Source organism: Ceratotherium simum, chromosome 3, assembly GCF_057802395.1.
Source record: "Ceratotherium simum simum isolate JZ-2026a chromosome 3, ASM5780239v1, whole genome shotgun sequence".
In the NCBI taxonomy this organism is placed as follows: domain Eukaryota; kingdom Metazoa; phylum Chordata; class Mammalia; order Perissodactyla; family Rhinocerotidae; genus Ceratotherium; species Ceratotherium simum.
In genome coordinates, this window is record NC_141902.1 from 11,252,254 (window position 1) to 11,324,342 (window position 72,089).

The 72,089-nt window shown below is 40.1% G+C and overlaps 1 long non-coding RNA gene across 3 annotated transcripts; it reads left to right on the plus strand.

Moving 5' to 3' along the window:
- Window positions 1-15,150: 15,150 nt before the first annotated feature.
- On the plus strand, window positions 15,151-48,860 carry LOC147917418 (uncharacterized). 3 transcript variants are annotated; one of them, XR_015549671.1, is made up of 4 exons: window positions 15,151-15,347; window positions 44,992-45,033; window positions 45,150-45,181; window positions 48,174-48,860. It is a non-coding gene; the product is annotated as an uncharacterized LOC147917418 (long non-coding RNA). The 3 variants fall into 3 exon arrangements; XR_015549670.1 differs by lacking the exon at window positions 45,150-45,181; XR_015549672.1 differs by lacking the exons at window positions 44,992-45,033; window positions 45,150-45,181; window positions 48,174-48,860 and adding exons at window positions 17,533-17,737; window positions 20,671-20,726.
- The last annotated feature ends 23,229 nt before the right edge of the window (window positions 48,861-72,089 follow it).

Here is a 72,089-nt window from a genome sequence, read left to right on the forward strand (position 1 = left end):
AGGCTATTATTGAATGAATCTCTTTCATATGATAATAAAGCTATAATGTTTCCCATTTGTTATTTAAAAAAAATCCCAGAAACAAACAAATTGATGGCTTTCCCTGTGTGTTCTGTATTAAGTACATCTCAGGGTTGCTGCTGAAATCCTCATCTTTTCAAGTTGTGTTAGTGCTATAATTCTAATCTTTCCTGGCATTGCAGTGGATGAGTCTCTGAGTGCTAGGAGAGAATTAACAATTTAAATTTGTTTAACCCATTTTGAACACTAGTACTGTTTTTTTTGTGCTGTGGTTATGTGATTTTTGAACTCTATTTTTCATACAACTCATTAATATTTATTATTAATAATAGATCCTTTTAAAATAACACATCCTAATTATAAAAGCAACATACAATTACAAATATAGACAAGCAAAATGAAGAAAAATAAAATTCATCCTTAATCCTACCACTCAGAGATAATGGTGAATTTATTGTGTATTCTTATAATGTAATATAATATTGATCTAAACTATACAGATTTTTCCAAAGATGAAATCACATTATCCTGACTGTTTTGGATTCTTGTCTTCTTAGTTAAGAGATACAATACATCTGATCAGTCATTTTTTTTAACTACCGTTAAAAATAGGATTAAAACCTTTATTATTTTTTTAACTAAAGAATAATACATGTTTAATGTAGAAAAGTGAAAAAATACAGGTGATTATATTGGAAAAACAACTGTTAATATAACCGTACAGAGATATGTTTTGATTTCATTTTAGTCTATATCCTTCTGAGCTTTTAAAAATGTGTGTGCATATGTGTATGTAAATGTGTACATTTTTATAAACAATATCATATTTTAGATTCTGTTTTGTACATGCATCTTCAGTAAATTCTATCTACACCTTTTCTGTCTATAGATGTCCAAATCCTAATTCTTAATGATTGTACAATAACCTCACTGTATAATGTACCATTATTTATTTACCAAATCCAGTGTGTTGAATAGTAGGTAATTTTAATTTTTTTGCTATTATTTACATTGCCTCAATTGACCTTGCTGAGCATACATGTTGCACACTTGCTCAGTTTCCGTGGGGGTAAACAGAAGGCTTGTGATAGAGGGTGTCACATCACTCTTGGCAGGTTGTCCCAGCTGAGACTCCTGCCCTCAGTCTTTGAAGTCCTTTTCCACACTCTCCTGGGCTCACTGTCGCTGGGCTTTTCAGCCGGAGTGCCTTTGACTGGAGCTAACGGGAACCAGGTGGTGGAATGGGTTCAACATAGCTTGAGTTCAAATCTTGATTCTGTCACTCACCAGCCATGGGACATAAGGCTCATCTTGAAGTTCTCTGGGCTTCATTTCCTCACCTGTAAATATAGATAATAACAATACCTATCTCATAGGGTTATTGTGAGGATTAAATAAGATGATAGACATAATGCATTTAGAATTGTCTCTGGCATATACAAAGCAGTAAACACACATTAGCTGTTTTATTGCTTATATAGCTAAAATGACATGTGATACATTGGTCCGATGTTGTCATCTTGCTGGTTTGTATATTGTTGCCTCTTAATTTGGTCATAGACAAAGACTTTTTTTGATTCCTATCATCTTTTAAAAAAATCGTACTATATATCTATTTTATTTTCTAAATCTTGTAGCAGCCCCAAACAATAGAATTCTGACCTAAGATATGAAATGTAACAGCACTGTAGGGACTAGTCCTGCACTTTATAGAATGAGCTCCTGAGATTAAACATCCTCAGCAAAGCTAATTAATTCAGGGAAAGAAAAGCAGCTGGAGAGCATTTCCTCTCTAAAAATTTTAACAGCCACAACAATACTTTATTTGAAAAGCATAACTAGGAACTCTAGGATCTAAATACACATCACTCTAAATACACTGCAGCCCATCTTTGAACAACGTGAGGGAGCTGAAAACTGCTGAGAAATAGCACTGGCAGATGCTTCAGGCACAAAAGTTGGTGCGAGTGGAGTGACTGTTTTCACAGCAAATGCGAAACTGGGTCTCTAGCTGAAAATGACAAAAAGAAACAAAGAATATTGCCATCCTCGGGTGCAATACAGTAGTCGCCCCTTATCTGAGGTTTCACTTTCCACAGTTTCAGTTACCCTCAGTCAACTGTGGTCCGGAAGCAGATAAGGGGAGACGACTGTCCTGGCAGTACAGTGCCTAGTTTTGAGAGTGGCAGTCTGCTCCGCACGGGTACTGGTATCATGAGTGCTGCCTTAGATGTGGACAAGACGGAATACGTTTTTCAGAGGAAAGCGGCCAAGAGAGCTGAAGTCCTCTCAGTCAAGGAAGAGTAGAAAGAACATGGGGTATTCAGCTTGGACAACAGATTTATGGGAGTCACAATAACAAACTTAGAATAGATGAGGAATGAGACTTGCCCTATCTCCTTGGGTGGAAAGTGGACAAATTAACAGAAGTTACAAAGAGACAGATTCTGGTTATTCAGGTTCAGTATAAAGAAAGGTAAATGAGTACTAACAATGTGAATGGCTTTAAATATTCTTTGAACAGAGCCATATAAGCTGTGGTGTGTGCATGCGTGTATTTAATATTTATTCCTCTGAAGAGGTAATATATTCAGGAGTTCTGAGAAATCTGTGGCTCTGGTAAATTGTGGGCATTTTTATTCATAATTTGTGAACTAATCAACTTTCTCATTTGAATGCAATCTCTTATTTCCCTGAACACAGGTTTATTAAATACTCTTCCTTCCTTCTTTCCTTCCTCCCTCCCTCTCTTCCTTCCTTTTTGATAACAGCTTTGGGGGTGTTGGGAGAGTTCAATTTAATAATGACGCAATGACCCCGAAACTAACGCAACCAGAAGAAATGTCATTTGACCGAATAGAACCCACTGGGTCAGCCGTGAGGTGGGGTGGGAGAATCTGCTGTCAGCACTTCTTGAGCCCACAAGGCTTTAAAATAAAAAGAGACTATTTACCCACCTTTCTCGTTACCAGCATGTCCTGGGGGACTGAAGAAAGCGTTCTGCCTAAGACCTGTGTGCTGAGGCAAGCCCACCACTGAGCACAATATCCTACTCAAAAATATCTAATGATGAAAGGGATGGGGAGAAAGAGATGGTGAGGATGATGGCCATGAAAACTATGGGTGGAGGAGGTGGTGTGAAGGTGATTATATGATAGTGATGACACTAAAACCTTATTCTTGAAAATTTAAGGAATCAATTTTTATGTATTATGGCAGAATTAGCAAACGTTGCTGAAGGGCATAATTCTGGAACAGATTTTTCAGTTTCTTTTTAAGCAGTAAAGTTATTTCTGATAAAACTCAATCCCACGTTTTGTCTGATAGAAGTCAGTTTCATCCTCTTTCTTGTGAATCTTGTTCACTTGTCAAAAGCGCTTAGGCGTCAAAACTTGGGTAGGGCTCAGAAGTGCTGCAGCAGGCTATCTTCAGAAGTTCAGAATTGAAGGACGCGGAGACGGACAAAGAATTCTGATAAATGAAACATCTTAGCCATCAAACCAAACAACACCTGAAGCCTCACTTAGTTTCAACCCCCAGGGAGGTCTTTTGTCCCCAGACTCCAACAGAAACTCAGGCTAGTTAATTACTTTCCTCATCTCTTGGTCCCTGTCCAGGATCTAAGCCCCTTGTGTCACCTCTCTGCTTTTCCTTCAGGTTTGCTCTTCCTTTCCTCCCTCCTGGCTCATCTTTCCAGGGCTGCCCTCTCTTCCAACACTTTCAACTATGCTCAGAACACTTATCGATAGCGATGGCATTAAATATCCTGACCATAATAGAATTTCCTACCCAGAAGTGGAGTGCTACCATGAAAACAGCTGAAATAGGTAACATTGGCTTAAGGCCGAGCAGTGGGCAGTGAGAATACTGGGACCTGAGGCTGGAAAATGAGGCTCCATCTAATCCATTGGTGAAGCACTGGGTAAGATAGGTGCCTGCGCTAACTCAGAAGGCAGATGTATGTCTAATGAGCTTGTTACTCCACGGGGAGAGGCTGGAAAGGAAAATATTAGTAGAAATACAGGTTTCCCTGTTCAAACACGGTTGTAAATTTCCTTAAATAGATTTCTTTAATTCTTATAAAAATCCTATGAAATTTTATTAATGACATCTTGCAGATAAGGAAAAAGAGGTCTAGGAAGTAAATAATTTGTCCAAGATCAGCTAGTAAGTGGAAGATCGTGGACCTGAAGCCTTGCTATTTAAACTCCAAAATTCGTCTTCTTAATGGTGCCTTCTGGTTAATCCCCAGAATTCATTAAGAACTCTGGCATCTGGTTTATAATATTCCTCTCTACCACTACCTTCTGTCAATCTGGATATTTTAAATATCCATCTGGATAATCCCTCCAGCTCCCCAATTTATAGTTCACTTGCCATTCTTTATACAATGACCTTTACCTGCACTCCACCTCACTATCTTACTCACAAGTCTCTTATCAACCTTTCTCTACCCTCAAAAAACTATTTAACAACCAGAATTCCGTTGTGCAAACACACCACAAAGTTTCCTCCCTCCATAAATACCTCATTCCCAATATTTCTGCTCTGATCCTTCCAGTTTATTCCTCAGTCTACCATCCCCTACCTGGCTTCCCTCCATTAAAAAAAAAAAAATCTATTGAGGACCTACCCTATCCAGTGAATAACTTACTCTCTCACCAGAACTTTCAACTCCCTTGCCCTCTGTTTTCTATTGAGCCTGTCTATGAAACTTGCAACCCTGGACCAGTATAACCATCTGCCTTCTAAACTCATTCCTGAGAAAATTGAACAATTGTGTCCACTGGGAAACTCCAAATTATGGCTTCCAATTATACAAGTTGTGAAGCTATGGTCTCTTGGCTCCAAATCTCTGCTCCTAGAGTTACAAGCATCTCTGCTGGAGCCGAGACACTGCAACTGAATTTTCCCCATCCCGTCCTGGATCCATGAAGAATGCAATGAAGCTTGGGCATTTGCGAACCTTTTTGATACTCCAACTCCTTTCATAGTAATATATAATCTCATCATTTCTTTTTTAGTTTTATTTATTTAAAATTTTTTTATTGTAGTAACATTGGTTTATAACATTGTATAAATTTCAGGTGTACATCATTATACCTCTATTTCTGCATGGATTACATCATGTTCTCATGTTCACCACCCAAATACTAATTACTAATCTCATCATTTCATTCCATCATTTTTGAAAGTTATATGATGAAGTAGTAATGTGAAGTTAAAAAAATCTTATTTCAGTTAAGAATATTAAAAGTTCCAGTATCTTGAATGCACTGTAAATGTAACACACTCTAAATGTAATGATCTAAAAGTGTTTAGATGTATTCAGCAAGAAATATACACTGCTTACTTTAAATTGATAAATTAGAGTATGGTTTTTCAACAAATAAATTAAAAATGACATTTGGGGGTGGCGTAGTGGTTAAGTTTGCATGATCCACTTCAGCGGCCCAGGGTTCACCGATTTGGATCCTGGGCACGGACCTACGCATCGCTCATCAAGCCACGCTGAGGCAGCGTCTCACATAGAGCAATTAAAAGGATCTACAACTACGACATACAACTATCTACTGGGACTTTGGGGAGAAAAAAAAAGGAGGAAGATTGGTAACAGATGTTAGCTCAGGGCCAATTTTCCTCAGGAAAAAAAATGACATTTTGTGTTTGATTTTAGCATAAAGTAGATATTTAAATGTAGATTAACTTTTAGAATTTTGAATGGATTTCAAATCTTCAGAAGAGTTGGAAGAATGGGACAAAGAACGTTTTCTTCCCCTGATCCTCCCAAGAGCAAGCTGCAGACGTAGCACTCTATCACATTGTTCAGAGGATCTAAAATAGAAGAAAATGTGTGTATTAAAAAAAAAACAACTGATGTTTGGAGTTCTTGCATTTTGTGCTTTAAATAAAAAACAATTCTTTATTTTGTATCTTTTTTGTGTTTTGTTTCCATGTGATGAAATACAAAAAATTTTCTGTCTGCTATTTTGCAAGCACTTGTCTAATGCCTTACAGGTATGGATTTATTTCCAATGAATTAAAAGCCAAGTTTAATGTAATCATAACTTTATTTTTAAAGTATTGGAGACATTTTGAAGTGCTATATAAGAATTTTTATCAGATGAGTGCAATTTAGAATTCTAGAAAAGATCATTTTGAGGTGAAATTGGAGAATTAATTATCACCTTTATGTTCTTTAAATTGAGTATTAATATCGATGTTCCTTAAACTTCCCAAGTTTAACCAATAGTCCATTATGGGTGTAAATTAAGCAGTTGACTACTAAAAGTACTCTACAAGTGTTTAGTGTCTGCATGCTCTCTGGCAGGGGCCATGCTCAGCCGGGTGGGAAAGTGCATTATGGGTGTGCCTTTCGGATCTCCACTTAACTTGAATCACAGCTGGAGGCTCTCAAAATGCTATTTTAAAGGGGGAAAATGTTAATTATGTACTTTACCTATTGACTTTTTAAAAAAGTAGAAATTGAAACATACCTTTGTTGCTTTCAATGACGTAAGCCCCATGGAGTACCTATATAAGCCCCTGGATACCTTTTGGAATCTGACAAATGCATATTTATGCAGAACACACAGAGCTTTGCATACAACTTCAGGAGGTTCATATATAAAACTGTTTGTATTTAGGGTTTGTAACCAAGGTTAGAAACTGGGCCAAAATGATTGGCTCCAAATCAATAAGAGATCAGGGATTTACTTCCATTTTTAGTTTTTTCTTTGAGGAGAGAGTTATGGGAACAATTTACATCTGAAAACATAGCTTAATTTTGATCACCTTCAAACTTAAAAAAATTTAATTAAAATTTTGTTTCAACAAATACTATTTTAAAAAACTGATTTCGGGGCTGGCCCCGTGGCTTAGCGGTTAAGTGCTCGCGCTCCGCTACTGGCGGCCCGGGTTCAGATCCTGGGCGCGCACCGACGCACCGCTTCTCCGGCCATGCTGAGGCCGTGTCCCTCATACAGCAACTAGAAGGGTGTGCAACTATGACATACAACTATCTACTGGGGCTTTGGGGAAAAAAAAGGAGGAGGATTGGCAGTGGATGTTAGCTCAGAGCCAGTCTTCCTCAGCAAAAAGAGGAGGATTAGCATGGATGTTAGCTCAGGGCTGATCTTCCTCACACACACAAAAAAATTAAAATTAAAAAACTGATTTCAAATTAGGCTTCAATTTTCCTGCAAGCTAAGTCAGAAAGAGCCCCAAATTTTGTGCTTTAGGGGCAGCCATGTTCTGAATGACAGGGAGCGTGCCTCAGTCTTGGCATTTGTGTTGGAGAGCATCCTGGCTTTTAATAGTAATAGAGTGATTTGATGGTTATCTGATTACAAATGAAAGGGATTTTTGAATTCTACCTGGTAAGCTGATCAATTTCAGGTGTGCTCAGCAACAAGGAGGAAAGGCAGATTTCAGATTTTGTCCAGAGTGCCTGTTGGGCTCTGTGTTGAGGCCACGAGCAGTTGCTAGCCCATTTAGTAGTGCTAGTCCAATCGGAAAACTCCAGGAAAAGACTGATCTCAGCTTAAAAATCAGAAAAACCAATTATTGAGTTCAAAGACAGTGAGATAAAAATAGTTATAAAACCGAGTCTTACAGATTTAGTAATTAATTATAAACAATAAAGTGAACTTTAATTAAAAAGACAAAGAATTAATCATTTGCAGCTAAATAAGTATTAAAAATGTAAAATTAGCCTATTGATTTTTTAATAATAAAAATCAGTAATAGATCTGTTATATGCCAAATATTATTCTAAGTTTTTTGCATATATTATCTTATTTAATTTTTATGATATTTTCTCAAGAAAGCATTGGCTTTACCATTTTATAGGTGAAGAAACTGAAGCTGGAAAATTAAAGCCACAAAGCTAGGCGATGATGCAGCAGAAATTTGAATTCAGGACATACTGATGTGACTGCAAACCCAAGTGATTTCTACTCTCTGTGCTGCCTCCCTGTAAGGCCTGAATGGTAAGTTCTTGGCACTTGTATTAGAACAAGTCACATTAGTATTGTTTGCATTGTACTAGCTCACAAGTCTTAGTGGCTTAACACAATTGAGCTTTCTTTCTCCTTCATGTACAGCTCCAAGGAGGAGGCGCCCTAGAATGCAGTCATTAGACCCACGTTGATGGTGGCTCTGACACCTTCAGCAGGTGGCTGCTTCTAAGGTTACTGGAGGTGTTGATATTTGGGTTACCAGATTTAGCAAATTAAAATAATGAACACTGTGGGAGGTGGTCCTCGAGAGGACATGACCACGGGTGGACTCTAGAGCTGGACCTGGCAGTCGGAGGCTCCTTACCTCCTCTCCTCTCCTTGAAATGTACTGCTGCCTCCTTTCCCATTGTGGGAACCATTGTCAAGGATGCTGTCTTGAGAGAGCAATGTGTTGTTGAGAGCATGTGGACGGTACGTGAGTGAACCCAGTTAAGGCCTCTATATAAGCTTTTAAGATTCTGGCAGGTGGATGCAGAGATCTACTCATCTTGCAGCCACCCAAGGCAAGCCTCGTATGTAAGTTCCCCTGCTTATTAAACCTGCCACCTACCAATCTGGAGTAATCTGCTTCTTTTTTGGGTCTCTCCTAGCCCTCTGTGTATGGAGGCCAGTTTTCGAACCAACAGATGCCAGTTAAATTTGAATTTCAGGGGGCCGGTCCAGTGGTGTAGCAGTTAAGTGCACGAGCTCTGCTGCTGGTGGTCTGGGTTCGGATCCTAGGCACGCATCGATGCACTGCTTGTCGGGCCATGCTGTGGCGGCGTCCCACATAAAGTGGAGGAAGATGGGCACTGATGTTAGCTCAGGGCCAGTCTTCCTCAGCAAAAAGAGGAGGATTGGCATGGGTGTTAGCCCAGGGCTGATCTTCCTCACACACACACACAAAAAAAATTTGAATTTCAAATAAATGACAAATAGCTTCTTAGTATAAGTATGTCTCATGCTGTATTTGGGACATTTATATTGTTGATGCATTTTATTTGCTAAATCGGGCAACTCAAATGTCAGTGCCCCTGATAAGGATAAGTGTGTCCCAAATATCGCATGGGATATACCTACACTAAAACATTCTTTGTTATTTATTTATTTTTTTTAATTTTTTGTTTATTGCAGTAACATTGGTTTATAACATTGTAAAAATTTCAGGTGTACATCATTGTACTTCTATTTCTGCATAGATTACATCATGTTCACCACCAAAATACTAATTACAACCCATCACCACACACATGTACCCAATTATCCCTTTCACCCTCCTCCCTCCCCCCTTCCCCTCTGGTAACCACCAATCCAATCTCTGTCCCTATGTGTTTGTTTATTGTTGTTATTATCTACTACTTAATGAAGGAAATCATACGGTATTTGACCTTCTCCCTCTGACTTATTTCACTTTGCATCATGCCCTCAATGTCCATCCATGTTGTCACAAATGGCTGGATTTCATCGTTTCTTATGGCTGAGTAGTATTCCATTGTGTATATATACCACAGCTTTTTTATCCATTCATCCCTTGATGGGCACTTAGGTTGCTTCCAAGTCTTGGCTATCGTGAATAAGGCTGCAATGAACACAGGGGTGCATGTATCTTTGCAAATTGGTGTTTTCAAGTTCTTTGGATAAATACCCAACAGTGGCATAGCTGGATCATATGGTAGTTCTATCGTTGATTTTTTGAGGAATCTCCATACTGTTTTCCATAGTGGCTGCACCAGTTTGCACTCCCACCAGCAGTGTATGAGAGTTCCCTTCTCTCCACATCCTCTCCAACACATGTTGTTTCCTGTCTTGTTAATTATAGCCATTCTGACAGGCGTGAGGTGATATCTCATTGTAGTTTTGATTTGCATTTCCCTGATAGTTAGTGATTTTGAACATCTTTTCATGTGTCTGTTGGCCATCTGTATATCTTCTTTGGAGAAATGTCTGTTCAGGTCTTTTGCCCATTTTTTAATTGGGTTGGTAGTTTTTGTTGTTGAGATGCATGAGTTCTTTATATATTTTGGAGATTAAGCCCTTATCAGATGTATGGTTTGCAAATATCTTCTCCCAATTGTTAGGTTGTCTTTTCGTTTTGTTGATGGTTTCCTTTGCTGTGCAGAAGCTTTTTAGTTTGATGTAGTCCCATTTGTTTATTTTTTCTATTGTTTCTCTTGCCCGGTCAGATGTGGTGTTTGAAAAAGATGTTGCTAAGACCGATGTCGAAGAGCGTACTGCCTATGTTTTCTTCTAGAACTTTCACAGTTTCAGGTCTTACATTCAAGTCTTTAATCCATTTGGAGTTAATTTTTGTGTATGGTGTAAGGTAAGGATCTACTTTCATTTTTGCATATGGCTATCCAGTTTTCCCAACACCATTTGTTGAAGAGACTTTCTTTTCCCCATTGTATGTTCTTGGCTCCTTTGTCAAAGATTAGCTGTCCATAGATGTGTGGGTTTATTTCTGGGCTTTCGATTCTATTCCATTGATCTGTGTGTCTGTTTTTGTGCCAGTACCATGCTGTTTTGGTTACTATAGCTTTGTAGTATATTTTGATATCAGGGAGTGTGATACCTCCAGCTTTGTTCTTTTTTCTCAGGATTCCTTTAGCTATTCGGGGTCTTTTGTTGTTCCATATGAATTTTAGGATTCTTTGTTCTATTTCTGTGAAAAATGTTGTTGGAACTTTGATAGGGATTGCATTGAATCTATAGATGGCTTTAGGAAGTATGGACATCTTAACTATGTTAATTCTTCCAATCCAAGAGCACGGAATATCTTTCCATTTCTTTGTGTCTTCTTCAATTTCTTTCAGAAATGTTTTATAGTTTTCGGTGTACAGATCTTTCACCTCTTTGGTTAAGTTTATTCCTAGGTATTTTATTCTTTTGTTGCAATTGTAAATGGGATGGTATTCTTAATTTCTCTTTCTGCTACTTCGTTGTTAGTGTACAGAAATGCAACTGATTTTTGTATGTTGATTTTGTATCCTGCAACTTTACCATATTCGTTTATTACTTCTAAAAGTTTTCTGGTGGATTCTTTAGGGTTTTCTATATATAAAATCATGTCATCTGCAAATAGTGACAGTTTCACTTCTTCCTTTCCAATTTGGATCCCTTTTATTTCTTTCTCTTGCCTGATTGCTCTGGCTAGGACTTCCAATACTATGTTAAATAGGAGTGGTGACAGTGGGCATCCTTGTCTGGTTCCTGTTCTTAGAGGGATAGCTTTCAGTTTTTCACCATTGAGGATGATATTAGCTGTGGGTTTCTCATATATGGTCTTTATTATGTTGAGGTACTTTCCTTCTATACCCATTTTATTCAGAGTTTTTATCATAAATGGATGCTGGATCTTGTCAAATGCTTTCTCTGCATCTATTGAGATGATCATGTGATTTTTGTTCTTCATTTTATTAATGTGGTGTATTACGTTGATTGATTTGCGAATGTTAAACCATCCCTGCATACCTGGAATAAATCCCACTTGATCATGGTGTATAATCTTTTAACGTATTGTTGTATGCGATTTGCTAGTATTTTGTTGAGGATTTTCATCGATGTTCATCAGTGATATTGGCCTGTAATTTTCTTTTTTGTGTTGTCCTTGTCTGGTTTTGGTATCAGGGTAATGTCAGCTTCGTAGAATGAGTTAGGAGCTTCCCCCTCAATTTTTGGAAGAGTTTGAGAAGGATAGGTATTAAGTCTTCTTTGAATGTTTGGTAGAATTCACCAGGGAAGCCGTCTGGTCCTGGACTTTTATTTTTGGGGAGGTTTGTGATTACTGTTTCGATCTCCTTACTGGTGATTGGTCTATTCAAATTCTCTACTTCTTCTTGATCCAGTTTTGGAAGGTTGTATGATTCTAAGAATTTATCCATTTCTTCCAGATTGTCGAATTGGTTGGCATATAGTTTTTCATAGTATTCTCTTATAATCTTTTGTATTTCTGAGGTGTCTGTTGTAACCTCTCCTCTTTCATTTCTGATTTTACTTATTTGTGCCTTCTCTCTTTTTTTCTTGGTGAGTCTATCTAAAGGTTCGTCAATTTTGTTGATCTTTTCAAAGAACCAGCTCTTGGTTTTATTAATTTTTTCTATTGTTTTTTTGGTCTCTATTTCATTTATTTCTGCTCTGATTTTTATTATTTCCCTTCTTCTACTGATTTTGGGCTTTGTTTGTTCTTCTTTTTCCAGTTCCTTTAGGTGCATTGTTAGATTGTTTATTTGAGATTTTTCTTGTTTGTTGAGATAGGCCTGTATTGCTATAAACTTCCCTCTTAGAACCCCTTTTGCTGTATCCCATAAATTCTGGCATGTGGTATTCTCATTTTCATTTGTCTCCAGGAAGTTTTTGATTTCTTATTTGATTTCTTCATTAACCCAGTCGATGTTCAGTAGCATTTTGTTTAATCTCCATGTATTTGTGGCTTTTCTGATTTTCTTCCTATAGTTGATTTCTAGTTTCATACCTTTGTGGTCAGAAAAAGATGCTTGGTATTATTTCAATCTTCTTAAATTTATGGAGACTTGTTTTGTGGCCTAATATGTGATCAATCCTGGAGAACGTTCCATGTGCATTTGAAAAGAACGTGTATTCTTCGGTTTTTGGATGGAATGCTCTGTATATATCTACTAGGTCCATCTGTTCTAGTGTGTCATTTAAGGCCAATGTTTCCTTATTGATCTTCTGTTTGGATGATCTATCCGTTGGTGTAAGTGGAGTGTTAAAGTCCCCTACTATTATTGTGTTACTGTCTATTTCTGTTTTTATGTCTGTTAATAATTGCTTTATATATTTAGGTGCACCTACATTGGGTGCGTAGATATTTACAAGTGTTATATCCTCTTGTTGGATTGTTCCCTTGATCATTATGTAATGCCCTTCTTTGTCTCTTTTTTCAGTTTTTGTTTTAAAGTCTATTTTGTCTGATATGAGTACTGCTACCCCAGCTTTCTTTTCATTGCCATTTGCGTGGAGTATCTTTTTCCATCCCTTCACTTTCAGTTTGTGAGTGTCTTTAGGTCTGAAGTGTGTCTCTTGTATGCAGCATATATATGGGTCTTGTTTTTATCCAGTCAGCCACCCTATGCCTTTTAATTGGAGCATTTAGTCCATTGACGTTTAAAGTAGCTATTGATAAGTATGTACTTACTGCCATTTTTTAACTTTTTTTTTTTTTCCTCAGTGTTTTAGTAGTCCTTCTCTGTTCCTTACTTCTTCTATACAGAATTGATGGTCACTTTAGTTTGACCTCTGTCTAAAGCTGTACTCTTTAACTACCCTCCTCCCTCCTTTTATGTTTTTGATGTCATATCCAACCTCTTTTTTGTGCATTTGTATCCATTACGTTCTAATCGTGGAAATAGATAATTTTTCCTATTTGTGGTCTTCTCTTTTCCCCTTAAATCAGTCCCTTTAACATTTCTTGTAACACTGGTTTCTTGGTGACAAACTCCTTTAATTTTTGCTTATCTGGGAAAGTTTTGATCTCTCCTTCCATTTTGAACGATAACCTTGCTGGGTAGAGTATTCTTGGCTGTAAGTTTTTTCCTTTTAGCACTTTAAATATATCATGCCATTCTCTTCTAGCCTGTAAGGTTTCTGCTGAGAAGTCAGCTGATAGCCTTATGGGGTTTCCTTTGTATGTAACTTGACATTCTCTTGCGGCTTTTAGGATTCTCTCTTTATCTTTAATTCTGGACATTTTGATTATGATGTGTCTTGGTGTGGGCCTCTTTGGGTTTATCTTGTTTGGGGCTCTCTGTGCCTCCTGTACCTGGATGTCTGTTTCCTTCCTTAGGTTAGGGAAGTTTTCATCTATTATTTCTTGAAATAGATTCTCTGCCCCCTTGTCTCGCTCTTCTCCTTCTGGGACACCTATAACACGGATGTTAGTGCGCTTGATGTTGTCCCAGAGGTCCCTTAGACTGTCCTCACTCTTTTTAATTCTTTTCTCTTTTACCTGTTCACCTTGGGTAATTTCTTCTAGTCTTTCTTCCAGCTCACAGATCCGTTCTTCTGTATCCTCTACTCTGCTTTTGAGTCCCTCTAATGAGTTTTTCATTTCCAGTATTGTATTCTTCATTTCTGATTGGTTCTTTTTTATATCTTCCATTTCTTTGTTGACATTCTCACTGAGTCCATCTATTCTTCTCCCCAGATCAGTGAGCATCCTTAACACTCTTAGTTTGAACTCTCTGTCGGGTAGGTTGCTCATTTCTGTTTCACTAAGTTCCTTTTCTGGGGTTTTGTCCTGTTCCCTTACTTGGAATGTATTCTTTTGCCTCTTCATTTTGCCTCTTTCCCTGTGCTTGTGTCTACGTATTAGGTAGGTCAGCTATGTCTCCTGCTCTTGGATAGGTGACCTTATGTAAGTGATGGCTTAGGAGGCTTCCAGTGTGCTTCCCTCAGTTCTCAATGTTCCAGGGGTGACCCCTATGTGGGCTACGTGTGTCCTTCTGCTGTGGCCTGTTTGCTCTCCCTGTAGGCGCCCAGGGAGGCTGAGTTATGCTCCTGGCCAGCTGTTGTAATGCTCAGCTGCTTGTAGTTGTTGTGGGCCCTTCAGTCTCTTTATCAGCTGTGGGGAGCCCCAGCACAGTTGGCTGCAAGTTCTAATACCACATTTGTGTTACAGTATTTCTTTTAAGTGAGTAGGCCCCCACCGTGGCAGGTTGTTAGGCTCAGGGCCTTACAATTGCTGTAAGCCTCTAGCCTATTAGGTCTCTTGTCAGCTCTCTGAGGATTGCAGCTGGGTGGGGCTGGCCTCAGGCACAGGAGCACCCAATTGTTTCAGGTTTTGGAAGGTGGAGCAAACCTCCTATGTGGGTCTTTGAGAAGTACAAGTCTTCTGTGGCTGAGAAGCCCTGCCGCCCACAGGTCCACACACACAGTCAACACAGTCCTGCCCCGTGTGAGCGCCCCGACCTCCCCAAGTGGACCCAGTCTCTCCCCGGCGGGAGCCCCACACACTCTGCCACCGCCCCACACTCTCCACCCGCTCCTTGTGCACACCCTGCCCCGCTCAAGTCAGCTCAGTTGCCAGGCTGCAGAGAATCCAGTCACCAATCTATGCAGGCCCACACGTTGCCTGAGGGCTTGTTGTTGGGTGGGGCTAGTCTCTAGGGTGGGCTGCCTGCCCTGGCTGAGCTGGATTAACTCGGTGCTCTAGCGGGTGGAGCAGACCCTGGGCTAGCAGGCCTCAGGGAGAACTCCAATGGCGTCTGTGTCAGCACGCTCACACCAGGCCACAACAATGGCCGCCGCCAATGTCCCAGTCCCTGGAGAGGTCTCACCCCTCACCGAGATGCACTCAGGGCCTATTAGGTGAGTCTCTTGTCACCGAAGCACTGTGCACCTTTCTTTCTGGTGATTTTAGGATGCTTTCTGGAACGGGTGAGTTTGTGCGCGGGCCCTTTAAGAGCCAGTTTTAGTTTCTTTGTGAACCGGGTTTTCTGGGGGTGCTCCCCAATGCCTTAGTAGCAGGCACAGTCAGATATTATGCCGCTGGTGTCGATTGTGCTGGGTCCACAAAATGCCCACAGCGGGGGCGCTCCCGGCTCAGGGCCCCGCGCCTCCAGGGAGGCTGCGTACCTGTGCGCTGCTCCCGGCGGCCGTGAAGCTGGCGGCTTGTGAAGGTGGCGTTTTTCCTCTCCAGAAGGGAGTCTCTGCCTCTTCTACCCCAGTTAGGATTGTCCGCTGTTGCAGGAGTTCCTCTCATCCAGTTTTCAGTTCTGTCTCAGGGGTAATTTTTCCACAAGTAGTTGTAAATTGGCTGTGTCCACGGGAGGAAGTGAGTTCAGAGTCTGCCTACGCCGCCATCTTGACTCCGCCCCCACATTCTTTGTTATTTTTATGAGATTCAAGTTTAACAGGGTGTCTTGCATTTTATTTGACAACTCTGGTTGACATCAAATGGAAGATGGGGTGGCAGGTGAGCACGGAGGATCTCGTGGGAGGTTTTTATGGCCCAGATCTGAAAGTGGCATACATGAGTCCTGCCCATGTTCCCTTGGTAACTACCTGTCTGTATTGTCGGCTCATCTAGATGGAATGGGGATTGAAAATGTAGTCACCAAGTGGACATTTACCAGCATCAACATTATGCATGGAAGGGAGGCACAATCGTAGACAGCCAACCATCTCTGCCTCAGCACATGAGCGGGGATCACAGGCCAGTTTGCAGGTGGGCCTGTGTCTGCACATGGAGGCAACATGTCACATTCATCGAGCGCTTTGTCCTGACAAATCTGGACTTAAACTATAGGCCAGTTTCTAAGCAGCTGTGTGGCTTGGGCAAGTTACTTTACCTCTCTGAGCCTCTGTTTCCTCATCCTAAGAGCGTTTTTGAGAGTTAAATCAGATAATCCACGTAAAGTGATTTGCACAGTGTCTAGGAGCACATAATGGTAGCTGCTTCTTCTGTGAGTCATAGAATAGAAATAGTCTATTTACTTTGTGTCTTTTTCTATTGCTAATGTTTTCTGATGATTAAAATAAAAATTACTTTTTAAACTGACACTCTGGGACTGGTAAGGCCTGGTTTTTTAGGTGTTTGTCTTGTGAATTGTGGCCGAAAACTTACAATAATAATTAAAGAACACATAATAGTAGTAAAAGTTAGTATGCTTCATGTTGGTAATAATTAAACATTATGGAGAAGCTGAACATCTGCCTGGGTAAAGAAATATTTTCAAGGCAGGAAAACTATTAAAAATGAATGATAAATAATGGGTATGTGTTACTTATCAGATGTAAATATTTACCTAGATAGTCTATTCACACACACACAAATTATTACTCTGACTTCTCATTGCATTGCCTTATAACTTTTTCTGAGCACGCTTAGTGCTTGGAACTAAAATTATGTCATTCTTCAGAATGATGGGTCTTATGAAGACTTATCTGTCAAGTAGCCAGCTGTGTTATGGCAGGTCATTCAGATTCTTTCTCCTCTCACTTTAATTTACTTTCAGGAGAGAGATGGCTGGCAAGGTTTAAGCAAGCATGATAAAGACTAATTGAAGAGTTGTTCCTCAAATCTCCTTGAAATTAGAGGTTGATTCACTGAAATAATTCATATTTCATAACCCGAAATAAGCAAAACTTTGAATCTTAGCAAGAAAATTGAAGAGCTATACGGATTACCCAATTCTTTGCTGTGGAATTGTGCAACTGAATTTAGAATATAATAGACTTTGTGTTTCCAATAAAACCAACTCAGAACAGCTTCCCATCATAGAACTAAATTAGACCATAACTCCCTCTAATTAGTTTGGATAATAACATTTTTAGTCCTTAATCATACCTTTTAGGGACGAATTCTGAAATCCTTAGAATAAAGTCTATTGCCCTACATCCTTGGGGGTAGTTCTTGAGGGAGGAAAGTTAGAGGCAATGACAAAAAGAGGTGATGTAAAGAGCATTTTTAAAAATTGTAATGGAGCTACTTTATAGCTGCTACATTTAAATTTTTACCAGGTACTGCAGCTACCTTGTCACATTATTTCAGGGTGCAGACAAAACAGCGAATGCTGCCCAGACGGGACCCAGAAGTTATGAGCCAGGCAGTACTGGATGGTGCAACTACAGGGGTTGGTTGGCCTGCATTCACCAGTGCCCCAGCTGCTGTCTAGGAGATTTGCGTGGTACCTTTCCTTTTCATGAAATAAGCCAGAAAACGGAGGCTGTGGAGAGCCAAAAGAAGTGGTGGAGAGGTGAGTGGACTACTCAAAATTCCTAGAATTGAGGCAGGTGGATTTTGTACAAATTACCCAGTTGATTACACCAGCCTTCCAGAATTTTCCAGAATCTGGTTTGTGAGTTTATTTAAAATTGAAAACTTGAAAGTGTTATATAACTGCTTATGTATATTCTGAAGCATGTTTAATGGTAGAACATATGATAATAATGAAATATGTCATTTTCTGGGAAGTTCGTTGAGGTTACGGATATCAGTTGCGAAGCTGAACAGATATCCTGTGGTGGAGATAGATGTAGGGCGAGAAACTCTTCTCTCTGGTGATTTGTTTCGGTATCCACTCTCCACTTCTCAAGAACCAGTCACCATTTACAGATCAATTCCGCATTGTGTGTAAAAGCCTTCATCACCCTCCTTGTTATGGTCTTCAAATCTGCCTCCCCTTGACTCCTGCAGTCCTGTAGATGAGGGCAGAAAGGCGCTACTGGAAGCTACTGGAATATCCCTGAGGGTTGAGGGCGGCACTTTGGAAAGCAGTGAGGAGGCGTGAAGATGGTGAGGCGAAAGGCATGTCCTTGGGGAGATATGTAGATGGAATCTCTGCGAGTATGATTCAAATGAAAGAAAAGAGAAATGGGACTGAAATTACTTTTTGGTCTCTGTTCAGTTTAAATCCGAGGACAAGCTTGTCGAAAGCAGGTTGTTGACTTTGCTGTTAAAGGCCTGCGAAGAACAATGGGACGTAAATCTTCACAGCATTGACATTTTCATGGATGACATTAAGAGTTTATTGAAAACCTGAAGGGCACATAAGAACCAGCCAGGGAGAAGGGGAAGCGAATGTGTCTGTGGAACAGGGTGAGGTGTATCCTGAGGATGAGAACAGCTTGGAGGGATGGGGTCAGGTGTTCTCAGAAGAGGGGCAATGATCTGTATAGATCCATGTGGAAAAAAAAAGATCGTGAAAATTAACCAGGCAGGCTTGTTTGTTCCTATTGCCCTAAATGAGTTTTATCTTCCAAATATATTTAAACAGTAGATAGCTGTGTTGAGAAGGGAGGAGCCCTTGCTGATAAATGTGCTTAGTCTTTTCTATTTTACTGTCAATGAAAAGTTGAATTAAGCCACAGACTCTGGGCAAACCATTTTAGTATGATTAAAAACATTCATTACATCTCCCTCCTAAAAGCACCTTCCCTAAAGCACGGAAAAATGTTAAAAATGCATTCACATTAAAGTCTGATTCTTTTTCTAAATTGGAAAACATGAAAACTCATTAAAATTTTTTCCCGGTGAACAGTCATTAGGGTAATAAGGAATTTGCTGGTGATGAATGTCTAGAGGGAACATGACCCTACCTCACCTTTTAGTTTTTTTCTCATAAAAACAACATTTGGTGATAATCCAATCATGACCTCAATAGAAAGTTTAAGACAGTAAACTCCGTGAACACTGAGGTTGACTTGACCTCAAAGTAATAATTCCACAGTCCTACATTTCATGAAAGGGAGAAAAACCTTAAGTATATGATTACTTAGACCACGTCCATGAGTTATTGTTCTCACCTGTATCTTTGTATGTCCTTGTTTCTTTTTGTACCATTTCATTTCTTGGTAACACCTTTACCAGAAATAATTCAGGCAAAGAAAGTTAAGACGTAAATTAGCCTATTTTCCCTTAGGTGTTAAAAGTTCTGATTAAAGTTTTAAGATTGGCAAAGGTTGAAGCCATTTGCTTAAATAAAATTTTGAGCTACTCCTAGTCTGTTTCTAACTATCACTAACAAGATGCCCTTATCATTATTAGTAAACATTTTTAGAGTATTATGACATGGTTATGTGTAGGGCAATTTAGTAACAAAATGTAGTAAGATGTGGTTGCTGTCCTACCTACAATCCAGCTAGGGATAGATGGTTACTGTTGGATTTGTATACATCGTTAATTAAAGTACATCAGCTTGTAAGAAACAAACCCCCTGAAGTTAGTGGACTAACACAGTACAAGTTTTTCTGTCACTCACGTGAAGTCCAAAATGCTTTCTGTGCTAGACAAAATAATGGTCACCACACCCCAAAGATGTCCATGCCCTAAGCCCCAGAGCCTGTGAGTATGTTACCTTACACGCAAAAGGGACTTTGAAGATGTTATTTAGTAAAGGATCTTGAGAAGGGAAGATTATCCTGGATTACCCGGGTGGGCCCAAGGTAATCACAGGGGTTATTAAAAGGGAAGGAGGGAGGCAGGACAGACAGAGAAGGCATGTGATAACAGAAGCAGAGGGACAAGAGAGAGATTGAAAGATACTATAGTGCCGGTTTTGAAGATGGAGGATGGGTCCATGAATCATGTAGATGGCCTCTGGAAGCTAAAAAAGGCAAGGAAACAGATTTTCCCCTTGAAGCTTCAGAGGGAATGTGGCCCTGCCGATTCCTTTTAGGATTTCTGACTCCAGAAATGTACGAGAATAACTGTGTTGTTTTAAGCCACTAAATATGTGGTAATTTGTTACAGCAGCCATAGGAAACCATCTACCTTCCATATGGTCATTCAGGGACCCGTCTCCTTTCTTTTTATGGCTCCACTAGATACTAGGGCCTTTGAGTCTGCTATATTTTGTCAGTGGGTGCAGTAAGAATGAAGGATGGTAGTGTGGCTTTTATGGACCAGAGTAGTAAGTGGCGAACACAATTTCTATTCACATTCCGTTGTTTTCACCCCTGCCAAGAAGTCATACTGACTGGAATTTTCCTTTAGACTTTATGATCCCCTCATCAGTCTAACACTTTTCTCTGTCATTATAGGACACTCTTGTGCACGCAGCTGCTCATGCTAGGCGTCTGGTAGTCATTTTTGACACCTCCTTCTCTCCTCACCTCCCACATCCAATCTGTTACTGAGTCTAATGATTCTCCCCAACCTCAAATCCATTACTTTTCTCCATCTCCACAGCCGCAGTCCTCATCCAAATAGCCCCATGGCTGCACCCAGTATAGCTGTACATCCGGAAAGAAGATGAAACCTGTTTGGTGAACAGGGAGTCTGTTTTTGCCACGGATGCCCAACTGAGTAATCAGCTGATGGTCATTACCTCTTCCTCGTAGCCATTAGCTGATATTGGATTAAAAACATAGTTTTTCAAAGTGCTAAATATTGTGAGGTGAGTATATAGTGTTTTCCTCATTTTTAGAGGGGAACTAAAAGTCTGTAGTGACCTCAAGCTCTTTGAGATAAAGGCAAAAACAATGAAAAAATTAAAAAAATGCATTCATGCCTCAAATGGTAAAATAACTTGACTGATATGAGCCAGAAAGCCTGGGGAGGAAGTGAACAAATTCAAATAATTAAGTCCGTGATCATTATGAGGAATAATTTTGCCTTAATTTCTCAGCACTACTCATGGGCTGTGTTGGGCCGTGAGCATCAGCCTTGCTTACTGCTTCCTTCAGTGGGGAGGAGGTTAACACCGTAGGGAACAGATGAGTGGATAATGTGAGCCTTGAAATATGACTTTGCTGCACTTCACCAGAAGACTTCAAGCTGAATACCAGATGGTGCTACCTCATTTGTGGTTTCACAAACATGCAATTCTTTTATTTTTTTAAAGAAGAAATAGGGATCATATTGGTCCTAGAAAAATGTAAAAATTGTTATATTTTGCTGCAATCTTGCTTCATTCGTCTATCTCATATATGCCTTATTATAACATACATGTGTTTTAAGATTTTTAATAATACTCTGTCTAAAATACCCCTATATTTTTCATGTTATAAAGTAATATGTGTTCATACCGAAACATTTAGAAAATATAGATAAGTAAAAATGCCACCATACTGAATTGGCAACTGTTAACTACTTGGTGCATATCCTATCATAAATATGTTGATGCATCTTTCTCAAGAGCTCAACTTTTAAAATGTTCTTACCTCTACCCAAGATGCCATATTAGACAAAAGTTTCTTTAGCCTTTATGATCTTAGCAAACACTTTTATCCATCTCGTCATAGGGCACTCCTGTCCACACAGTTGCTCATGCTGGGTATCCGGTAGTCAGTTTTGGTACCTCCCTCTCCCCTCACCGCCCACATCCAGTCTGTTACCAAGTCCTATTGATTCTACCTATCTTCATCCTCTTTTCTTCACCTCCACTGCCACCATCTGCTTACTGGCCCATGCACGTATTTCTTCCTGCCTGGAATGCTCCCCTTTGTCCATATCCCTACCCCTTACTCTCCCAAGGCTGCTTTCTTGCTCGTCATCACCTTCCTAATAACTGCTTGCGCTTTACATTTCATCTTTTGGTATCATTTCTTCCAGGAAACCCTTTCTGATAAACCCATCCAGACTGGATTTGGTACGCCTTCTGTATGCTTTGTTAGCACCATATCTTTCTCTATTATGCCACTTATCCCCACGGAACTGCACCCTGTTTACTTCTCTGTATTCCTCGCTGTGTTCCCAGTGCTGAGCAAATGCCGCCCTCGCAGATGATTGATACACGTTGTTGAATGGTTGAGTGAGTGTAGTAGGAAATGAAGGTTAATGGGTAAATGGGATGAGCTTTGGCCTCTGAGAACCATGTTGATTTTTGAGTAAAGGAGTCATGCAGAAACACCTGACTTTAGAACTGGTTTCTTATGGAGGACAAATTGAAAAGAAATGAGATCAACTAAAGAGTACTGCTGGGAGATTGTTGCTTGATGTGAGGGTGAAGTAACCAGAACATTGACTCTTGTTATGGGGAATATGAGGACCCTCAAATGAATAAGCAGAGACCTGCTCCAGGTCACTCTTGGGTTAAATAATGCAAATAGAACTGTCATCGGCCCATCCTAAATAGCTCAGAGAGGCAATTCTGAGAGAAGAGGTGATAGTTACAGGCTAGAAAGATACTTCAGAAAGGAAGGTTGGCGATTACTAAAGCTAGCCCTTTTCTTTCCCACCAGCTGCTCTTCAGCAGTGCAGTCACTTCGTCCAACTCTTTCTGACCTGGTTACAGAAATTTTTTTCCCAAGGGGAGGGGATCTGACTGCCCTTATGGGCAGTGTACCTATTCTCCCGAGAGCTGCTCCTTGGTTTTCTGAGTTTGCATTTTAACATTGACTAGTTACAGTAGTAATAGGAGGAACAGCACATAACACAATCTGTCATCCTAAAGTTGGAAAACAGAGCCAGGAGGTTAATTCATGGTGTTTGCAAACACTGAGGAAACACTTCAAAAACAACATATGTACTTGCATGTAGGTCATACAGTGGATCATAATTATAAACAATAACATTTTTTAAAAAAAGGGAAAATCATGTCAACATAAAGCCATAATTAAAGGGCAAGTATTTAAAATTGGTTTACTATATTCAATATATTACTATATTGTTTGTGTGGTGTGTGTGTGCAAGGTGTATAAAGAATGGTCGTTGCTCTCAGGCAGCTTGTACTTTGGATGAAGAGATAAGCTGTAGACTTATGGAAGTGTAAATAAAAATACAGGAGTAACTAATTTAATTTACAGGTGTCTGATTACTTAAGGCTCTGGGTTTTAGGTATCACGTCAACTCAAGGAGAATTAAGCAATACAGGGGAATTTATTATAAGGAGAGAGGAACATATTGCCACAGCAGGAAAGCAGCAGGGACTCTGAAAAGGAGCTGGAAAGATTGGGAAGCCGCCACCTCCCTTCTGTTTTCCATCCATCCCACACCCCTAGCCCCACCACTTATTTTCTCAGGTGCTCCAGAGTGCCCAGGTGGGCATGTTGCTGACTGGCTATTGGATTCCAATTCCAAATTTTAAGTTGAAGAAATGCAATTATACTAATTGGGTTAAACATCCATCCTTAGTCCAACCAATCCTGATTTGCACAATTGTGTAATAGAAATAGAGCTGTCAGGGCACAGAAAGGCCATTTTCAGAGAAGATGCCCATTATAGCGTAAATATTTTGTTTAGGGGTATCTGCCCTTATTTTACCACCAGTGGGTGTAGCTGAACCATGATAACAAAATGGATAACAGTTTCCAGGGTTGTAAAAATAATGAAGACTTGTCGTAACAACCCATGATTTGTTCAGGATTTCTATTTGGTGCTGTAGAGATTTTTCTATTGAGTGGATGTTTGCACATACATTAATCACAGCTATGCTTGGCTGGAATGTCACTCTGCCATCTGTTATATTAGTTAATAGTCACGTGTGTCTTTCCTGTATTTCAAAGTTTCCTTTTGGAGAAAAAAGTCTTTATGGGATAATATAGGATTATATCTTTGTTAGTAAATAAATTTTTATTAAGTCTAACAGAGACAGACCCAGCATTGAGGACAAGTCTGTAAATGCTTAGGAGAGCACTGAAATTATATTATTTATATGTGGTTCTTTCCCAAATTTTTAGATTATTTGCATTCTCCCTTGTATTCAGTTTGTTTGTTTGTTTGTTTATTTATTTATTGCTGAGGACGAGTGGCCCTGAGCTAACATCTGGGCCAGTCTTCCTCTATTTTGTATGTGGGTGGCCACCACAGTGTGGCCGCTGACGAGTGGTGTAGGTCCGTGCCCAGGAACTGAACCTGGGCAGCCAAAGTGAAGTATGCTGAACTTAATCACTAGGCTACAGGGCCGGCCCCAATATTCAGTTTATTTTAATATACTGCTCTGGGTAGGAAAATATCTGAAAACTGTGGTTCTTCCAAAACATCTTCTTATGTGACGTGAGGTAAAGTGAACACTATGGCAGTACAGCAGAGGATGTTGAATTACACACTGCAGTTCAGATGGCTTGAACTGAACTCTGGGAGATCTTGGATAGGTTTAAAAACTGTCCTTGACATAATTTTGATAAGGAGGTAATGTGTGCAGTGAAGTGGCATTTGTTCAAATTTGCTTTTGAGAAGAATTCATTTACTGATATTATGTTAGTTCCTTAACCTCTTTGTTAGTTTATTGCTCAAATACACACAGCCAAACTTGCTATCAAGAGAGCTGGGGAGAAATACTGAGTGTGGTTTCGTGTAGGGCACACAGGCTACAATCATTCTTTAGTGTTAGGTTTAAAAATGGAAAGGCTCAGGATAAATTAAAATCAAAGGACTTTTTAGAAACTTCCAAGAGGGAATTTAAAAAATAGAGACGGTTTTTATGTTCAGAAATAAAGTCAAGCTACTCTTTGCTCTTCTTGAAATGAAATTTCAAATTAGTGAAAAGCTGTTAACTACAGGGTTTGAGTGTAATTGGAAAATGTAATATGAAAACCATTTAGTAAAGTCCAGGGATGTATGTTGCATACAACATATTTGTCTCTGGGTGGAATGCTCACTCATTCAGTTCTGGCCTGGCCATGAAAGTTTCAGATGCTTACTGATCTCATATTAGGAAAATTAAAGAAGTGGACTCACAAGGAGCTATCTAGAATAAGGGAGTGTTTCCTCTCCACAATGGCTGTCAGGAGAATGAAGCTGATGCCCCGAGCTGGGACATTGCTATAAAAGTTAGACCTCAATTTACTCGAGCCTAGTGGCTCTTTTTTATGGGCTGATATAGATGTACGTGATTTGCCTGCTTTTCAGATCAGTGAGGAGAAGGAGCTGGGGGAGCCATTGGTAATCTGGCTGTGTAGAAATCAATGCCTGAGCCTGAGCACATGGCTTTGCATCTCTCTGGTGTCATGGGGCTACTTGCCAATGGCCTCCTTCCTTCCTTCATTCACACAATACGTTTTTATTGAGAATCTAGCAGTGGCTCAATACGTATATATCAAGTAAGCTGGATGTGCATTGACTTAGGAGTCTGACTATAGACTTAATCACACCAAAACACACCAAAAGGTGTGATTAAGAGGCAACAGGTAAAACAGAAACTTATGAAAAGGCTTCTAAATCTCCAAATTCATTGTTAACATCGTTTAGATTTTAGAGTTTAGATCTGAGTCTGACACTAACTTGTCTTGGTTAATTCACACAAAGGCTTTGCCTCAATTGACTACTTTGTAAAAATAGTTAAATTTGTTTTATTCTTAAAAAGTGTGTGGTGTAGTTATGCTTGAATTGTAATTCACCTCACATTAAATACATACTTTGTGTAAGGCATTTTGTTAAATACTCTGAGGACAAAAAATACGTTTAATATAAGGTAAGGTCTTTTCTCTCAATGAGTTTGTGGTTTAATAGTGAAACTGAGATGTATAAAAATACAATAATACTTGGCAGGGTGTGATAAATGCATATGTAACAACATTAAGTTTAACTATGTGAGTTTATGGTTTCATATAATCCAGCTCTTCCAAATGGTAATTTTGGGAATGATTTTAAATTTTCCTGGTCATTTAGATGTAAGCTATAAGGAGAGCCTGTGTGTGCACACATGAGTGTGTATTTACACTAGTGTGCACGTGCAAGAACATTGCTACGTCCTTGCTGGATGCTGTGTGTGATGTAGTAGAAGTCAGAGGACCTACGTGTCATTCTTTATGTTTCTATGTGACCTTGGGCTTATCACCAAATATCTCTGGGTTTTGTAAATTGAGGCTATAGATACCTCTCCTGGGTAAAGGACTGTTCTCTAGCTCAAATGAGTCATCAGGAGAAGCATTTTGGAAATGATAAAGCTACATGCAGTAACTCTAAGGAATTATTTTCTTTTGGTTTAAGATATTCTCTCTAATTCTTGTGTGAGCATTTAAATATTATGAGGCTAGATGCTTTATAATGATAAAATGTTGTAGTTTGTTTTGTACAGATTAAAAAGCCATAAGTGTTTTTAATTGCTCTTAATTCTCTATGGCACGTTCATCTTCATTCTTAATGGCTCCACATGGCTTAAAATTAATTTGCATCCTTACCCAATGTCATATTATGTCTCTTTGATATACTTGCAGAAATTCTTTGACAAAGCTTAAGATGCACAAAGATTTTCTTTATGTGCATATTAATGACTAATTACAAGTATGACCCAAATTTTATAATATTTATACCCCACCTCATTTTCAAAAGATAATCATTTATAGCATCCACGTAAGGACTATAATACTAGACTTAGTTGAAATAAAATTAACTTTTATAAATGAAAAGATTTAGAGATTCTAGGTCAAGGACAACTACTTTTTAATAATCCTTCTTTTAATGCCTGGATTTGACTTAACACAAAGTTCTCCTGTGAAATGAAGGCACACTACCTTAATCCATGGCCCCCTTTGTGCTACAATCTGCCTTTCCTGGCTTGCTGGGGGATGAGCAGACCGAATAGGGTTTCAGTAGACTTCTTTGTGGGCCTTCCTTTTAAAATTGTTACATATGTCATGATTTTAGACTGTCTAGAGAAAAAATAGTTTCTCTCCTTTAGGAAGGCACAGAGATGTGGCAGGAGGCTGGGTTATAAAACAGAGATATCAGATGTCAGCTGGGAGAGGTAATGAGCAGGTGACGTTGGAGCTGGCTGGGACAGAAGGTGACTTCTGGGCTTCGGTCTTGAGTGGGGAGATAGAATGCAGAGGTCCAAGAGCACTATTGAGTCTGTCAAACTCTGGGATAAATTTAAAGCATCTTTTCTTAGTAGGAGTCATCAATCTAGGAAAGGAGCAATTAGATGGCACCAATAGGATATTAAGAAAGCAATTCCACCTTTAATCTGCGAGTCAAACTGGAATAGGAGAGAAGCGATGGTAAACTGAGCAGCAGCAGTTGTGCAGGAGGAGCTCTGCAGGGGAAAAGAGACACCAATCTGCTCTTAAGGAAGAGATTTTCAAGCTTTTCCAGCAGCAAACTCCTTTCTTCCAAGTGAAATCTTATGTGGCTTCCACATTCCCTCTGCACCTGCTTCATTTATGAACTAGGTAAAAGCAGATAAAACTACTGCAGCTGGAAGCAGGGGTGGGGGCCAAGCCTCACCTGATTGTCGTCCCACTGAGGCCCCTCAGGTAGCCTCTTGGAGCTTGAGGGTTCCACAGACCACAGTTTGAAAACCACTACTTCAAGATTTAAAGGAAGACAGATGTTTAGACTATAGGAACGACTCACTGTATAGCTTTGGTCAATTCGCTTAACCTTCCTGAACCTTGGTTTTCTTGTCTATAAACTGGGAATAATGATATCTACTTCAAATGGTTGTTGTGAGGATTAAATTAAATGAGCTAATGGACTTTAAGTGCTTAATACCATGCTTGACACATTGTAATTATTCAATAAATGGTAGCATCTATGACTCAATTCGACTTCATCTATCAAAACTTTTTTTTTTTGTTTATTGCAGTAACATTGGTTTACAACATTGTATAAATTTCAGGTGTACATCATTATACTTCTACTTCTGCACAGATCACACCATGTTCACCACCCAAATACTAATTACAACCCATCACCACACACGTGTGCCGAATCATCCCCCTCGCCATCCTCGCTCCCCCCGCCCAATCAAAACATTTTTGAACCTCTTCCTCACAATTGGAATAGACCATTATGTGTCAGTTATTAAACTATTGCCTCTCAGCTCCAAATCTCTCATCCTTCTATACCCCACTCTGTGGTGCTGAGGCTGGGACTTTGTAAACCATGTTTCTGCTTGGTCAGGAGTCTCCATGTTGGGCTCTGCCGTCAGAGGGCACCAGGGAGACTGCACAGCTGGTAGAGGGAGAAGGACTTACTGCTTTCTGTCGAGTTCGCCCAGGCTTCCTAATTTTGTCAGGGTCACCCTTGCCTCACTTCACCCTGGCAGCCGCTGTTGAGTCCAACAGCAGAAGCTGAATCCAGTTTGTAGGTTCACTAACGCTGGCAAGATCAGCCTCTTCCAGCTCCCTCAGAGACACCAGGGTCAGGCCAGCAGCGCCCCCTCCTCAGGGTCTGGGTCCCAGGCACACGAGGATCCTCCTCCAAGCTTCTAAATGTTAATAATCTCAACCTCTTCCCTTTGTTTCTCCAACTCCAGAGGGTAGTGGCTTCCTACAGTGGTTACCTCTGTGAGACCTTAGAGTTCTCTCTTTGCCTTTCCAGCTAGTCAATATGTAGCTGACAATTATCTATATTAAATTCTCTCTATTAAAAATAACTAGTGTGGTTGCTATGCCCTAACAGGACCTGACAGCACTGATACCTACGCCCTCCTCTGTTTCTCTACTGGGATTTGTCTCTGTGTCCCAAGTGCCTTTATAATTAACTGGTGCATGATCAGAGTCCCTATGTATAACCACCTACTGAATAACTCTACCTGAACATCTGTCTCTGGGTCCCACACTCCATATTTCCCATCCTGTACTCATCGTCCTCGCTCACCGCTACACCTGCAGTTTCTCCTTTCTCTGTATTGGTCAGCAGCACCAATGTGTGCTTTAAAGTGACTTGAATTCACAGTGCTCTAAACTTGATCTCTACAGCAATTGAACCAATGTGAACCAATGAAAATTACTAACATCTTTGAACCTCAAGTTACTGTATTAGCTGAGACAAATTTTGATTTTGAAGATGTACTAAAATATTTGATTTTAGAATCTGAATCTTTAAAAGTTAATAATCAGAAGAGATGCGCTTGGTTAGGAATTGGGAAACCCAGATCCTATTCCTTTTATTTCATACTAATTTTTACAACTCATTAGTCTTTTACTTTCTCCTTCAATAAAATGGGGTTATAATAATTGCCCCTATATATGTCAAAGAGATATTTACTATGTACATGAACATACACATTAGATAATATTATTTATGCAATAAATAAATTGCATAACAATAATTATGCAATTATTAGAATTAAAAAAATTTAGAACCAAACATTATGCTAAATTTAACACATTTTAAAGACTCCCCCCCATCTAACTATAACAGATGAGTTCAAAGTAGCATCTATAAAAGAAGCTTGAACTATGTTGAAAATTTTAGACTGAATATAAAAAATTTATTGTGTGTCACCAAATGAATAATATTGAGTAAAGGTTGGGAGAGTTTGAATTACACAGTTATTAAATAATTATTTAACATAGTTGTGTTTTTTGAGAAGCCATTTCTGTCTTGCACAACTGTGTCTGAAAAAAAGGAGTCTTTTGTGTAAAAGAATGGTGAAGAAACTCAATGTCACTGGCATAAAATTTGAGGGGGCATGAAGAGTTATTTTATTTCTGATATTGCATGGGTGAGGTAATAGATCAAGTAATGAATTTTAAATTATTTCAGTTTTCATGCTGGATCAATGTTTGCTATCTCTGAAATTTTTCTTGAGTAATTTTCGTTTTGAGAAAATTAGAATTGATTTACTTGTAATGTAAAATTCAGAATGGAAACTACTAGAAGCCATGCTGAATATAAACTAAAATATAGATTTCTTGTTCCAATGTTTAGAAGACACCATTCTGAAGAAAAAAAAAGTGTACTGTGGTTAACCCAATTCTTACCTAGGTGAATATGAATGATATCTATAGTGTAGCAAGAAAAACTTGATATCCATAATGTGCCTGGACAGAGTCAAAGAATTCAATAAACCTCCAAAGAAATGCCAGGTTATACTACCTTTTAGATATACAGTCATGTGCTGTGTAATGACGTTTTGGTCAATGACAGATTGCATATACAAAGGTGGTCCCATAAGATTAGTGCCATATAGCCTAGGTTTGTAGTGGGCTACACCATCTAGGTTTGTGTAAGTACACTCTACGATGTTCGCATGATGATGAAATCGCCTCAAGATGCGTTTCTCAGACTGTATCCCCGTCGTTAAGCAATGCATGACTGGTACCTGGGTATTGAAATAACCATGAAAAGAATTCAATTCTGCATGCAGCGAACCAGTTGTTCCTATCGGAGAAACAGCTATATAAATATCTTCTTTGAGCAAATGAGCAGTTGAATTTCGATGATTTAAACAGATTTCTTTTCAATTAAAAAATGTTATGGAGGGGCCGGTCCCATGGCATAGTGGTTAAGTGCACGCACTCCGCTGCTGGCGGCCAGGGTTCGGATCCCGGGAGCGCAGGCCATGCTGTGATGTCCTCCCACATAAAGTGGAGGAAGATGGACACGGATGTTAGCTCAGGGCCAGTCTTTCTCAGCAAAAAGAGGAAGATTGGCATGGATGTTAGCTCAGGGCTGATTTCCTCACACACACACACAAAAATGTTATGGAGTAAAGTTATAAGAAAACCCTATGAAAATAATAACAATACATTTGCAACAGACTCAAATAATAAGATATTGTTTGGTTTTCTTTACTGAGGTTTTTTAGTATAGACTCCATCTGAATTATCGTTCCTTGGCCTCTTGAGATTTGCAAAAGTACAAGGATTTCTAAGAATATGTATTCCCCCCCAGTAACATATTTAGCTGTAAAGAAATGCCACTCATCTGAAAAACGTTTATGAGATTTGCAGTGTTCTGTAAACTGTCCTAGGTCCTGGAATGGGATTGAGGTTAGAAAATGGAGGAGGAGATACAAAGATGAGTAAGACACCCCGATCAGATTGCATTTGCAATGGAGTGTGGGAACACTGGAATTTCATAGCTCACCATGGTTCTTAGGGGAAAAGTGAAAAAATTGAGACAATTGGAATAGGACTGAACTTTTCCATGTTGGCCGCATTCTGGCTATGGTCCTATTGATTTTCTATCAGTTCATCAGAATATGCCCAGAAGCCATAACTTGGAACAGTACGTATGAGCTTATCCATATTTTATAATACATCAGTAGCAAAGAGATCACCAATTCTTCTCTCCTTTTTGACTAAACCTTATGGAAACAGTTGAGGCCATTTATGGGACCTGCAACCTGGTAGATGCTTAGCGGGTCTCACCACCTGGAGAAGTGCAAAGGAACCCTAAGGTCACTCCATGGTAGCGTGGCTAGTTGGGTCAGAAGTGATTCTATCCTGCCAGTTCCTGCTGTAAAGAGTGGGGTTGCTCTTTATCTTATTCATTCTATATATTTACACTTAAAAATAAAATGAGGGGGCTGGCCTGGTGGTACAGTGGTTAAGCGCACGAGCTCCTCATCAGCGGCCTAGGGGTTGTAGGTTCGGATCCTGGGCGTGCACTGATGCACTGCTCGTTAAGCCATGCTGTGGCGGCGTCCCATATGGAGTAGAGGAAGATGGTCACAGATGTTAGCCCAGGGCCAACCTTCTTCAAGAAAAAAAGGGGAGGGTTGGCATCAGATGTTAGCTCAGGGCTAGTCCTCCTTAGACAAATAAATAAATAAATAAATAAATAAAATGAGGAAACCAGAAGCCAATATATGACTTTAGTATGAATCCCTCAAGGAACGTTTCACTCATTCAGTCATTCAACACTAACTGAGTACGGAAGCATCTCATGCAGGGGAAAACACAGTGGGACCAAACATTGAGGACATAGTGAGGAAAGACTTGGTCCTCGCCCTCTGAGAGCATGGATTCTAATGAGGAGGAACACATTTGCAATGTGGTAAGTGCTTACTGCAGAATGGCTTCTGGCCAGGTTTTTTCTAAGAGGTTACTTAACTCATTTATGTGTTTTGGCTAAACTGAGCGGTCTTTCCACCAGGTGCTTGACAAAGTTGCAAAACAACCACTTGACTTGGTGGTACGGAGATATCCACATCCTGATCAGGACCATCAACTTTGAGGGTCAGCCAGAGCATTTTCCCCCACAGGATAAAAGCACCTGAGAAGACGCAGACTGGACTGTGTAATCTCTGTCTTCCCCCTCCTCAAACTCCAATTAAGAAAGGATTAGAAATAATCTGAGGTCCCACATACAGCAACTAGAAGGATGTGCAACTATGACATACAGCTATCTACTGGGGCTTTGGAGAGAAAAAGGGGAAAAAAGGAGGAGGGTTGGCAATAGATGTTAGCTCAGGGCTGGTCTTCCTCAGCAAAAAGAGGAGGATTGGCATGGATGTTAGCTCAGGGCTGATCTTCCTCACATAAACACACACACACACACACACACACACACACACACACACACACACAAGAAATAATCTGAATGGGGAGGTGTAATGTCTCTGTGATCAGGACTCAGACTTCCTCATAGAGCTCCCCATCCCCCTCCTCCATGCTCACATTCGTGCTAACTCCTGACTGGTCCTTCTAACCTCAAGGCCATTACACCTCAGCTGTGGGGTAGAATGGGGTGGGCTTATTTCCTATCCATTTATTTCTCTTTAATGCACAGAAGAAGGATGCTAATTGCTCAAGGGGATAGAGTTTGGTTATCAAAACTTCATTTTTTGTCAGGTCTTGCTCATCAGTTCGATGTTACCAGACTCATAGAACATCAATATATCTTTTATTTTGTTTTCAAAACAAGTGATATTAATAGTATTTGGCGAGAAAATTTTCAAAACATAGACTGACACTTTGCTTTTCTTTCCTCACCTCCAAGATGAGATCATTGTCCAATAGAGCTTTTAGGAAATGTCCTGTTCTTTGTTAAAAGAGACTGCAACACACCTGCTATAGTCTGAATGTTTGTGTCCCCCCAAATTCATATGTTGAAATCCTAACCCCCAGAGGTGATGGGATTAGCAGGTGCGGCCTGTGGGAGGTGATTAGGTCATAAGGGTGGAGCCTCATGAGTGGGACTAGTGCTCTTATAAAAGACTCAGAGAGCTCCCTTGACCCTTCCAGCACATGAGGATACAACTAGAAGTCTGCAAACCAGACGAGGGCCCTCACCTGACCATGCTGGCACCTTGATCTCAGACTTGCAGCCTCCAGAACTGTGAACAATAAATTTCTCTTGTTTATAAGCCACTCAGTCTGTGGTATTTTGTTACAGCAGCTCGAATGGACTAAGTCAACATCTCTATTATAACAGTAATTAGAGACTATCTTGGAATGTATACCTTTATCAGAGTCCTTCTCTCTCAGGATTGCAGAATCTACCCACTCAACTTTTCCTCTATAGATTCTAAGCATCATGAGGGCGGAGACTATGTCCTGTTTATCCACATATTCCCAGTGCCTGGTACAGTGTCTAGCACCTGGTGGGGATCAATACATGTTTGGTGAGCCAATATTTGTTGAATGAAGGAGTGGATATTTAAAAAGGTTACGTAGTTATAATGGAATTCCATTGTATGATTTTTGTTTGATGTCTGATTTCAAAGGAGTCATTTTTCTTGTCTGAAAGATCTGATAATGTCATTTTATAATCTTTTGATTAAATCAAACATACCAGCATTTCCTTTCAAGTATATCAGCCTATTATTCCATAGTTTAGTCGTCTCTCTCTAGATAATAAGGAGCTCTGAACTCCAAGGGACAAAACCTCCACGTAATTCAAATGTATTATACTCAAGGCAAAGTTTCTTTTCAGGTAAAAATTATACTGCACTTTTTTTTATTAAGTGAAAGTTAACATTAACATTCTCAGGAGAGTTTTTGTTCCCATTGCAAGTCTTTGACTTTCATTTATTTGTGACCTATTTTTTTCATAACGTAAGTGTATGACGTCCCCTCTCAGTGAGTAATTGGGGAAAAGGAAGTAATGAGGCATCCATGAAATGAGTTAATACAGATGGAGTAAGTGATATAGTTGTGACATTGATCTTATCACCATAATGCCTCTCAACATAATGATCTACATGTTTATTAGTATTGATGGTATTTACTCACCTGTAACCTGCTAATAAACATAGAGTGCTGAGACATTGCTCCCAATATGTGAGCTTCCTCAGGGAATTTTATTTAAATGGCTGGTGTCATTTACTATATTTTGGGTTCATTGCTCGTAAGATTTAGAAGAATTTCTTCACTGTAAAATGTGAAATAATAAACTTTTTCAGATGACTGCAATGGGCAAATCAAGTTAATTGAATTACACACTTGATATTTAATGTCATAGATTAATTTTTATGTGTAAGCAATTATTAGATCTAAAAGTCCCCAAGTTATAAAATTATACTCATTTTGAAAATTTTTCTTGATTTAAAAATAAACTTTTATCCTCAGGACAGATATTGAAAGGGTATATTTTGTAAACATCAATATTTTTCCAAAATGATTGGCCATTTTTTTTCTCAAGGCTCGGCAGAAAATTAGGAAATTCATAACTTGTCCAATGACTAAAGATAAAAACTTCCATTGATTTTAGATTTATTCGTTGGTTATTGTGTCTGCATCTCTAATCTAATGGTTAGACATTCCAGAAATGAGTTGGCTCCACTCTGGCTTGGAGAATTATACTTGGGTGGAGGAGAGAAGGAGCAAGGGAGGGAACCCTGGATTTTGTAAGGATTGAGCTAACATGTAAAGTCTTGCCTCCCATTTCTTTTTCAGAGCATGATAGATACTACTGGGATAAAAATAATTCTCTAGGAAAGCAAGTATTTTAATAAAACTGTAAATTATTTTAGCATTAGTACTGAACTTCAGAATAATAAGTATGGCAGTGATTGATGAAAATGTCGAGTACTGGCAAAAATCTTAGTAATGGAAAAATTTTTTCAACCTGTCTGTGAGACAGCAATGCGTTATTACCTAAAAGTCATTTCATTAAAGGTAAATATTTATTTCACTCTCTAGATTCATACTTCATGTAAAGGCAAAGTTGAAAATACGGTAATTAGTCTCAGTGGAATTTGTGTCTCTGCTCCCATAAAGGTCGTCTAAATTTTCCCAGATGTTATGATTAATTTTCATTATTGCTTTCAGCTTATCTTTCTTTCTAGTTCCCCATTTTCTCTTTTCTTATTGTTCCCTGTTCTATCAGAACAAATTCCATTTCTCATGTAAGGACCAAAGAAGGATTAGAATTACTTATAATTGAAAAGTTTGATTTGAACCTCGTTCCCTCTTCCTCTTTTTGGTTGTGTGCCTCCTTTTTCTGCTCGTTCAGAGCCTCACTCAGGCTACTTTTACTATCGTGTTTTACACTGAGCTGTTTGGAGAAATGAAGCGAAGTCTCAGCCCTGAGTCGTTCAGATATGATTCTTGTGGCCCTCAAACCTTCTGGACACGAGTCTTTGATTCCCTCATTTCCAAGCTTAATTTGCAGCTGCTTTCTTCTTGTACTTTATTGTGGATGTTAAAGGCGTTTTTGAAGCGACTTCACATGACATTAGGATTATGAATGGAATATTATGTTAAACGTTTAGAGTACCCTGACCTTCCTAATTTATGACTATTTAAAGTGATTTTTGTAAAGCACAAGCTTTACCAAACTGGTTTATTACAAGATGAAGGAGCCATAAGAGCATAGCAAGCAGCAGATTGTTCACACCTCACCCCATAGCCAATCCTGCGTGCTTTTTTTTTTTTAAAAAAATGGGTTGTATTTTATTTTATTTATTTATTTTTTGTGAGGAAGATCAGCCCTGAGCTAACATCCATGCCAACCCTCCTCTTTTTTTTGCTGAGGAAGACTTGCCCTGGGCTAACATCTGTGCCCATCTTCCTCCACTTTATATGGGATGCCGCCACAGCATGGCCTGACAAGCAGTGCATTGGTGCGCGCCGGGGATCCAAACCCAGGCCGCCAGCAGCAGAGCGCGCGCACTTAACCGCTATGCCACGGGGCCGGCCCCTAATCCTGTGTTCTAAAAGTGTAACTAAGGAACTTCTGTGGGAGGGCACATTAATATCATTTCAAAAGACTAGAGAATATATCCAAACTATTGGGAGATTGCAGAAATAAAGCTGATTAAACATAATTATTGACCTAAACGCATCTTGAATTCATTTATATTTTTGGGCAATGACATTCTTGGATTATGATATTCAAGAAGGCTACTTCATTTTATTCATTAATTTTTCTTTTTATTTATCTCCAAATTCATTATTTTAATTAAGTAATGTTTTGTAGACAAGGCCTTGGTGAACAAGTACATGTCTATTTTACTCACATGTTATGGTCAAGATCACATTCTGGCACAGCCTTTATATTTATAACATATTTAAAAGTATTTTTAGTAAGAAATATTTTAGATGTACAAAACATATAAAATAATTTCAAGTATAATGTATAAGGCAGTGTCCTGGAAAATTGAATTTGAGGAGAACTTAATATGGGATGATTTACCAGGTTTAGGGAAACTTGGATGGTTGTTTCAGTGACCCCAGGGCTAGTAACAGCTGGTTATTGCCCCTAGGCCCAGAGGGGTGTGATAGTGTCTAAGATGGCCCCACCGATCCCTGCCTCCCCATAAGTGTGATGTTCATGCCCTTGTGTATTCCCTTCCTCTTGAGTGTGGGCTGGACCTTGTCACTTGCTTCTAACGAATGGAAGATACTCAAAGTTGGAAGATACTCAAAGTAACGGGATGTCACTTCTGAGATTAGGTTACAAAAGGACTATGGCTTCCATCTTGCTGTCGCACTCACTTGCTCTGAGGGAAGCCAGCTGCCGTGGGTTGAGCTGCCTCTGGAGAGGCCGTCATGACAAGAAGCTGAGAGATGCCTGAACCCCGCAACCTGTGACACCACATGAGGGAGTTGAAGTGAATCCTCCCTCAGCTGAGTCTCTGGATGAATCCACAGCCCTAGCTGACACCTGGATTATGGCCTTGTAAGAACCCTTGAGGCAGAGGCACTCAGAATCTGTGAGATAATGTTTGTTGTTTTAAGCTGCTGAGTTTGAGGGCTACTTGTTGTGCAGCAATAGATAACTAACACAAGAGGGTAGGGAGAGAGCAGTCACGGAGCTAGAGAGGGCTGTGTGGAGATCTCCTGCTAGGAGCTATGGCTGTCAGTCAATGGTCACGTTCAGTTTGCAGGAAGCTGGGAGAATAAACACCCTGATGTCACTCTCTGTCTCTGAGTCCTGCTGGAGCTCCCTATTTGCCAGACCCAGCCATGAGGCAGGAGGTAAGGGAGCCCTTTGATGCAGTCCACATAGGTCAGCCTCCGATGACTTGGAGAAGGCGGAGAAAGAGGGGAGTGGATCTGGAAGATATGTATGTGCATATGCAAAGAAATGAACCTCCCTGTACTTACCATTCAACCTAAGAAACCATCATTATAAAGACGGTTGAAATCCTCCCTCCTCCTCTCTCAGCACGCTCTTCTTCCTTTACCCAGTGGTAGTCTTGATCCTCATTTGGGGGCTTATCATTCCCATGTGGGTTTTCGTCCTGTCTCTTTATTTAGGTTTCATGATCAAAGTGTCCCAGGCATGTGCTAGAATAGTGTTTTATCTTTTGAATATTCTACCTTGTTATTTTAGCAGGCAGGATTGCTGATCTGTGTGCACAGAGGGGGCCCTCAAATTATGCTGGCTCCGTTGAAGTTTCACACTGTTCTGTTCTTTCTTCTATAGCAGGGGTCAACAAACTTTTACTGTAAAAGTCCAAAAAGTAAATATTTTAGGCTTTGTGGGCTATTAGATTGCTGTGTATCAAACTATTCAATTCTGGCATTGTAGTGGAAAGCAACCATAGACAATACGAAAATGAATCAGTGCGACTGTATTTCAATAAAACTTGATGTACAAAATCGGGGGGCAGGCTGGATATGGCCCATGGGATGTATCCTTGATCCACAGCATCCTTGAGGAAATGGCAGTGGGATAAATCATCCTGGTGGCACATGTGCCTTCCAGAGGAAGAGACAGTTTTGAGTCTGAAATCCTAGAAGGCTCATAGTCCCATTGGAGAAGCCGCTCTGCTTGTGGACTCCTCTAAGAGTGGGCAACATCAAGAAGAGAGAGGTGTGCTGGAACCTTTGGGGGACCTGAGCACTGGGAGGGAGCAGGGAATGCAGGAAGCAGATGTAGTGCTGGCTCCTGTGGAGTCAGCCTCAGAGTGGGCGATTTGGAGACTGTAACAGCACAGGTGACGACAACACCACTGGGCTGGAGCATGTGGGGCAATCATGTGGGTGGTGGCTTGAGTAAGTTCCCAGCAACGTGTCCAGAGCACAGTGCACTGAGCGCAGTGCACTGTGGTTAGCACAAAGCTGAGTGATTCTGGGACCACAGGCTACAACCTGCTCTAACACAGGAGTTTAAGGCACCACTGAGCAGACTCCCAGAGAGCCCTGGTGGGGAACAATGCTGGGAAGGTAAGTGTGTGTGTCGGGGCGGGGGTGGAAGATGAGATTCTGTGGGGAATCTTGAGCTATCAAACTGCTGATCTAACCATTGATGAGGCACCTCTTGTACCCTCAAGTGATGGGTAAGGGTGCTGTCTGAGGTCGGGGGGCACATGAAGATGGTGTAAGTAGCTGATTTCTTTTTCCTTACAAGTGCTTCCCCACATTCACCTCCTTGAAATGCCAGCTTGCTTCTGTCTTTTCTTTTTAAAATTCACAATTCAAAAGAGTTCTATGACACACAAATCAGGCAATATCTTCTGAAATAAAACAAAGGAGTTCCATAATCAAAGTTTTCTGAACAAAGACATTTCCCTCCAAAAGAAGAACTCAATTCCTGGCTATAAGATCCTGAATTTTTTTTTTAGTTCTGTAGCTGATAGTCAAATCTTGAGTTCTGCTGTTAGAGAAAAGTGCTTTGTTTATAAAAATAGCTTGGTAAGCAGTTGGGTGTGGATTGGCATGGATTGGAAGGGGAAAAGGAAACAAATAAATAGTTAATCCTATATGCTTAAAAAATAAAGACTGTACAGTTTAAGAGGGGAGAAAAGCCAAGAAGAGTAGAGAAGAGAGGGAAGGTGGGGGGCAAGGAGGAGAGAGATTAGGCAATGTGTCAAGACCCTGGCATCAATGGACAGTGGTGGCCAATGAGAAGTTCCTTGTGGAGGGGTGACCGGAGGACTTTTACTAATGTCTAATCTTTGACTCTAAGTACTTTGCATTGCTATCATGTAATGCTCCTTGCCTCTCCAAGCCCTCAGGCAAGTCCGATGTTTCTTATTTATTTATTTGATACACTTATATATTGAGAAATGATTACCATAGTGGGGTTAGTTAACACTTCTATCCTCTCACATAATTACAATTTTTTTTGTGTGTGGTGATAATATTTGAGATCTACTCTCTCAACAACTTTCAAGTATATAATACAGTATTGTTAACTCGAGTCACAATGCTGTACATTAGACCCCAAGAAATTATTCATCTTCTAACTGCAAGTGTGTACCCTTTGACCAACATCTCCCCATTTCCCCCACTCCCCAGCTCCTGGCAACCACCATTCTACTCTCTATTTCTATGAGTTCAGCTTTTTTAGATTGCACATATAAGTGAAAACATTTCGTATTTGTCTTCCTCTATCTGACTTATTTCATTTAGCATAATGTCCTCAAGGTCCATCCATGTGGTTGCAAATGGCAACAACAAGAAGGATTTCCTTCTTTCTCATGGCTGAATAATATTCCACTATATTTATATACCATATCTTCTTTATCCATTCATCCACTGATGGACACATAGGTTGTTTCCGTCTAAGTCTTGGCTGTTGTGACTAATGCTGCAATGAACACGGGGGTGCAGATATGTCTTCAAGATAGTGTTTTCATTTCCTTTGGATATATATCCAGAAGTGGGATTGCTGAATCATATGGTAATTCTATTTTTAATTTTTTGAGGAACCTACATGCTGTTTTCCATAGTGGCTGCACCAATTTACATGCCCACCAACAGTGCACAAGGGTTCCCTTTTATCCACGGCCTCCCCAACAGTTGTTGTTTCTTGTCCTTTTGATAACAGCCATTCTAACAGGTGTGAGGTGATATCTCATTGTGGTTTTGATTTGCATTGCTCTGCTGATTAGTGATGTTGAGCATCTTTTTATGTTCCTGTTGGCCATTATATGTCTTCTTTGGAAAAGTGTCTCTTTAAATTTCTGCCCATTTTTAAATCTGATTGTTTATTTTTTTTGCTGTTGAGTTGTATGAGTTCCTTATATATTTTGGATATTAACCTCTTATCAGATAGATGGTTTGCATATATTTTCTCCCATTCCATATGTTGCCTCTATGTTTTGCTGATTGTTTCTTTTGCTGTGCAGAAGCTTTTTAGTTTGATGTAATTCCATGTGTTTATTTTTGCTTTGGTTGCTTTTGGTGTCAAATCCCTCTCCAATGCATCCAGGTTTGTACTTTTTTTGTTCCAACAATGCGCTAGAACTTCTATGATGAAAACCTGGACTTCCTCAAAGGCTCTCTTGCCTGTAGATGATTGTCTAAGACAGTGTTCTCCAGGGGCTCCTAGACTGCAGCCAGGAGAGGCTGGCGGCAGTTCACGGGCCACTGCAGGGTCCACAGCCAGGACTGAGGTCTGTATGCCTGTCACCCGATGCGCTGGTAGGCGAGATTCCTGCTGGGTCCCTTGGCATGTAGTGCTGGATCCCACAGCTCCCACAGAGGCAGTTTTGTCTGTGGATTTAAGTCAAATTGTTGTTGTTGAGGGACTTCTCATGTTGCTGTTGCTGATGTCACTCCAGGAAAGTCTGATATTTCTGTGGAGCCTTGTTTGGTGCTCTTGTGGGAAATAAAGGGCACTGAAGGACATGTGGTGAACCTCACATTCACATCTCTGCTGATGCCATGAAAGAGGAATGTTCTATGAAGAGGGACAGGAGTCCAGGAGTGCCCGGTGATAATCAGATGTGAAGCGAATGGCAGTCCTTGGGGAAACTGACAACGACCCAGATAAGCAGGGAAGTGTGGCACTGACCCTTTATACCAGGTGAGCAGAGGGAGTGAATATACGACACCTGGCTCATGCTCCTCTTATGGATTCACAAAGCCTGGTTAAAAGCTCGGAGAAGTCCTAGAGTAACAACAATAACAATAGTGAAAACTTGCTTAATTTTGTTTAATCTAGAATTTTCCAAATGTATTTGGCCATGTATTCCTTTTCTAAAACCACTGACATTCTGTAGAACCAGTGTTCTAAGGAACAGTCTTTGCCTTTAACCATTTCTCTGGTTGTGATCAAACCCTTCATTTAAAAATAATCTTCAAAATACATGTTATTAGCAGTCTTTGAAATCTACTGATATTTTTGGACATCACAGTAAGAAGCCCAGACTTTGAAGTAAAAGGGAACATGAGGATGGTCTTGATGGAGGGTTGACGGGGCTCGATAACGGACTGGGTGTAGATAGTGGGGCAAGAACAGAATCAGCTGACGCTCAGGCTGCTGGCTTGAGCTACTGGGAGAGGGTGGAGCATTTCCCGGGGTGAGGAAGTTGGGAGAAGGGGCAGGTTAGGGCTGTATCAAGGAGGAAGAGGCCAGCCGGGTCAGGAGCTGCTGAGATGTCACATTAAAAGGAGGGAAAGAGAAACATTATTTAGCTCCATGCTAAATGAGGCACTACGCTAAATGCTTTAATACATGTAATTCCGACAAAAATCGTGGGAAGATTATTGTTTTACAGGTGAGGAAATAGGCTTGGAGAAATTATGTAACATATGCAAGACAAACATCCAGTTACTGGTAGCAGGAATTCAAACTCAAGTCTCTATTCCCTAGGCTTCTCTTCCTTCCAGAGATCTCTATCACATCATCAGCATCTGCATCTACCTGTGGCTGATCAGCAAGTCTGGACAATTCACACTGTAGAGGTTTATAGTTCTTAACTCTGATTTCTTAGCCTAATACTGCTGCATTTTGACCTTGTTTTTCCTTGCTGGAGGGTGGGAAGAGACATTTCTTATAAAGATTTTTGGGAGAAGACTGATGAAATTGTAACTTGTTTAAAGGAGGCTAAAAATGTAAATGCAGGTGACTCCATCCTCTACTAACACAGAAAAATTATGGTGTGTCATAGTTCATTCTGAAGTTTATTGCCCAAATATTGAATAAAGCATGTTATGACATTATATTGACATCCTATTTCCACCAATAACTCAGGTACTAGAAAATTTATGCAATACTGCCAGTCAAGCCACAATTCTTGGTATAATTCTCAGTAAATGTTGGATAACTGGGGATGGATGGAAGCAACATGATGTAGTTGAATATTTGAGCAAAGAGGAGCTCTTGCATTTAGCCACACTGTTCTAGAAGGTGTTTAAAATTTGGTTTAAAAAATGAATCTGACCTCTTTGGATATTTTCCTTACGATGTTCTAAGATTTTGCAGTATAAATAGTTCTGGTTTGACCAGGTTGACTAGTGTTGGGTTAAACTCCTCAGTTTTGTCATAGGTAGGCCGTGAAGTAAACTATTACCAGCAGGTTATACCTGTGTGTGCAGCACCATTTGATTCTACTGTGAATTGTTCTGTTATTTCTCAGATGGATAGAGTTGGCTACAAAGCAGTGAATTTTTATAGAATCAATTAACTTAAGATTCTACTACCCAGCAGGCTGAATACCAGGTTATCATTTTACTTTTGTTTTTATAACAAAAAACCTTTTGTTTTTTGTTTCCTTCCTTCAGGGAAGGAATATGGAAGAAATGAAATTCTGGCTCTACAGCTGCTATGCTAAGATCAATTGTTTTAAAATAGCACAAACTGACATATCGCAGAAGCTCAATAAATTCAGTGATTGATGCTGCTGACATTAGGGAGAGCATTGAGCATTTTAGATGACCATTCATCTTTCACCCTTCCTACGAAAAATATCCCCTGATTTGAGCCCTGTTACCCATGGCTCTGGAGGCTACTGCTGTCACTCTAGGGGAAGCAGTGTAGGATGATGTTGGGAGCAAGGCCTCTGGAGCCAGGCGGCCTAGGCTGGAATCCCAGCTCCCGCTAGAATAGCTGTGTGACTTTGGCAAGTTGCTTAAAATTCCTGTGTCTCAGTTTCCTCAACTGTGAAATGAGGATGATGATGATAAGCATTCCTACCTCATAGGGTTGTTATGAGGTTTATGTGTCTGACACATAATAAATGAAGTCCTGGGAAACTTACAGTCAGTATCCTAGCCTGGACTGATTTTATCTCAATTCCATTGTCTGTACCTTCACTCTGCTTCCGGAACTCACTCTCATGGTCCCACCTTGGATCTGGTCACCACTAGGATCTCATCTGCTTTTGGACCCCTGCCTTTTGTCCCTTCAGCTCTCTCACTTTCTAAGTTCCATCATCTTTGGATCTTGAATTTGTGAAGACTTTCTGTTCCTTGTCAATTCCATTTGCCTTTCAAGTGACATACCTCTGCTGGATTAATGTTCATCTCTCTTCCACTGATATCTTCTAAACTTCTCTGACCAGCACATTCAACTCTCTTGCCCATCTGCAATGTCGTACCTGGATCAATCCAACAGCGAATCTTCTCTGGTTTTATTCTTGGGCTACTGAACCTCCGTGGAAACCCAGAGCATTGTGGATAGATGTCATTATAAAAAAATCAGGGTCTCCAATTCTAAGCAGACCCACATAGTCACCAGGCGATTCTTCCAGGTACCTTTGTTCAGCTCCCTTTCCTACTCCCATGCCAAGCTGTCCCAACTCTTATGACTTTTCTCACGCCTCCTACTCTAGAACTTTCTCCTCACCGGAGCTAGGAGGTGTGAATATCCTTAACTTCTACTGCTGATTTTCAGATTAGTCTCCATCTGCCCCCATATTTCTCTTCTCCCCTTTTTCTCAGAGTTCAGATTAGTTCCTCTATGATGCTGTAGATCCTGTCTGCACTCGTTGCCTTTGCCACCCCAATCATGCAGCAGTCTCTTTTACGTCTCCTATATTTGGAACCTCTTCCTCCCCTGTAATGCGATGCTTCAGTTTCGTTCATCTTAAAAACAGAAACTCGGGACCCCCCGTTCCCCTCTGGCCTGTGTTTCCTCGTGGAGCAGGCTGGATTGTCTGGATGTCCTCCTCTCCCATTTGTTCCCCCGCCTCCTGCAGTCTCACTTCTCTCTTGTTCTAACAGTGACCCTCTGCTTGCTGAATCCATTGAACTCTGTTCTCTATCTTACCTCACCTCTTTGATGCACTGTTAGGGACTTCCTCTTCAGAACTCCTTCTTGTGTGTTCTTCCTCATTTCTGGTTTTCCTCTTACCTTCTGACTGCTCATTTAAAAAGTCCTCTGTGGACTCATTTCTCTCCCTGCTTCTTAAATGCTCAAAAGGGTTAGTTTCTCAGTTTCTTTTCCGATTCACAAGCTCTATGTAAATAGTGTATTCCACTTTTAAATTCAACCCATAAATCAAAGACTCCTGATTTTATACTCTAGCTCCACACCCAAATTGGTCATGTGATTCCCCAGACTCAAACCCAAACTTATCCTTAGTAGTAAATTCAAAGCTCTTTGCAATCTGACCTCTGCTTACCTTTTCAGCCTGATCTCTGGCCACTTTGTTCTAGCACATCTAGTTCTCCAGATGCAATGTGCTGTCTCATTGCTTTGAACGTCCTTCCACTCTTGTTCACCTGGAAAGCTCCCACGTGTCTGACAAAATTTGGCTCAGTTGTCACCTACTTCGCGAAACTCCTCTGACTCCTTCTTGATCAATTTTGTAATGCTTCTGTTTTGCAGCATCCTGTTCGCATGTCTCTTATCTACCCATTCCATCGCTTGGTAAGTGTTTACATGCCTGCCTGCTCTAAGAGAGCATGAGCTGCTCAAGACAGGAATTTAACTTGTGATTATTTTGATCTTGTGGTCATGTTTATCTTTATGTTCCCCATACACAGCACAGAGCCAGGACGAGGGTGAGGAAACAAAGGTGCTTACTGAATGAACAAACTGACGATGCCTTCTACCCTCCCGAGAGGTGGCTCCTGCATTACTCTTGCCCCTGTGGCTTTCCACTGCCCTTCAGGACACTGGCTGAAGCACTGTCAGGGAACTGTAGGGCAGTTTAAGCACAAGGGTTTTCAACTTACCTGGGTCAAGAGAATACTTTTGTACACATTTTAAGGAGATGTGTGTATATTTGTGTAATTATCCATAAAATTTAGGTCCTGATCCATGCACCAAGATTTTGAAAGACATCAAAGGGAGGTTATCCTAATGAAGGTTAAATGGCCAGTCTGGAGGGAATTCAGGCAGTAGGTCTAATAAGAAATTCAGCATATACAGCTTCAATTTTATCTTCTGATTGTAGACAGTGGGATTCTTTTGTCTGATGTTGACACTTTGAGAAATCTGTGCTTTTTCCTGGGGTGAGTGGGGGTCTGAGCACGTGCAGCCTGCTGACTTAATGAAAGGCTCAAGGTGCAGACATGGGCCGGCCCGTGTGTCATAAAGTCTGGTCTGTGTGTGGTCTTTGGCTCCCCTTGACATCTGTGAGGATTTTCCATCTTGGCTCAGAGCTCTTGAGAGGGCATGACTTGCTGAAGACCCTCTGGGCTTGTCTCCTTCAGGGGCACAGTGTTTCTCCTCATGCTCAGGTACAGGCTTATAAAGATAATTGACCACCTGTTGTTCCATCATCTCGAGTTCCACAATCCTAAGGACAGTTCTCTTATTTTCCTCCCTCCTCCCCACCCCAATCCATTTCCTTTAGAGAACAGGAAACTCGACTAAATTAAATGGACTCTTTTCTAAGAAAAACATGTCAAATGCACTGAGCAAAACACAAAGGAAAATGTATTCTGCTTCTAAGATGATGTTATTAACAAAAGTAAAGAAAAGAAGCATCTGAATAGAATAGTTAGATGAGAGGCTTTAGTTTTGTTTAAATAATCCATGGTTTTGTTAAATTTTAAAAAGTAACCTCTACTCCAATATGTCAAAGGAACTAGGTATTAGATCCCTACAAAGTTTTTCCTCTAGTAAAGCTTATAAGATTAATACAAAATCACAGAAATATTTAGTAATTAAATAAATACTCTAAGTGACAAGCAAATTTACTAACACTGGTAATTTACATGGAAATCAGAGAAACAGTTCTCCTAATATTACATTTCACTAGTTTTTTTTAGATAGAAATGATTAAACACGTAAATTCAAATTTAAATTATTCATAACTACAGTAGCTGCAATATTGGCTTCAAGCATTATTAAAAGTAAATGTTTTGCTAATTTGGTAAACCATATATTAAATTTATGATAAATCAAAGTGTTTCAAATCTTTAACGTGAGTTTTAGACCCCAAAACCCCCTGGCCTATGTTGCCACCAAAGATTCTGTTACATGACCTTTCTCTATATAAGTCTCCTGAATTTTTAATAACACAACAGGGACTGAACTCCCTCTGGGTAAATCTTTCTTTGTGAAAAAATTTCCAAGGGGAAATAAGTCCAGAAACAAGATTAATGCTATCCTGTCCCTCGTGCTTAATATTTTAGCACATCTGTTTTTTCTGTCCTAAATTCAGAGCATAGACTAATTTTGTTTCACTTACAACCCCAAACAGCTTGGAAAAAATCCTGACTTTAGGTAATAATCCTAAACTGGAACTGTAGTGTCTAGTTGGTTGCCACAGAGGCACCGGTGTCATGTATTCACCCATGTTTGCAGACTAAAAGCTAACTTGTTATGCATCTAGCTTAGGAAGTAAAAGACGTTTCATATTGGATGATCTTTTCTGTTTTGACATGTTAAAAACAAACAACAGGGGGCCGGCTGGTGGCAAAAGCGGTTAAGTGCTCTTGCGCCACTGCTGCGGCTCGGGGTTCGCTGGTTCGGATCCTGGGCACGCACCGACACACTACTCGGCAAGCCATGCTGTGGCGGCATCCCATGTGAGGTGGAGGAGGATGGGCATGGATGTTAGCCCAGGGCCAGTCTTCCTCAGCGAAGAAAGAGGAGGATTGGCAGATGTTAGCACAGGGCTGATCTTCCTCACAAAAAAAACAAAAACAAAAACAAAAACAGAAAACAGCCCCAAATAGAGTCACTAATGCTAAGTTCCACGTCACCAAACTGAGACTTAATTACAGTTTTGGTTCTCCCAGAAATGGAATCTTAAAACAATCAATCAGGAATCACCTGGCCCGCACCGGTGAGGTCATCTGCCTGACTGACCCCCTGCCATCCCCTAAGGGAAAGTAACCTTGCCACAACCAATCTGACTTTTGTTGGTATAACTTCCTGTTCCTGCTCCCTTCTATAGGACTATAGGAAAGACTATAACAGTCTTTCGTTTTGTACAGCTCCTTGGAGCCCCGTCTATCTGCTAGATGGGATGCTGCCCAGTTCATGAATCATTGGATAAAGCCAATGAGATCTTTAAAATTTACTGAGTTGAATTTTACTTTTTAACAGACACCATCAAAGGCTTTGTCTGGTGTCTGCCCTAGATAATGTCATAAGTCAATTCACACTGCTCCCTAGTCAGCACACCAAAAGACTGATTTGGGTACCACTTCATTAGGAGATCTTAGCACATCAAAAAGATATTAACATTAACTCTTAGCCTTGGGAATTAGAGTATGCACAAACATAAATGTTTGTTTTACTAAGTTAACAAAACTGTGAATATACAAACTGCCTGAGGGATGAAATTAGCCATAGATTTTTAGAGATGAATCAGTTAAACAAACCTTTAAGTTGAAACCGGAAGTGTCAATGCAGGCAAAGTATACTGATTTGTGTATTAAAGATGGACATCAGCTGTTATAAAGACATTAAACCTGACATTTTTACTTGTACTGTTCAGGCTGACCCATGTTCATCTGAAATATGCAGATGATAGAGGTTAAACTTTTTTTTCTTAACTGAATTATGAGGAGAATGACTTTTGCTTGTGTTTCCACACACCAAACCTACAGCTTCACAGGTGAACACATCAAGCGTTGGAAGAGCGACAGCCTGGACCTTTGCTGAATTACCGGCCTGGGAGCTTCCTTTGGTTTGAAGATGGTGTTGTACTAGCTTGTGGCATGCATTTTGTGCAACTGTGGACTTGAGAGTGACTATATCTTCCTCAACTTGCTTGTTGGCTAGCATGAAGTAGACAAAATTAAACTTAACCAGCAAAGGGATTAATTTCAAAGGTGATGGGAAGAAATTTATACGTGGAATGTTTAGGAATAATAGGGAAGAGGTTGGGGAAAAAGTACAATTCATGGTGATGGAGGTACAAGTTTCCCAAGGAAGAGACAGGATTAAAGAAAATAAAAGGCTAAATTAATTGGGAGCATAAAATTTGCGAGTCTCTTCCTGTTGACTCAAGCAATGACGTCTGAGATTTTCTTTTCTCAGCCACCTACGGCACACACAACAGAAAGCAATGTGGAAAAGGTCACACCATCAGGGCAGAGAAAACTCACGTTCTTTGGGGTGACAAAATATGAAACAGTTCTTGGCTGGCTGTTTTGGTTTAACAGAATTTGGTGAAAGGAACTTTGAGCTGCTAGGAAAATCTACTTTTCTTCTGGAAAAGCTGATTTTCCCCATGAGAAACCCTGATGTAAAAATTGCTACTTTCATACTACCGTCCACAGAAATATTAATAAATGCCATTCTAAGTATTGATTAAAATAGTACTCGTTCAATTTTATTTTACCACATATTGTAAAAAGAGTCGAGATAAAGCTCTCACACTATTTGCATCTGTCAATCTCTATTGTGCATGTGAAAGTATACAGGCAACTTGGGTTCTGTAGGGGCTGGAAGGTTCATTTATTCATTCGCTCAGCATTTTATTATTGAACAGTAGGTTCTGGGAATATCATGATGAGAGACAGTCTTTCCTTGGGAATTCACAGTCTAAAGAGAGAAGACAGAGAGTTAAACAAAAAATTGAAATAAAATGTTAGAGCTCTGTTCGAAGTACGTACAAGGCAATTGGGAATGATTATCAGCGAATGATTGAAACTTACATTTTTAGGGGAGACTGAGGCGTTGACATTCAAGCTAGACCTTCAAGGTCAAAGGATTTTGCTGGATGAAAAAATGGGCTGGGCATTCAAGCAGAGTAAAACCCTGGAAGCGTAAAAAGTCTGAGGGGTTAAATGCTGTGACAGACTCCTTTTCCCCCTTTTTATGGAATTGCTTCTTGAAGGATATTTAATTTAAGAAAATCTTTAAATTCTGGAATAGGCCTGGTTGTGGAAGAGAGCAGCAAGATTTGTCTGGTTGTGGGGACCCATCTGGAAGGGTAAATTTTCACTGAGGACAGCAAGGAGGCATATAACAAATCTTTGTAGCTTTGATGTTGGATTTTATTTGCCCACATAGAATGGAGGAAAACAGCACAGGATGATGTCGAGGAAATAAGGGCAAGGCCTTTGAGGAGGGTTTGGATTCTTCATGGTTTGTGAAAGAGATTATCAGGACCACATCTCTAAAAGAGAAGCAATCCACACGCCAAACATCCTGGTATTTACCAGCAGGAGATTCAGTTTGCACTGCAAGGGAGTGTGGACTCACCCCCAAAGCAAATACACAATTGTGTGTGTTTTACTCTGCTGAAGGCTCTTGAAATCAATTTCTAACCCATAAAATAGAAGTTTCTCAAACCCAATCCACTATAAAATTTATCTCTGTGGAAAGGCCAGAGCTGTTACAGGAGGGCAGGGCGGTGGATCAGGAAGCTTTTCTGTTTAAATATTTAAATAGATTTCTATTTGAACAGCTAAATGAAACCAAACTCACTGTCTTATCTCAATAATTAAAAAGAAAATTGCTGAGCTGTCTTTGCCAAGTATTCACGCCGTTTCCCCCCCTTTCTTGAGCATTCTTAGGGTATTCAAGTGTCTGTGGTTTGGTTTCTTTTTGGAATAACTCAAGCAGGCTCTCAGCAAGCCGTATTTCCGGAGTAACTGTGGGCCTGGCTTCACTGGCTTCCTAATGGAGAACAAGCTGGCTTAATGATTAATCGCCACATCAGTGGGGCTAAACCGTGCCTCCCAGGGCCTCCTCCCCGGGTGCACAGCCTGCTGGGGCTCAGCACGTTTCTCCCTGTAATTGACAGCTATAGATCTGTTTCTCTTCATGCTGTTTGCCTCAGAAGCTGCCTCTTTTACTTGCACTAGGCAGGATCATTTTAATTTTGACCTTGGGTCTTATCTATTAATCTTTTCCCTGGTAACATTATCTATGAATTTTTCTCTCTTCATTTTTTCATTATCCCAGTAATTCATGATTATTTCAGAAAAATTAGAAAAATACGGATTAAAAAAACCTAAATTAAAAGCAGCTAAAAATTTTGCCATCTACTGATTACAATCATTAGCATTTTGATATATTATTCCTGATCTTTCTTCCTATAGATATATGTGTTAAAATATGTATTTATAAAATTATAAACACACCACATATATGTGTATCTATATCTGTATATCTATACGTACACATGCACACATGGTGCATCATACTGTTTTAATCTATTATTAATGTATTTTCAAGTCAACAAATATAAACGTGCTTTATAATTTTGTAGAATCAGATTGGGACCATAAGTTACTTGATGCTCTTTACTTTCCCTAGGATCATGGAACTTTGGTGACATTAATATTTTATATTTTTTTGGTATATTTATGTGGTCCTAGCAAGACTGGCATTAAGCCACTTAAATTATGGGCATAATAAGAATGATACAAATATTTAAAGCAACTCTGGCCGCTATAAAACACCTGTAAAGAAGTTTACCAGTCTTTGCTTTCATTTGATGTCCTGCCTATCCCTCACAGACTGCAAAATGAAAGGGAACATTCTGCACTATTGGCCTTCAGTAAGAAGTTTAGGACCCAGTGGTTATCTGCTGTGCAGCCTGCGGGTTTAGAACCACCGCTACCACAAAGGCCAGCCTGGCGGTATGAGTACTGCATTTGTGCTTGTTTGAAAGGACGCCAGCAGAGGGCAGCGCGTCTCCAGGACAAGACCCACCGCAGCCAAGGGCTGCTCAACAGGCTGTGGAGGGACTTTGAACATTGCTCTAAACACAGACCAACACACTATTTTACTGGAACATTATTAGTCTCTTAGTGAAATATTTTAAGAATTTGAAGTGCTGACATTAGAAGATGGAGGCAATATAGCAGAAGCAAAATATTTGTTCATTTAATAAGCTGTTACTGGCCACGTACAAATGCCACACAGTAGAAATATAGAGTTGTAAGACCAAATCCCTCCCACAGATCAGCGGGAGATGATGTAGTAATGTGTCCAAAGAGCCATGACAACACTCATGCTGGATGAAGTCACTGTATTCTAGAGGAACTCAGAAAAGACCCAACAGAAGAGTTATGTTTGAACTGAGTCTTGAAGGATAGTAGGAGTTCACTAGGCGAGTGGGGGCAGAGATGCAGGGAGGAAGGTACAAAGATGCAAAAGGGTGGTTAAAATGTTGGGGCAATTGTAGGCGATTGTTTTCTATTACCCCAAATTTAAGCCTGAATTTCCAGAAGAGGGTTCCAGATCACAACAAAACAATAGAAAGAAAGATGCTATTTGTTAGTGGATTTTACGCTATTTTTAGAACAAGAACCTGAAATGTAATAAATTCATTAAATGCTAAGAGCACTGGCATCAACAATAACATTTATCACCACCCACCTTCAGATAATCACCAAGTTCCAACTATTGCCTTGTCTTCTGGTGGCCTCAATTAGTCAGCCGGTATTTACACATACATATACTGTGGTTTCCTCTGACACACGCGGGAGAGGGGAGGTGACAACGTGTTCGTCCTGTGTCTCTTCACTGTTCTTATGGCTGCTGGACACCTGTTACAACTAATGCTTTAATCGGTGATATGTTCCTGTGGCCTGTTTTCACATGTTGGTTCAAATTTCCCGATAGCCCATAACGCCTTTGGGTCTGGATGAGGGTCTGTGTTTCCTCTGTATGTTCCCACAGCAGCTGGCCAATACACCATGCACACAAAGCACGGCCATAAACGTTGACTGGCTTTGTCCTCCCTTCTCAATGATGAGAGGAAAGGAGGAGGACGGAGAACACATGGAGAGGCTATGGTTAGATTTTCATATGACAGGACAGTCCTAATGTTAGACCTAAGTTGTAGCCGAGAGGAATGATTTCTGGAGAAAGACAGCGTAGAGCTTTCCACTGAACTATACCTTCACGTTTCCAGCTGCTCAAGCCTCTTGCTTAATTAACAAATATTTACATAGAGTGGTGAAGACATTCAATCTGCTAGAAGAACTAGCTTTTATGATTTTATATTCAATCCCTCTCTTTCTGCAGCTGCTTTAAGTCTGTATTTCGGCAATTATTCGTAGGAACTACTCAAAAGAGCTAGAGGGGTTTGTGTTCATGGCCCTTTACTTACATAACCTTTCTTCGTCTTTCTTTTCCTTTTTCGTTTGTCAATATCAGGAAGTAGTTGGCAACCAACCATAACCAAGATGCCAATTTTTGTTCTCTTTTGACTAGTCTTTACCTAATTGGATAATCATCTGCTACATATATATATATATATATATATATATATATATTTTTTTTTTTTTTTGAGGAAGATCAGCCCTGAGCTAACATCCATGCCAATCTTCCTCTTTTTGCTAAGGAAGACCGGCTCTGAGCTAACATCTATTGCCAATCCTCCTCCTTTTTTTTTTCCCCCAAAGCCCCAGTAGATAGCTGTACGTCATCGCTGCACATCCCTCTAGTTGCTGTATGTGGGACGCAGCCTCAGCGTGGCCGGAGAAGCGGTGCACCAGTGCACGCCGGAGATCCTAACCCAGGCCGCCAGCAGCGGAGCGCGCTCACTTAACCGCTAAGCCACGGGGCCGGCCCTGCTATATATTTTTAAATCCAGGTTAGTGGCTGTTCCTAAGCAAGGCAGGAACCCCAGAAGTCATAAAAGGAGAGATTGACATTTGACTGACAACTGAATTAGTTAGGATAAAACCAAACTGCTATTGCAAAGAGCTTCCCCTCCAAGTGGCTCAGAGAAGACACAAGCTTATTTCTCTCTCATGTAACGTTTCCAAGGCAGGCATTCCAGTGGGTAGGCTGTGGGTGGACCGTGGGGTCGTTCAGGAGCTCAGGCTCTTTCCAAGTGACAAGTTGCAGTGTGCCAGGTACCAATTATTGCCTTTAGGCTCCACACTCGCTCCTCAATACGTGCTCTGTGGTAGTGAGCAGAGCTCCTCCAAGTATCTTTCCTGGATAGTGTGCAAGGTGTTAAGCTTTCTCAGTAGAGGGTGCTGGAGGGACATTGCTGGAGGAAGGGGCTTCTCCTGCTGTTTCTGGTGGCCGCATGGTCAGCAGAGTCGGTGTGAGGATATCCAGTAGAGTTCTGCCTCAAGAGTACACCCAGAATGAGAGGTCCCTTGGCAACCTTACAGCCTCAGCCTGGCCTGGTGATGACTTTCCTGAAGCCCACTTCACCCAGAAACCAGCTCCCGAAGCCCTCCTGCCTTCCCGGGTGCCACAATTCCCTTGACAGACCTGTGGCCCAGGCCCCCACCCCTGCTGCCTGCCTATGCCACCAGGCCGCCAGTTGCTGGCTGCCTGTGTCCACCTGCTCTCTGGAGGGTTGCTTCCTGTTTGTCCAGTGACTGCAGACCAGCTCCAGCTGGAACAAACAAGCAAAATTCTCTGCTATCTAGTGGCTGAACTGTACCTCCCAATGATGTCTGAACCCCAGCCTTGGAGAGGGGGCCCTTTCTAAGTATGGCCTTCCTTGGACACCTTCCCTCAGCTCTAGGATCCCAGATAGTGTTTCCTTATATCTCATAGTCATTTGTTTATCAGAGTTTAATCATTCTTTATATTAAAACTCCCCCTGGTTTCTGTTTCCTGATTGGACCCTGACTGATACACGTGGCTTTGTCATCTTTTAGGGCACTGTCCTCTCCATGGTCAAAACTGGGCTTGTCATGTCTGGTTCCAGCTGGTGGAAGGAGAAAGAAAGCATGGTGGGGGCGTGGCTACTTTTTTTTTTTTTGCTGAGAAAGATTCACCCTGAACTAACCTCTGTTGCTAATCTTCCTGTTTTTGATTGAGGAAGATTAGCCCTGAGCTAACATCTGTGCCAGTCTTCCTCTACTTTGTATGTGGGTCGCTGCCACAGCATGGCTGATGAGTGGTGTAGGTCTGCTCCTGGGATCCGAACCTGCGAACCTGGGCTGCTGAAGTGGAGTGCGTGGAACTGAACCACTAGGGCTGGCCGCCTTTAAGGCCTAAATCTGCGAAAAGGTGCACACTGTTCCTGCTGATGTTACATTGGGGACAGTCCCAGGCCACACCTAACTGCAAAGGAGCCAGAAAGTACAGTCTGGCCACGTGCCAAAGAAGACAGCCGAGTGGACTTTGGTGGGTGACTGGTCGTCTCCACCACAATTATATAAACATTTAAAAAACTGTGTGGCAAGGATATTGTAAAGAAAAGTAAAGAGTACTGTAGACTGAGGAGAAAGTTTACATCACACATAGAGATTTGTGGGAGAATTTTGAGCTGTATTAACCACATGCTGGATAAAGGGTTAATGTCCCTCAAAGAGCTCCCACAGACTGATACCAAAAATAAAACTCAGGTTAGGAAACTGAAAAGACTAAACAGACCAATAAAAAAAATATAGAATAAACACCACAGAGAAGATATTCAAACTCAGGAGTAGTTAGGAAAGTGCAAATTAAAGCAACCTGAGATACCACTTTCCACCCATCAGACTGACAAAGATTAGAGTCACAATAGTCAACGAGAGAATACATGCTCATTTGTTCCTGGTGGAACTATAAATGGTTATGACATTTAAGAAAGATAGGTTATATATCTAAAAATAAGTAGTACAGGTAGTCTTTTACACAGGAGTCCAATTTTTGGAAATCTATCCCATTGAAACAAAAACTCCAGTATATAAGAAATTTATTGATGTATTATTTGTAGAAGAAAAAATCTAAAAGTAACCTGAATGGACTTCAATAAGGAAATGATTAAATAAATTGAATTGCATCCATACCATGAAATATTATCAGCTATTAACAACAGTGAATCTGTTCTGTGTTTACTCATCTGGAGTGCTATCCATGACATATATAAAGCTGGTAAAAGTAGTTTTCAGAATAATATGTGTAAGAAAGTCTATTTGTGTATAGATAAATAGCCAAGAAACTCTATACATGTGTTCCTATGTTTCAATATATTTGTATTAAAAAAGTGTCGGGGGGAGGATGTACACAGGGCTCTTATGGGATGGGAATAGAGAGGGATTGGGGAGGATAATTAGAAAAAGAATTAAAAAATATTTGCTTCACTGCTGATGTGAATCTTTTTTCCTCCCATTATTTTTACAAAAGGAAGAAAAATAAACTTGCCCCTTGACAGGTGAAAATTTCCAGACACCCCACCTGCAAACCTCCAAGGCCTAGAGAGCAAGAGCCAGTCTGAGTTTCACAATTTAGTTATAAAACTAGGAAGAGTTTAAGAACAGTTAGTTTCCCAGAAGTCTGATTCATTGAAACGCCTGGTACTCAGGAAAGCAAATCAATACCTGTCTGTCTGCCCCGGTGGTTGGGTTGGTTGATGGGGTTGTAGATATATTATTTTGCTGATAAAGAGAAAAAGTAAGCATCTCCTAGGAGTGGTGGTGAGCTAACTGCAGATCCACAAATGAAGCTCTCAATCTTCAGTCTGCTTCTGGCCTGAGTTACCCTTTGTTTCCAGATTCTTCTCTTAGTCACAGTGTCTGTTCCTCCAGGTGAAACTGAGATCAGCGAAGGAGCCCTGAGTCAGGGAAGGCACGCTTGACATTCTTTTTCCGCTTATGGTGGTGGTGGAAGATTTTGCTGTTTCCTAGAATAAGGAGATGGATTGTTCTGTCAAACTTTTGGCTATTGTTGTGCACGCAATCATAATAAAGCCGCAGGTCTTGCTTGGGTGTTGGGTGTTAGGTAGAGAGAACCTCTTCATCTGGGTGTCAAAGAAGGGCAGTTCCTGTTCCATGTGTTACTTTGATGAACTTCTGATACAGAGTGACCAAAAGTAGGATAATGCTTAAGTTTAGGGGGCTGGGAGTGGCTTCTGGGGTGCTGCCAATGGTCTATTTCTTGACCTGGATAGTTTGTCATTGCTAAAATATACATTTATGTTTTATTCAATTTCATGTACGTGCATTGTATAAAAGAAAGAGACAGGAGGGAAGGAAGGGAGGAAGGAATGAAAGAAGGAAAGATGGAAGGAAATGGTTGGGTTTTGACAGGAAGGTGTGACCAAAGAGAAGTAATGGAGTTCCCAGTGTTTGAGAGATGCCAGTTGTAATTATTATTGTATGAGGTGAGCAGCACGTGCCAAAATGAGACAAGACATTTTTCGCCTAAAACATGCACTAATACTTGTTTACCCATCTTAGCCTGGGATCCTTAGAAAACAGTCTGAGGCACAATCTTACGTGTTAATACTTAATCATGGAGTGCAATCCTTGGATCAGGGGTGAGGGGAGACTTGGTGGCAGGAAAGGAGGGATTGCAAATACGAAGGGGCCAGAGCTTTGTTATGTGTGTGGATGATCCCTTGGTTTTATAAAACGTCTGCACAGAGGTTGCAGAATAACTGTTCCTCAAACTAGTCTCAGATTAGAGAGAGAAAGAGCAAAATAATATGTGCCAATTCTCATATTTCATTAGTCAAAGTTTGTCCCATGGGTGTCATCTGTCCTAGACTTCCAACTTGCGCCTCCTGGCCCCGCTGGCACTGGCTTGGGAATCTAGATTTAAAATAGCAAGGGCAGCAAACTCTGCATGAGCAACAGCCCTGGAGGAGGAGCTGGGAAGCAAACACCAGCCAGGGCTTTCCCTGTCTGCCCAGAGCCTGCAGACTTCTGGGCCTGGACTGTGTGTTTGTGTGTGTGTGTGTGTGTGTGTGTGTGTGTGCGCGCGCGCGCGTGCGCGTTCTGAGGGGATCCTCCAGTGTCTCATGCTTCAGGGCAACAGGGAAACTGATGATGATGGAAGGCAAGAAGTGAGAGATTGTCAAGTCATGCCTGCAAACGGGGAGGAACTGGGGCAGCCACCCTGCAGCCCAGCCAGCCAAGCAGGTGGGTTGTCACAAAGACATGGCCCCCAACAAAAGCAGCAATGAACCTTCTTCTGTTGAGGAGCAAACATCCTGTTAACAGTTTTCAACGCTGCAATCAGTGCAAGAGGATCTTAATTGAGTCACTGGTAACACTGAGCAGAAAACCTTGGCTGAGCAAATCCAGGGAGGCACAGAATGTGAGTCCATTACATTATCTGTAGTGAAAGTTTAATCTTCCTTTTTTTGTTGGCTAATACCTTTTTTGAGTAATTTGATATATGTTCTGAAAATGCAAATTTAATAATTTAATAGTGACTTAACCCAACTCACTCTTCCCTCAAGTCCCTCCTAAAAGAAAAAATATATGTCAAGTTATGAAAGTTGTGTTCAGTTAGTCGGTACTTGACTATTTTTTTTGTTATTAGTATCAATAATTGAGAATCAACCTGAGTATTTCTATAACTATTAAAGAAACCAAATCAGTAATTAAAAATCTTCCAATTAAGAAAAGTCTAGGCCTATAAGACTTTACCCCTGGTCCCTATCAAACATTTCAAGGAAGAAATAATTCCAATCTTGTACCAACTATTCCAGAGAACAGACAAAGCGCACTTGCTCTCCAACTCATTGTGTGCAGATAGCCTAACTTTGATGCCGGAAACTGGCAAACTAAACATGTCATTAGGTCTGAATATTTAGGGGTAAAACTATGAAGAAGAGCAAGGCCATGACTACCCTGACGGTCAGGTTAATGCTTGCCTCTAGGTGTAGGAATGGACTTGGATCAGAAAGGGGCATGTTGGGGCATGTGTGCTGACAATGGTAACGATTTTGGGCAGACTTCTCTTCCTTCACCTCACTTCTAAGTGTGGGCGTTTCTCTATACATTCTCGCCGTGGTCTCCTCTATTCCTAAATGTACATGCTCAGCCCGAATCTCTTCTCCGACCTCTAGACTCACGTGTGCAAGCACCGCGATGACGGTCTCATGGGCATTCCAAACTTGATGTGTTCAAAACAATTCTTGATTCCCTCTTCCAAACCTGCTCCTTCTCTGTCTCAGTTAATGGCACTGTCATCAAGCCAGTTGCCCAAGTCATCACACTGGGAGTCATTCTTGATTCCTCCCTGTCCATCACCTCTCTGTTCCAGCCTATCCTTGATTCCTGTCGGTTTCATCTCAAATATCTCTTGAATATATCCACCTCCCTCCGTGTCCTTATTTGTCACCTGTATTATTCAAAGAGCCTCTTGCCGTGTCCCCTATCTTCTGTCCTTGCCACGTACTAAGGATCTAGAGTTTGCCAAGCTCCGTGCTATTTATTCTCTATACAGCAAAAAAGACGAATTTTTAAGCAAGAAAATTGGATCATGTTTCCCCATTTAAAATTCTTCTTTAGTTTCCCATTGTGCTCAGAAATAGTTCCCACTCTGTAACGTCCTGTCGGGGCGCTCAGCCTTGCTCCTGCTGTACTTTGCAGCTTCATCTCATGCCTTTCTCATCCTCCCTCACTTTGTGCCATCTGGACTGGTCTTTTCCTTCAGTTCCTTGAACATGCTGAGGGCTTTCTTGTCTTAGGGTCTTCTCACCATTCATTTTGGCAGAAACATTCTCTCCCTCAGTTCTTCCAAACGTTGGCTCTTTTTCATCCCGAGGTGCCAGCTTAAACGTCAGCTCCTCAGAGAGGGCTTCCATGCCCACCATGTGTAAAGTACATGTCCTCCACCCATTATTTTCCATCACAGCATCTTTTTTTTTTGTTTCATCTACTGGTTTGTTGGTTGCCTTCTTTTTTTGTCTATAATCTCCACGTGGGCATGGGCCATGTAGTTTTTTGCTCACTCCGGTGCCAAACAGTGTGTGGTCTATAGTAGATGCTATTAAAGGAAGGAGGCCACATATTTCCTTTAGCATGGTCTGTAACACATTCTTCTGCTGGTTAGTTATTTCTGCATTTATATTAATCTGATACATGAGAATTACATTTTTTTTTTGTTTAGGAAAAAAAGAATTTTCAAGTGGGCTTAATATAGTTTTCCAAAGTACATAATTTAACAAGTGTAACTAGATACCTTAGTCCCCTTAAGAAATATTAATTAAATTTGACCTAGAAATTTGAACATTCCTTGTTTTTTTAGTCTTTGTATTTACAATGCTTCTTGTTATATGTACTGGCTTAACAACATACACGCACTTGGGGATTTATACAAGCTTTATTTTCCCTTTTGAACTAAAAAGAGCACTAACCTATGGGCCTCCTGTATGTCCTTGATCTACTTTTCATTGTAGGCATCTCCACCCCCCTCCAAGATTTCCTGGGTCAAATGAGCTGTGCTCAGTGCTTTGGAGAAGGGTTGGCCTGTGTCACAATCAAGACCGTGGCTTGTGGCTTATTCAACTTTGCATCGTGGCTGCTTGCCCATCATCTCAGGGGATCCATACATATGCCCTAATGAGATGTTATTAAGCATGTTTTGGGTCTCATACAGCTCAGGCTGAGATATGAACCGGCTCTGAGACTTCTCAAGCAAGAATACAGTGTCTTTGTGTAGCAGGAAAGAATTCAGTTTAACCTGGCATAAACCAGCTTCTCAAACTCACACTTTGCCTAAATCTACTCTCTTTCAACTTAACTATCTCTGTTAAGGATGACTCCCACATCTTAGGCACCCAGGCTCAGCTATTTTTCATGTATTCTTTTCATTCCTACATGAAATCAAATGTCTGGAATTATCAGTTCTATCTCTTCCAAGCTTGTACTTCTGTCTCTTTTGTTCCTTCCCTGTTCCCTCCACCCAATTTTATATTTTATTATTATTATTTGCTTGGACTGCTGTGTAGCTTCCTATCGGATATTCACTTTTTTCAGTTTCTCTCCTTTCCCCGAGCCACCCTACATACGCTGACAGATTAATCTTCCTAAGCTTGGCTCTTATCAAATCACTTTTTGCCAAAAAGAGTTCGAAAGCTCTTTATTATTAGTTATGTGTTAAGTTTGAGCTCCTGAGGCTGGATCTGCTCAGTATGGCCTCAGCTCAGACTGTAGTCTTCCCTCCCCCTACTCCACACACACTTTGTGGCCCCCTAAGATTGGACTTCCTGGTGTTTCCCAAACATGACCTGCCTTTTCCCACTGCTCCTCCTTACTTGTGCAGTATTTGTCTGCTGGGTTGTCCTCCTCCTCTTCTTCCATCATCTCAACTTAATGAAATCTTTTCCCATTGTTAAGGCACAGATCAAACATTTCTTACTTCATGATACTCCAATCCCCACAATGCAGAGCCATCTCTTTCCCTTGTTCCCATTCTCCAGGCAAGTCTATTAGTTTCCTAGGGCTGCCGTAACAAATTACCACAAACCTGGTGGCTTAAAACAACAAAAATTTATCGTCTCACAGCTTTGAAGGCTATACATCTGAAATTAAGGTGTCGGCAGAGCCATTCTGTTTTGAAGGTTCTAAGAGAAGATCCTTCCTTGCCTCTTCCTAGCTTCTGGTGGTTGCCAGCAATTTTGGTGTTCCTTGGCCTATAGACACATAACTCTGATCACATGGAGTTTCTCTGTGTGTTTTCATTTAGTCTTCCCTCTGTGCATGTGTCTGTGTCTCTTCTTACAAGGACACCAGTCATATTAGATTAGAATCCACCCTAATCCAGTATAATCTCATTTTACTTGATGTTATCCAAACAAGGATGTTACCCTATATCCAAACAAGGTCACGTTCACAGGTACCAGGGGTTAAGACTTCAACATATCTTTTTGGGGGGCAGAATTTAACCCACAGCAGCAGGAGTGTGTTAATTCTCATTCCTGGTTTCATCTCGACTTGGGAGATGCAGTACAGCTGCACACTCTGACAGGAAACCAGAGGTATCCCTGTGCAGCTCAAAGTACAGCTCCTGGAGCCCCGAGTGTTTTCTAGCCCCTCTCTGACACACAGGTTATAGAGTTTGACCTGCTCCAAGTCATTGCATAGTAGAGCCAGCTGCACCCTGTCTAGACTTCAGCAACCCTCACCCACCTTCCTCACCAAGCAGTCTCCAGGTCTCTAGGTATTTTAGTAGAACCTCATCTCTCTCTCTTTCTCAAGGCTGTATTGCAAAAACCTCATTTCTGCCCTGTCAATCAATTTATCTCCTTTTTCTCTTAGCAACCAGTTTTTACCCATATTTTTATACCAAAACGTTGCATTTCTGTGTTCTGTGTCCACTGTCTGTATTGTTCCAGAAACATTTCTCTGGCCGTGATGGAAGTATGCAGACCTCGAGGCAGCGCTTGAGGATATTCAGAGTGGGGACCCAGGTGGGGGTGTGGCATATGCACTCGTTGGATGCACAGTCCAGGAAACTGGCTTCTTCAGTGTCTTTGCTTTTGGCATGACTCAGGTTAATGTTTTGAAAGAAAAACAAACTGCACAGTTAGGCACAGTTAGGTAAGACTTAGATGCAGAAATAATTTATTGCTGGTATTGTTGGTTATCAATCTTCAAGGACTATTTGTATCTCCTTTCTTAGTTTTGAAAACCTGATAGGATGCATTGAGTAGTATAGCTATTTTGAATAAGACGTAGAATTCCCTTCCTACTACAAAAGTGCACAGTCTTATCATTACATATTCTAGAAGGATTACACAGAAATTGGGATATAATCATATACAACTACATGGAAACATTCCAGTAGAAAATGAAAACATATGCTTGATGAAAACAGCAGGAAACGTGTCGGAGCTTTATAATAGAAAATCGTTTCAAATAACCAAAAATGGGCTTTCACAGGAGTAAACAGTGTATAAGTTCTCTTAAAATCAACAGCTTGCATTTTTTGTTTTTATGTTCAGTGACAGATTAACGTCAATTCAAGTTAGCTTTCTGCCTATGACAAAAAGAGTCATTTTATTCCAAACTGTGTATTTTCAGCCTCATCTTTTGGCATGAATCATTAATATTAAAGTTGCTGTTGACAAAATAAAAGGCAGAACTAAGAATGGAATACATTGAAGAAAATGCTGTGTTGCACACGTGATGTGGAATACTTAAATAGATGAAATAAAGCAGCTCTTTTGCAAAAAGCTATTCTTCACAAAGCTTAGTGCCAGGAAAAGATCAATGTCCTCTATTTTTAGTTATCCCCATTTTGTTCCTCTAAGGGACAAAGATGCTACACAAGTCCTAATAGAGTGAGACAGTAAATCCAATGTAGTCATCTTGTGCACCTCTCCCGGGCAATTGTATTAAAGTGCCTAAATAAAGATGGCTGACTTTCCTATGTTTGGAAGGGCAGATGACCTTTTTATAGCTATCAGTTGGCTATTCTGAGTAATGGGAGCCCCAGATGTGGCTAACAACCTGTTCAAAGACGGACAGAAGACAATAAAGGAAGTAGTGTGGCTATTCTGTTTCTTCTCGGTAGAAGAAACAAGCACAACTAGGTTTGCATTTTGCGGGATAGTCACGTTCATTAGGGGTTCTCTAGCAATTTTGTTTCTTTGGAAAAAATGGATGATGATGGAGTTAGTTAGGATTAAAGAATTTCTTTTGAATTCAGCATCTTGAGATTCTAGTCTCAAGACTAGAATTCTGTGATCAACCATCTTCATTCTTCCTCTTCTGGGCCTTACATTTTACTCTTAGATTTAGTTAAAAGGTACCAGTATTAATGCTATCAAAGGGACTTGAAAATTACCTTCGAGTTTTGAGATCTAATTATACTGGGAAATAATAGGATCCAAGACTTTAAAATCTAAGTGAGATGACTTTTTATGAGGCATGACTACATTTGAAATCCTTTCCTCTTGATTTTGCTGAAAATTAAGTCGTCAAAATTAGGATTGTCAAAGAAGAGACCATAGGTGATTCTCTCATCAAAACTTTGATTTTACAGCTGAAGACAGAGAGAAAAAGTGGTTTTCCAAAAGCCACAAAACTTTTTTAGTGGAAGAGACAAGATAGCATATAATTCCTTTGAGTTTCAGCCCAGTAAGCTCTGTGACATGCCTCTTCAATACAACCTTTGGATTTTTAAAAAAAAATGTTGTTTCCCACTGCCCCTGTGTAGTAGATGCTGCAGTTGTCTCCCCAAATCCCCTCTCTTCAGGGCTAAAGCACTCATTTCTCCAACTGACCACACTCAGTTGAGTCGGGGACTTGCCCTTGGCTGAAGAGAGCTACTCCGGCCAAGGTCAACTCCCGCCACCCTCCCTGGTGGGGAAGGCAGCCCACATCCAAAGATTGGTCCATGTGGGAGTATAAATGCTCTGTTTCTTCCCAACCTGAAGAGCCTTTCTAGCTCCAGAGCTTCTTGTGGGATTAGTTGAGGCCTTTGTTGAGATTGCTACAAAGTTCATCTTCTTTCTCTGCCCAGTCCTGCCTTCTCCCCTCCCCTACAATATTGATCCCGAGAGCACACCTTAATAAGCCTCCCCCCGAAAATCTCCACCTCAGAGTGTTCTTCCTGGGGACCTGACCTGTGGTATCTTCTAAGTTTGAATAGCTTCATGCTGCATATGGAAAGAAACAATGAATATCTTTCCTAAATGGGTCTTGAGTTAAACCTAAATTAGCATCATCATCTAAAATAGTGTGAAGTTCCTACTTGTTAATTTAATACATTACAGAAAGATACCACCTTTAGAGATTATCTTGTAGCTTGATGCCTTAAAGTGTGACCCCCTTCATCACTTTCATAACTTAGTGCTGAAAAGAGAGAAATTATAAAAAGACAACTAATTAAAAGAATAAACAGAAAAGCAGAGAGAAAAAGAGCTCAACAGCCTGTCTTAAATACAAGAAGTCATTTTACTTTCCTACTAAAAATAAAAAGGAATATTCCAATCTCTATTGCCTTATAGCTGTACAAATCCTACTGCTAATAGCTTAGTGACTGGAATCTCAACATTTAATAAACACTGATAAGTTTTTTTCCTCTCCACAAAATCTTGATTCTACCCATATCTACGTGGACAAGACAGAAGTAGTTCCATGCGATCCAAACTCACATTTGCATAGCCAACATTGTGTGGTGGGACTGACACAATACACCACAATCCACCATGGCTATTTTTGATATTCAAAGTAAAACATCCGTGGAAACAACGCCAGAAAAGTGGAAAAGAGAGACGGTTCAAAACAAAAGTTTCCACCCACTCTCTTCCTTGCATAATTATGAAAATAAAAATATAATCATGGACTATAGATTTTATTTTATTTTGACCAAGTCCTCTCTAGCAGTATGCAACGAAGAATTGAAGCAATTGTCTGCATGATCAAAGCAATAGATTACTTTTATCTTTAAAACACAAATTATCATGATTATTAGGATACTTGTTTCAATTATACTGATTACTCTATTGATGGAGATCAGGTCAAAGGAATTTCTTTCTTTTGTTCTGATTTCCCACAATCAGACAAACAGAGAAATGGTATTTCCATCACTGTAATTCACCCAAGCACAGATCAGGTCAGAGAGAAGGAACAATTGCTAGTGAAATGTCTAATGTCTACAGGGAACTGGGCCAGTGCATTCATATATTCAACTTGTTTAGTTAGATGAATTGAGCAGCTTGCCTTTCTGTCCCAAGTACACTTCACATTTCATTTTCAAGGGGATCCTCCCCATTGGCTTATTTACCTGCTCATGACTCTTCTAATTTGAAAGAAAAATCATCCCCCAAACAAACCTCCCAAATCCTATATCTCTGGTCATTCCTTCTCTGTCTCTGTTGAAGTTCAGTAAATGCTATCTGTGGTGGTTGTTATTGTTATTGTCATTCCTAGGTATTTTAAAAATATATTTGTTGCTATTATGAGAGGAAGCTTTTTTCTCATTATCAATTGTAGCTATTTATCTCTGGTATATAGGATGCTATTAATATTTGTATATATATTTTTATCTAGCTATTTATTGAACTCTCCTATTAATTTTATGAAATTTACAGTTGATTCTCTGTATTTTCCCCCCAGCTATACGATAACACCACTTGCAAATAATGATAATTTAGTTTCTTTCTTTTCAATAATTTTATCTCATTTTTATTTCATGCCTCATTTTTATTGGCCAGTATTTTTAGAGCAGTGTTAAATAGTCAGAGAGAAAGCATACTTTCCTATTTTATTCATGATAATAAAGGCAATGCTTCTAGTGTTTCCCCATTAAGCGTGATGTGGACTTTTTGGTTTGGATAGATATTATTATTATGTTGAGAATTTCTTCTTTTTTATTAATTCATCACATATTCCAAACATTTCACAATATTATACACTATTCTCTTAGGCTTTTTAGTCTTTTCTGTATGGGTTGGCTCTCTATAGTATGTTTTCACTTGTTTTCTTTCTTGAATGGATTTTCCAAGGATATATATTTTTTATTGGTTTATTAAAGGGCCGGATCTCGAATTTGTGTATCAATACTGTTTTCTAATTTATTTCTCTGTTTATTAACTTCTATATTTTTTATTATTTCTTTTTTCTTGTTTTCCTTATTTATTTAATAAATTTAGTTTAGTTAATTTATTTTTATTCCTTATTTTTTTAATGACCAAATCAAACATTTAAGGTTACATTTACTTCTTTTATTTATTTTTTAAATTTTTTGTTTATTGCAGTAACATTGGTTTATAACACTGTGTAAATTTCAGGTGTACATCATTATACTTCTATTTCTACATAGATTACATCATGTTCACCACCCAAATACTAATTACAACCCATCACCACACACCTGTGCTGAATTATCCCTTTCGCCCTCCTCCCTCCCCCCTTCCCCTCTGGTAACCACCAATCCAGTCTCTGTCTCTATGTGTTTGTTTATTGTTGTTATTATCTACTACTTAATGAAGGAAATCATACGATATTTGACCTTCTCCCTCTGACTTATTTCACTTTGCATAATACCGTCAATGTCCATCCATGTTGTCACAAATGGCTGGATTTCATCGTTTCTTATGGCTGAGTAGTATTCCATTGTGTATATATACCACATCTTCTTTATCCATTTGTCCCTTGATGGACACTCAGGTTGCTTCCAAGTCTTGGCTATTGTGAATAACGCTGCAATGAACACAGGGGTGCATGTATCTTTACGCATTGGTGTTTTCATGTTCTTTGGATAAATACCCAGCAGTGGAATAGCTGGATCATATGGTAGTTCTGTCCTTGATTTTTTGAGGAATCTCCATATTGTTTTTCATAGTGGCCGCATCAGTTTGCACTCCCACCAGCAGTGTATGAGAGTTCCCTTCTCTCCATATCCTCTCCAACACAGGTTGTTTCCTGTCTTGTTAATTATAGCACTTCTGATGGGCGTGAGGTGATATCTCATTGTAGTTTTGATTTGCATTTCCCTGATAGTTAATGATTTTGAACATCTTTTCATGTGTCTGTTGGCCATCTGTATATCTTCTTTGGAGAAATGTCTGTTCAGGTCTTTTGCCCATTTTTTAATTGGGTTGTTAGTTTTTTTATTGTTGAGATGCATGAGTTCTTTATATATTTTGGAGATTAAACCCTTATCAGATGTATGGTTTGCAAATATCTTCTCCCAATTGTTAGGTTGTCTTTTCATTTTGTTGATGGTTTCCTTTGCTGTGCAGAAGCTTTTTAGTTTGATGTAGTCCCATTTGTTTATTTTTTCTATTGTTTCTCTTGCCCAGTCAGACATGGTGCTTGAAAATATGTTGCTAAGACCGATGTCGAAGAGCATACTGCCTATGTTTTCTTCTAGAAGTTTCATAGTTTCAGGTCTTACATTCAAGTCTTTAATCCATTTGAGTTAATTTTTGTGTATGGTGTAAGGTAAGGGTCTACTTTCATTTTTTTGCATGTGGCTATCCAGTTTTCCCAACACCATTTGTTGAAGAGACTTTCTTTTCTCCATTGTATGTTCTTGGCTCCTTTGTCAAAGATTAGCTGTCCATAGATGTGTGGGTTTATTTCTGGGCTTTCAATTCTATTCCATTGATCTGTGTGTCTGTTTTTGTGCCAGTACCATGCTGTTTTGGTTACTATAGCTTTGTAGTATATTTTGAAATCAGGGAGTGTGATACCTCCAGCTTTGTTCTTTTTTCTCAGGATTCCTTTAGCTATTCGGGATCTTTTGTTGTTCCATATAAATTTTAGGATTCTTTGTTCTATTTCTGTGAAAAATGTTGTTGGAACTTTGATAGGGATTGCATTGAATCTATGGATTGCTTTGGGAAGTATGGACATCTTAACTATGTTAACTCTTCCAATCCAAGAGCATGGAATATCTTTCCATTTCTTTGTGTCTTCTTCAATTTCTTTCAGCAATGTTTTATAGTTTTCAGTGTACAGATCTTCCACTTCTTTGGTTAAGTTTATTTCTAGGTATTTTATTCTTTTTGTTGCAATTGTAAATGGGATTTTATTCTTAATTTCTCTTTCTGCTACTTTGTTGTTAGTGTATAGAAATGCAACTGATTTTTGTACATTGATGTTGTATCCTGCAACTTTACCGTATTCGTTTATTACTTCTAAAGGTTTTCTGGTGGATTCTTTAGGGTTTTCTATATATAAAATCATGTCATCTGCAAATAGTGAGAGTTTCACTTCTTCCTTTCCAATTTGGATCCCTTTTATTTCTTTTTCTTGCCTGATTGCTTTGGCTAGGACTTGCAGTACTGTGTTAAAAAGGTGTGGTGACAGTGGGCATCCTTGTGTGGTTCCTGTTCTTAGAGGGATAGCTTTCAGTTTTTCACCATTGAGGATGATATTAGCTGTGGGTTTCTCATATACGGCCTTTATTATGTTGAGGTACTTTCCTTCTATACCCATTTTATTCAGAGTTTTTTATCATAAATGGATGCTGTATCTTGTCAAATGCTTTCTCTGCATCTATTGAGATGATCATGTGATTTTTATTCTTCATTTTATTAACGTGGTGTATTGTCTTGATTGATTTGCCAATGTTGAACCATCCCTGCATACCTGGAATAAATCCCACTTGATCATGGTATATAATCTTTTTAACATATTGTTGTATGCGATTTGCTAGTATTTTGCTGAGGAGTTTTGCATCGATGTTCAACAGTGATATTGGCCTGTAATTTTCTTTTTTTGTGTTGTCCTTTTCTGGTTTTGGTATCAGGGTAATGTCAGCTTCATAGAATGAGTTAGGGAGCTTCCCCCCCTCCTCAATTTTTTGAAAGAGTTTGAGAAGGATAGGTATTAAGTCTTCTTTGAATGTTTGGTAGAATTCACCAGGGAAGCCGTCTGGGCCTGGACTTTTATTTTTGGGGAGGTTTTTGATTACTGTTTCGATCTCCTTACTGGTGATTGGTCTATTCAAATTCTCTGCTTCTTCTTGATCCAGTTTGGAAGATTGTATGATTCTAAGAATTTATCCATTTCTTCCAGATTGTCGAATTTGTTGGCATATCACTTTTCATAGTATTCTCTTATAATCTTTTGTATTTCTGAGGTGTCTGTTGTAATTTCTCCTCTTTCATTTCTGATTTTACTTATTTGTGCCTACTCTCTTTTTTTCTTGGTAAGTCTAGCTAAAGGTTTGTCAATTTTGTTGATCTTTTCAAAGTACCAGCTCTTGGTTTTATTAATTTTTTTGTATTTTTTTTTTAGTTTCTATTTCATTTATTTCTGCTCTGATTTTTATGATTTCCCTTCTTCTACTGATTTTGGGCTTTGTTTGTTCTTCTTTTTTCAGTTCCTTTAGGTGCATTGTTAGATTGTTTATTTGAGATTTTTCTTGTTTGTTGAGATAGGCCTGTATTGCTATAAACTTCCCTCTTAGAACCGCTTTTGCTGTATCCCATAAATTCTGGCATGTCGTATTTTCATTTTCATTGGTCTCCAGGTATTTTTTGATTTATTCTTTGATTTCTTCGTTGACCCAGTCGTTGTTCAGTAGCATTTTGATTAATCTACATGTATTTGTGGCTTTTCTGATTTTCTTCCTATAGTTGATTTCTAGTTTCATACCATTGTGGTCAGAAAAGATGCTTGGTATTATTTCAATCTTCTTAAATTTATGGAAACTTTTTGTGGCCTAGTATATGATCAATCCTGGAGAATGTTCCATGTGCATTTGAAAAGAACATGTATTCTTCGGTTTTTGATGGAATGCTCTGTATGTATCTACTAGGTCCATCTGTTCTAGTGTGTCATTTAAGGCCAATGTTTCCTTATTGATCTTCTGTTTGGATGATCTATCCGTTGGTGTAAGTGGAGTGTTAAAGTCCCCTACTATTATTGTGTTACTGTCTATTTCTCTTTTTATGTCTGTTAATAATTGCTTTATATATTTAGGTGCACCTACATTGGGTGCATAGATATTTACAAGTGATATATCCTCTTGTTGGATTGTTCCCTTGATCATTATGTAATGCCCTTCTTTGTCTCTTTTTACACTTTTTGTTTTCAAGTCTATTTTGTCTGATATGACTACTGCTACCTCGGTTTTCTTTTCATTGCCATTTGCATGGAGTATCATTTTCCATCCCATCACTTTCAGTTTGTGAGTGTCTTTAGGTCTGAAGTGAGTCTCTTGTATGCAGCATATATATGGGTCTTGTTTTTTTATCCAATCAGCCACCCTATGCCTTTTAATTGGATCATTTAGTCCATTGACGTTTAAAGTAGCTATAGATAAGTATGTACTTACTGCCATTTTTTAACTTTTTTTTTTTCTCAGTGTTTTAGTAGTCCTTCTCTGTTCTTTTCTCCTTCTATACAGAATTGATGGTCTCTTTAGTTTGACCTCTGTCTGAAAGCTCTACTCTTTAACTCCACTCCTCCCTCATTTTATGTTTTTGTTATAATATCTAACCTCATTTTTGTGCATTTGTATCCATTACTCTCTTATCATGGAAATAGATAATTTTTCCTGTTTGTGGTCTTCTCTTTTCCCCTTAGATCAGTCCCTTTAACATTTCTTGTAGCACTGGTTTCTTGGTGACAAGCTCCTTTAATTATTGCTTCTCTGGGAAATTTTTGATCTCTCCTTCCATTTTGAATGATAACCTTGCTGGGTAGAGTATTCTTGACTGTAAGTTTTCTCCTTTTAGCACTTTAAATATATCGTGCCACTCTCTTCTAGCCTGTAAGGTTTCTGCTGAGAAGTCAGCTGATAGCCTTATGGGGTTTCCTTTGTATGTAACTTGTCTTTCTCTTGCGGCTTTTAGGATTCTCTCTTTATCTTTAATTCTGGACATTTTGATTATGATGTGTCTTGGTGTGGGCCTCTTTGGGTTTATCTTGTTTGGGGCTCTCTGTGCTTCCTGTACCTGGATGTCTGTTTCCTTCCTTAGGTCAGGGAAGTTTTCATCTATTATTTCTTGAAATAGATTCTCCGCCTATTTGTCTTGCTCTTCTCCTTCTGGGACACCTATAACATGGATGTTAGTGCGCTTGATGTTGTCCCAGAGGTCCCTTAGACTGTCCTCACTCTTTTTAATTCTTTTCTCTTTTATCTGTTCAGCTTGGGTAATTTCTTCTAATCTTTCGTCCAGCTCGCAGATCCGTTCTTCTGTATCCTCTACTCTGCTTTTGAGTTCCTCTAGTGAATTTTTCATTTCCAGTATTGCATTCTTCATTTCTGATTGGTTCTTTTTTATATCTTCCATTTCTTTGTTGACATTCTCACTGAGTTCATCTATTCTTTTCCCTAGATCAGTGAACATCCTTACCACTCTTTGTTTGAACTCTCTGTCAGGTAGGTTGCTCATTTCTGTTTCACTTAGTTCCTTTTCTGGGGTTTTGTCCTGTTCCCTTACTTGGAACATATTGCTTTGCCTCCTCATTTTGCCTCTTTCCCTGTGCTTGTATCTATGTATTAGGTAGGTCAGCTACGTCTCCTGCTCTTGGATAGGTCACCTTATATAAGTGATGGCTTAGGAGGCCTGCAGTGTGCTTCCCTCAGTTCTCAATGTTCCAGGGGTGACCCCTATGTGGGCTACGTGTGTCCTTCTGTTGTGGCCTGTTTGCTCTCCCTGTAGGTGCCCAGAGAGGCCGAGTTATGCTCCTGACCAGCTGTTGTAATGCTCAGCTGCTTGTAGTTGTTATGGGCCCTTCAGTCTCTTTATCAGCTGTGGGGAGCCCCAGCACAGTTGGCTGCAAGTTCTAATACCATGTTTGTGTTTCAGTATTTCTTTTAAGTGAGTAGGCCCCAGCATGGCAGGTTATTAGGCTCAGGGGTTTACAATTGCTATGAGCCTCCAGCCTTTAGGTCTCTTGTCAGCTCTCTGAGGATTGCAGCTGGGTGGGGCTGGCCTCAGGCACAGGAGCACCCAATTGTTTCAGGCTTTGGAAGGTGGGTCAAACCCCCATGTGGGTCTTTGAGAAGCACAAGTTTTCTGCAGCTGACAAGCCCTGCCGCCCACAGGTCCACACACACAGTCAACACAGTCCTGTGCCATGTGCGTGCCCTGACCTCCTGAAGTGGACCCAGTCTCTCCACAGTGGGAGCCCCACAAACTCCACCACTGCCCCACACTCTCCACCTGCTCCTTGTGCATGCCCTGCCCCTCTGAAGTGGGCTCAGTTGCCAAGCTACAGAGAATCCAGTCACCAATCTATGCAGGCCACACGTTGCCTGTTATTGGGTGGGGCCGGTCTCTAGGGTGGGCTACCTGCCCTGGCTAAGCTGGATTAAATCGGTGCTCAAGTGGGTGGGGCAGACCTAGGCTACCAGGCCCCAGGGAGAACTCCAATGGCCTCTGTGTCAGCATGCCCACACCAGGCCACAACAATGGCCACCGCCAATGTCCCAGTCCCTGGAGAGGTCTCAACTCT